Source organism: Lactuca sativa, chromosome 1, assembly GCF_002870075.4.
Source record: "Lactuca sativa cultivar Salinas chromosome 1, Lsat_Salinas_v11, whole genome shotgun sequence".
Taxonomy (NCBI): Eukaryota; Viridiplantae; Streptophyta; class Magnoliopsida; order Asterales; family Asteraceae; genus Lactuca; species Lactuca sativa.
The window spans coordinates 6,091,393-6,163,481 of record NC_056623.2 but is presented as its reverse complement, the minus strand read 5'-3'; the positions used below and the strand labels follow the sequence as shown (position 1 = coordinate 6,163,481).

The window sequence follows — 72,089 nt, the reverse complement described above, 5'->3', positions numbered from 1 at the left end:
GCCCCTTCTCTTGGCAATAAAAGCAAATTGACTCTTTTGGAACAACACATGGAACTACTTCAGACATCGCCTTTCTCTTATGATCAAACTTTTTGATCATAGCATGTCTTTCGTTGCCATTGTCTATATCCATAGAGGTCTCGAAGGCAGATTCACCAATCAACTTTGCTTTCCTATTGCGCCAAATCATTGCTGATTCAGCAGCAATAAGCATATAGGTGAGATCTATAAGGGTCACGTCGTAGTTCATCATATAGTACTCTCTTACGAACTCACTATATGAGTTGGGAAGTGACTGAAGAACCCAATCAACAGCCATTTCCTCTTAGATAACGGATCCCAACATTCTTAACCTATCAATGTGTGACTTCATCCCTAGGACGTGTACACACACGGACTTTCCTTGTTTATGTTTAATTGCCAAAAGGGCTTGAGTGATCTTGAACTTTTCAAGCCTTTGAACTTGTGGGTTAGGGAGAATAATTGGAGGAGGTAGAGGAAGTGAAGCATGATTTCTTGTTCCTCGATCGAATCGTGGAATATCATCTTCATGTGGAATGCTTGTTCCACGGGATTTGAGAAGACCATAGTTGTCGAACTTTGACATCTACAAAACGGGAGAAAAATGAATTCAAGTTAGTTGATAGATTGAGTCCTTGGTAGATCACCCAAATGAAATTCCAAGGCTAGGACCCAACACAATACGCTACAACCTAGAAAAGGGATGCCGTAATCTAGTTGCAGAATATTTGAAGGTAAGTGAATGACGATTCACTAATTTCCACCATGAAAACGAAAAAGAAATTTAAGTTTTAAATCTATGAAAACTCCTAGATCCTTTGAGATACATTGAACTTTCAATGACATGTTTATATCTCGATATGCCCCTCTTGTTTGTGACTGGGATGCCGAGGATCACAAAGCGGGTGTGAATAACCATGCAAACTTACATGGTGCCCTCACATGTTACAGTCACCTATTCGATGTGCCGGTAAACCACACACGCTCCACCGAACCATGACAAACATTGAGTCACCCTTTGCTACCTTTGCTTAGACCCATTTAGTGTGCCGGTTAACCACACACGCTCCACTAACGTCTTCGCAAGGGCACAAAGTGTAATTTCATGGAATTGCATCAATTCACTTTTGCCTAAGTAACTAAGATTGGGAATTTCGAAAAACATTTAGTTACTTTAGTAATTCATTATACTTATAATGGAAGGTTTCGTCCTATCCTACCCGTTCGGCTAACGACCCTCCACTAGTCAAGAGTGCGGTGGGTAAGAGTGGATACCCATTCAATCGCCATTTTATAGGCAATTTCCTTAAACACCCCTTATAGACTAGCTTCGTGAATGAGGCCTACTAACGGTAAGACTGACCTTTAGTTATACATATATATAATGTTAGACTTTTAATGTTATATATAGTATAGGGTGTATTTTATAACTTTTAAAATACTATGTGGTTAACTATAACAATTATACTTTTAATTAAGTGGTTAACCTAAACTTTTATGGATTTATTAAATCTCTTTTAATTATACACCTTAATTAATTAATAAAACCATAAGGGTGTGATGTGAACTTTTTCAAAACAATACTAGAGTTTTAGAATTTAACATTCCTAATTAAACTTTTAATCATCTTTTAAATTCCAAAACTTGAGGGCAAGTTTTGAAACATTTCAACACATTAGGGTTTAGAATTTAAATATGCATCAAAATTAAACTATTTAATCAAAATTTAAATTCCAAAACTTGAGGTCAAGTTTTGAAACCTTTTTCAAAACATTAGGGTTTCAACTATTTAAATTTCAAAACAACAAAACTTTTTGGGGTTCAAATTTAAACTATAAAACCTAAAGGGCCAATTATGAAACTTTTCACAACAACAAGGATCAAGTAACAAATAATTCAAATTAACATTTAATCACATAATTATCCATATTTGATGATTTCTTGCAAAACAATTTATCAATTTACTTAAAATAATTAATCAATTATCTTATAAGGAAACAATTATCTTATTAATTGATAAATATCTTCAATTAGATTAAAATTATAGTCAAATATATCATATAATCGGATTAATATTAATCTAAGATGATAAGGTAATTATCCCAATGCAAAAACAGCAAGAAATCCCGAGATAAGCACTGTCTGACGCACCGACTCGCCGAGTCACCCTCTGGAACTCGCCGAGTAGGGGCAACTCGCCGAGTCCACAGTGGGACTCGCCGAGTCCATCAAGCAGAACACCAAAAATCGAATTTTTTGAACATATCAAGCATCAATACAATAGAAACCAATCATGGCTCTGATACCACTGATGGGTTTTGGTCATAAGACATCCTATGTGCTCATACAAACCCTAAAGCTCGGATCTAGGTTTCTCTATTGCACATACTTTGAATCCAAGACTTTGAACCCTAATACTAGCATATGGAAATCAGAATTCACATGTAAATAGGTTTAAGAACATACCTTGATTGTTATATAGCAATAACAATCCAATTCCTCCTTGAATTGACCTTGGAAAGCTGAGAGTCACAAGTGTCACTCCTCTAATGGCTTACAAACACCATAAGCAAGTGGAGAAGGTATATAGAGAGAGGAGGGAGGTTAGAATTCGTATTTAGGACTTCTTGGGAAGGGATACACGAATTCATGGCCTTGGGATTGTTTATATAGGTGTAGAGATAGGGTTTCAGTCATTATCCTTATCTAGTTGATTATCCATTAAGCAACCAATAAGATAATCCTTGAATCCTTATCATACTCAAATTCTAAGGCTTTCCAACCTTAAATTCGTTCACCACACTTATAAGATAATCCTTACCTTATTTTGTAACTATCACATAATTACAAATCAGCCCCTCTAGTTTAATTAATTACATTTGATCACAAAACTAATTCTTAATTAATTATCAACCAATATTAATTAAACAAATATGATTTCTCCTTTAATATATTATTCTTATAACATATTAATAAATCATATTATTCTCTCTCTCTTTATTAATTTCTCCAATCAAGTTGCTTTGGTGAAGGCAACCCAAAAGGACCATGCACCATCGGGTCAAGTACATACCAAAATAGTTATGGACTTAGACACTAATCCAACAGATAAATAGGGTTTGTAAACCTTTCCTCGACAAGTCTATAATAGTGTTCATTGATGATATTCTCATATATTCGAAGAGCCAGCAGGAGAATGGAAAACACTTAAGATAAGTGTTAGAAGTTCTTAAGAAATAGAAGATGTATGCAAAGTTCTCCAAGTGTGATTTTTGGATTCGGGAAGTCCAATTCTTGGGTCATGTGGTTAACCAAGAAGGAATAATGGTTGACCCGACAAAGATCGAAGTTTTAATGAAGTAGGAACGACCAAAAACTCCCATTGAGATTTGTAGCTTTCTAGGATTAGTTGGATATTACATAAAGTTTATCCAATGCTTTTCTTCGATAGTTTCTCCCTTAACAGCTTTGACTCATAAAGGAGCTACATATACGTGGAGCGAGAACCACGAAGAAGCTTTCGAGAAGCTAAAGAATAATTTATGTGAAGCTCCAACTCTTTCTTTACTTGACGGAATTGAAGTCTTCATAGTTTATATTGATGCTTCTGGAGTTCGGTTAGGTTGTGTTCTGACCCGGAGAGATAATGTAATTGCATATGCATCTCGACAAATGAAGGAGCACGAAAGGAACTATCCTACTCTTGATCTAGAGTTAGCAGCAGTAATATTTGCATTAAAGATATGTAGGCATTATCTTTATGGCATGAACTGTAAGCTTTACACTAATCATAAGAGTCTTTAGTATCTCTTTGATCAAAAGGAACTAAAAATGAGACAGTGATGCGGGTTGGAGTTACTCAAAGACTATGACTGTGAAATACTTTGCCATCATGGTAGAGCGAATGTTGTAGTAGATGCTTTGAGTAGGAAGGTAAATTTGGGAAAGAAGAAGCCTAGAGCGTTGAGAATAGAGATCGTATCAACATTTATAGAAAGCATCAAGAAAGCTTAGGAGGAAGCTTTGGAATGAGATAATCCAAACGAGGAACGTTTAGGAAAAACGTTGGAATTCAATATGAACAGTCAGGGGTTGAAGGTATTCCAAAATAGGATTTGGGTGCCTAAGGGAGGAGGAATGAGAGATCTTCTCGAGGAAGAAGCCCACATGACCATGTACCCGTTTCATCCTAGCAGTACCAAGATGTATAAGGATCTGAAACCTTACTGTTGGTGGCCGAAGATGAAGCTCGATCTTGCAAAGTATGTGGCTGACAGTGTGACTTCCGCAAGAGTTAAAGCACAACACCATAAAACTTATGGGAATTTGGATCCTTTACAAGTTCCCACGGGTAAATGGGAAGACGTCACCATGAATTTTGTGACTAAGTTGCCCACAAAGAAGAAAGTTCACGATATGATTTCGGTAATCATAGATCGATTGACAAAGAGTGCACATTTCATAGAAACCAATGAGATGTGGCCTATGGATAAGCTTGCAGATGTGTATATTAAGGAGATAGTAAGACTTCACGGTGTTCCTTTAACAATTATGTCTGATCATGACAGTCATTTCACATCTAGATTTTGGAAAAGCTTACAAGAAGAAATGAGTATGAAGTTGTGTTTGAGTACAACCTACCATCCAGAGACTAATGGTCATTGTGAAAAGATGAATCAAAAACTAGAAAATATGCTAAGAGCATGTACCCTATAATTTCAAGGTAAATGGGATGAACATATACCCCTAGTAGAGTTTTCCTATAACAATAGTTACCATTCAAGCATTAAGACGGCACCATATAAAGCGTTGTACAGACAGAAGTGTCGTACACCGTCTTGTTGGCTTTAAGCTGGAGAAAAGTAGTTTATGGGACCAGAGATAGTCCATCCGACTACTGAGAAGCTAAAGGTGATTAGAGAAAGGATGTTAGCATCTCAAGATCGTCAGAAGAGCTATACTGATAAGAAGCGATGACCAATGACATTCGAAGTTGGAGATTTGGTGTTGCTTAAATTCTCGCCATGGAAGAGACTTATAATATTTGGTAAGAGAGGGAAGCTAAGTACAAGGTTTATCATACCATTTAAAGTGCTTCAGAGAGATGGAAATTAAGCTTACAAGTTGGAATTGCCAGAAAAGCTTGATATAAATCATAGCACCTTCCATGTGTGTTATTTGAGGAAGTTCTCAGCAGAAGTTCTCGATATAATTCCACTCTCAGAGTTAATGATTGATGAGAGTACGAGGCTGATTAAAGAGCCCGAGGAGATTGTTGACCATAAGACAAAGAACTTACGGAGCAAGATGATCAAATTAGTGCTAGTACGATGGAAACATTCGAATGGGTCAAATCTCACCAGGGAGACAGATGACGCCATAAAGAGTCGTTATGTTCATCTATTTAACGATTTCAGGAAGGAATCATCCTAAGGGGGAGAGAATTCTAACGCCCACATTTCCCACTAGAAATTAATAAAGATGATGAAGTGTTTAGGGTCAATAATTGTAATCGTTTGAGGTTAATAAAAGAGGATTATTTGACTATTACGTAGTATGTATACATTGTGTGTTTGTAGCTACGTAATAAAATAGGGATAAAATTCACGTCTAAATAGATTAAGTATTAGGATGAATATCCAATGATAGAGACGAAGTAGTCGTAATAAGGATTCCAGAGGTATAAGGAGTGCTCACAACAGACTTATACTGGATGAGTTATGACCCGTTGAAGTTTCATGTTCAAACCGGCACGGCTACGATATCGTAAATAACAAATCGGGTTTAGGATGATTATTAGCCTTATTAATCTAAATAAAAGTCATAAAAATAGTAAAAGCGAATTCTTGCGTATAGGTACTGTCTAAAACTGACTTCAATAAAGGAAGTTATAATTTTTCTAAAATTTAGCGCAATAGTATGGGCAATGATATCGAATTTTAGATCAGTAGATTGTTAGCCAAAACAATCTAAATAAGAGTTGAAGATCTCGTTGTTAGTATTACATCGATATAGATACTGTCGAGATCGGACGTAAGATGAGATAGTTATTAATTTTTAACGTACTTTAACAGTCTAAGCCTGTTAAAATATAAATTTAAAAATAAACTCAAAATTTGCCGACAGAGTCTAAAGGAATGTTGTAGATTAGGTTGAGAGCTTTTCATGGATATAAAGAACATCGAAAAATGGATCTCGTATGAAGAAGTTACATAATTTTTAAAATCTAAAAAATTGGTACGCATGTGTGCGCGACGCACATAGCTTGCACCCGAAGCTAGCCACATCGCCCCTGTAGAAAGCCACCACATGTCAGCAAACCTGGGGAGCAACACCAGCCCTGTCCGCTGTATGCATGGCCCTTTTCACGACGTGCCTGGTCAATGACCAGCCTATAAATAACTCATTTGTGTTCAGCCATTCCTCACACTTCCAAATCTCTCTCTCTCTCTCTCTCTCTCTCTCAATTTCACATCCTTTGGTCCAAATCTTTCCTTAGTAGTTAGAATATCTTGGCAAGTTTAGAAGTCCCTAGGATCTTGGCATCTAGTAGTTGTCATCTCGGAATTCTGCCAGTGCAAATTTCCCAGTTTTCGCTAAAACCTAGGTAAGTTAAGCTACACTCTAACCTTTTCAGTGTAACTTATATGTATAGTCATAATTCGTTATTATGAACCAATAAATAAGATTTATCAGTGATTCCAAGTCATTATACTGATTAATCGACTTATGGGAGAGGTTTCTAGAATGGTCACGTTGGCTAGGTTGTTGGATTTCAGAAAGACTATATGTCGAAATGGTCCTGTCTCGTAACTGTCCTGCTTGGCTTATCCTTATAGAACTATCAGCATTCATTGGAATTATTGATAGGTCTAGACTATTTTCAATCTTAGAATTGTAGACTTAGGCTTAGTGTTAATGATAATGGGTCACTTCAAAGCAAAGGTCAGTAGTTAGAAGCGAAGCTCTATTCGAATTTAGAGTTGTTCACTTTATCAAGTGAGTACATAGTTACTCTCATCTTACACATAGATATAAAGTATTTAAGATAATTACATGCTATATGTGTCTATTATCTATGTTCCTGATATCTATGCTAGATGAACGATTTATACATGTTTTACTCGATTTTAAACTTTATATATGTATTTTATTACCTATAAATATGTGGGTATAGATGGGTAGATATAAGATGACATAGATGATAAGAGATGAAAGGAGATATATATGATGAGAGATGAAGGATGGTATAGACGATTAGAGGTATTCACTTTAAAGATGATCCAGTTGTCTAAAAGAGTATAGATAACGATCACATACTATTCTAGATAGTCCAGTGGAACGCTAGCATGCTCGCAACCTGTAGGTGTTTTTGAACTTAGTGTTCACCAAATGTACTCCATCCCCCCCCATGGTTTCCTTACTGACATATATTGCTATGGACTCCTATAAGAATTATTGTCTATCCCGAAGACGATCCTTAGGATAAGTCCCTTGAAATTAGATGTTAGGGACAAAGAGTGAGGATAACGAGAAGGGATAATCAGGTTGATGATTTCATAATAATAAATAAAGATTTAATTAGTATGGGTTGAAAACCATATGTGCTCACCAGTCCCCCAAGCTTGACCCACTCAGTTTCTTATATTATAGGTAGTGGCACAAGAGCACATGTAACTATGTAAGATGATATGATGAGAGATTTATAGATGCCTATAGGCCAGTAGTTTATATAAACTAGTGTAAGAATTGTATTACTTCGTTTATTCTTATGTATTGTATCGAGAAAAACATCCCAAGGTTTTTAATATAAATAAAATACGTTTCTTCATAAATGTTTTGATAATACCATTATCATGTTTTTGGGAATAAATTCCGCAATATTATTCTTTTAAGGGTACCTTGATTTCAAAATAAGCATCAATAAATCGATCTTTTCTGTCCATGAAATTGGGGATGTCAATATAGTCGAGGAAATCGATATTTAGATACTCTCCACCTCTGTCAGATCGAAGCCTCTTTATCTTCCTTCCTAGTGGATTCTCGACCTCGTGTTTAAACTCTTTGAACTTTTCAAAGGTTTCTGATTTATATTTGATTAAGCAGATATATCCATATCTTCTATAATCATCTGTAAATGTAATGTAGAATTGATTGTCATCCTTTGTGATCGATCTGAAGGGCCCACACACATCTATCTGTACAAGGTCCAAGAAACCTTCTCCTCTTTCAGAAGATCCACTAAATGGTGATTTTGTCATCTTACCCAAAATACAAGACTCACATTCATCATTCGACCTTAAGTCAAATGATTCCAACACTCCACCCTTTTGGAGTTGGGAAATGTGTTTCTTGTTAATGTGTCCAAGATGACAATGCCACAAGCATGCTTTGTCTGTACCGTTAGACGAATCAATATTTTATGCACTATTGCCTAAGCTATAAACACAAATCATGGTTTCATACACACCATTACAAGGTAAAGCTTCAAACATAAAAACACCATTTTTATAAGCTAAAATCGAACCATTCATTTCATTAAAATAATATCAAAATCCATGTCTAAACAATGCAATAAAAGAAATAATGTTTCGTATCATATCTGATGACTAGCAACAGTTAATCAAATCTATCCTAACATCACCACTAAGAATAAGATTATAATTTCCAATCTTGATAACAAGAGAAGATCGCCTATTTCTCATGATCAGATTTACTCTTCCATGCTCCAGCTCCTTATTTTCTCTTATCCCCTACAAATCAGAACAAATGGGAAATCCACATCATGTATCAAGGACACAAGAACGAGTAATTATGATTTATTGACTTGAATAGTTTATTTACCTGCCGAAGATGGCTTGACCTTTCCATCCTTGATGTCTAGCAAGTATTGATGGGTTATATCCATAAGAACTTTCCTATGTGCGCATGCAAAACCCTAATGCTTGGATATAGGCTTTCTAATAAACATGCTTTGAATCCAAGTCTTCTAATGACTAATTAGGTTAAATAACAACATTGAAACAGATCTAGAATCATACCTTTGAGTTCCTTGTTGATCTTGAGGTCTTGGAGCTTCTAGAGTCACAAATGTCACTCCTCTAATGGCTTACAAACACCAAAGAAAGAAGAATGATTTAGGAGAGAGGAGAGGGGAGGAATTTCGACCAGAGGTTCCTTACTTTAGGTCAAGTGTCGAATTCCATCAGCCATAGGGTCTATTTATACTTGTAGACTCCTTAAGGGTTACAACCTAAACCCTAATCGGATAATCTTCTCTTAAGGCAATCCAAATCCATTCCAAAGATAAGCCTTTGGACGATTTTGGCTATTCTAACACTCTTAGAATTCGTCCAAAGCATATCCCAATGGATTTACAGTCTAAAGCTTAACTATCAAACAATTGACAGTTTATACCCCTTTATTTAATTAATCTCTTTAAGTCACCAAATTAATTCTAATTAATTCTATGACTTATATTAATCAAATAACAAATATATTATTCACTATATTATTCCCATAATATATTAATAATATTTACTCTCTCTTAATAAATCATCCTATCAAGTTGCTATGGTGAAGGCAACCCAAAAGGACCATGCACAACCGGATCAAATACTTGCCCAATATAGTTGTAGCCTTAGACACTATTCCAACAGTCTCCCACTTGGATAAGTCTAGTAACTATACAAGTACAATTCGGTTTGCAATCGTAGCTCTCAAAGACGCTGTCAACTCTGATCTAATCAATCTTGTCCTTTAGATAAGGGAACGTACAGTCCTCTGTTAGATATCATGCTGACAATCCTATGGAATGGTTAGTCAAGCATTTAGGTTTCTCGATCTCTGATTTATTTGACATAGAACTTAATCGAACACATCAATTCAGTTCTGACCGGGCCCGGCACATAAGTCAAATCAAATCATCGAGCGGCCGAGATATCGCTTTTACCTTCTTAGATAAAAGTTACAGATAAACTTCGACTTATATGCATTTACTTATTCATTAACCAACTATACACAACAATACGTTTTATAACACCAAGTTACTGATGCGTTTTCATATTATCAATGTACAATCAACAAATAAATAATAAACCATATATCTAGGTTTTAAGACTATATGATATTATCGTCTTGCGATCACCTTTTATATCGTATTCTATAAGGTGATTCCAGCAAGCGCGGGTTTATTCCAATGCTCAAAACTAGTTCATAAGCACTCATGAACATTGTAGCAATCCTTTGCTATGTCTAATACCATTTAGACATTCTACACATCAATTCATGACAATCTTCATTCATATCTACTCCCAACATATGAACGATTGTGGACCATTTGAACAATTCGATTATTCCTAATAAACTCAATTATTCTGGAAGTCAAAACATGCAAAGTGAAACAATAGCTAAACAATTAACATAAGATAGTAACCTTACTCATAAATAAAACTCCTTTATTTAATCATCAAATGTCAATCACATTTATCTATTACACGTTTCTAATACTATCTAATCTATGCTAATATCATCCTTCAGCCCAATACTCCTAGCATGCTGCAAGTGCTTAACCCTACTCAGTCCCTTCGTAAGCGGATATGCTGGGTTATCTTCTGATGATATCCTCTTCACTACGAGTTGTCCTTCTTCTACACGATGTCTAATGAAGTGATACTTTCTGTCGATATGTCTTGATCTACTATGATCCCTCGGTTCCTTGGTCAAGGCAACCGCGCCTTCGTTATCACAGAAAATCTCCATTGGTTCCTTTATGGCAGGTACAACTCCAAGATCACCGATGAAGTTCTTTAGCCATATTGCCTCCTTCGACGCTTCGCTCGCTGCAATGTACTCTGATTCGCACGTTGAATCAGCTACGGTTTCTTGCTTGGAACTCTTCCATGTCACTGCTCCTCCATTTAGGGTAAAGACACAGCCCGACTGCGAACGGTAGTTGTCCCTGTCGGTCTGAAAACTGGCGTCACTATACCCTCGCACCTTCAAGTCATCATTCCCTCCGAGGACTAAGAACCATTCCTTCGTCCTCCGAAGGTACTTAAGGATGTTTTTCACCGCAATCCAATGTGCTTTGCCAGGATTCCCTTGATATCTGCTAACCATGCTCAAAGCGAAGGCTACATTAGGGCGAGTACAAGTCATAGCGTACATGATTGAGCCAACTGCGGAAGCGTATGGTACTCGGCTCATTTCCGCTATCTCAGCTTCGGTACTCGGGCTTTGAGTCTTACTCAATTTGGCATTACTTTGTATCGGTAATTCTCCCTTCTTTGAGTTTTCCATACTAAAACGTTTTAGTACCTTCTCTAAGTAAGTGTTCTGACTAAGTCCAATTAGTCTCTTACTTCTTTCTCTCACTATCCTTATTCCCAAAATGTAAGACGCCTCTCCGAGGTCCTTCATAGCGAAGCACTTCCCGAGCCAGGACTTAACTTCCTGCAGAGTCGGGATGTCGTTTCCTATGAGTAATATGTCATCGACATATAGAACGAGGAAGCTTACTATACTCCCACTGGCTTTGACATATACACAAGATTCGTCTTCGCTTCGTACAAATCCAAACTCTTTGACTTTCTCATCGAAGCAAAGATTCCATCTACGAGACGCTTGCTTAAGTCCATAAATAGACTTCTCAAGCTTACACACTCTATTCGGATGCTTCGGATCCACAAACCCATCTGGCTGAGCCATGTAAACATCCTCAGCCAACTTTCCGTTAAGGAAAGCGGTCTTGACATCCATTTGCCAAATCTCATAATCATGAAATGCGGCAACTGCTAGCATCACTCTAATAGATTTAATCTTCGTAACTGGTGAGAAGGTCTCATCATAGTCAACTCCGGGAGTTTGAGTAAAGCCCTTCGCGACCAATCGCGCTTTATATGTGTGTACGTTCCCATCCACGTCGGTCTTCTTCTTGAAGATCCATTTGCACCCAACGGTCTTACGTCCGGGCACGTAATCAACCAAATTCCAAACTTGGTTATCATACATGGATTGGATCTCGCTATCCATTGCCTCTTTCCACTTTGCAGACTCTGGGCCTACCATGGCTTCCTTATAGCTATTAGGTTCATCAAGATTTACTAGTGTACCATCACTAATATACGTGTCCCCTTCGGTAGTAATATGAAAGCCATAAAACTGGGGATGAACTCTAACTCTATCGGAACGTCTAAGAGGTAAGGATTCGTCAATCGGTTCAACCGGAGTTTCCTCCTCGGGTTGAATGCCAGTGGTAGAGGTTCCTTCATCTATCGACTCTTGAATCTCTTCAAGTTCGATTTGCCTCCCACTGTCTCCTTGGCTTATGAGTTCTCGCTCTCGGAAAACTCCTCTCCTTGCAATGAAGACAACATTGTCCTTCGGTCTATAGAAGAGATATCCAAAGGATGTCTGCGGGTAGCCGATGAAAATACATCGCTCACTTCGAGGTTCAAGCTTGTCGTGAGTATCTCGTCTTACGAAAGCCTCGCAACCCCAAACCTTGATATGTGCCAACGAGGGAGCTTTCCCTGTCCACATCTCGTTAGGTGTTTTGGCAACCTTCTTAGTAGGGACTCGGTTAAGGATATGGGCGGCAGTCTCTAAGGCATACCCCCAAAAAGAGATAGGTAGTGAAGCACGACTCATCATAGAGCGAACCATATCCAATAAGGTTCGATTACGCCTTTCTGCCACACCATTCAATTGCGTTGTCCTAGGAGGCGTTAATTGTGAAACTATTCCACACTCCTTGAGATAATCGTGGAATTCAAGACTTAGGTACTCTCCTCCTCGATCGGATCGAAGCATCTTGATTTTCCTGCCCAATTGATTCTCCACTTCATTCTTGAACTCTTTGAACTTTTCAAAGGTGTCTGAATTTTGCTTGATTAAGTAGATATACCCATATCTACTATAGTCATCGGTAAAAGTCACATAGAAGCGGTTCCCATCCTTCGTGGTTGATCTAAATGGTCCACATACATCAGTATGTATTAGGTCCAATAGACCCTCGCCCCTTTCACATGTACTCGTGAAGGGTGACTTAGTCATCTTTCCAAGTAAACAAGACTCGCATGTGTCATCTTCCCTAAGGTCGAATGACTCCAACACTCCATCCTTTTGGAGTTGGGCTATGCGTTTCTTGTTGACATGTCCAAGACGACAATGCCACAAGGATGCTATATCCATACTAGTGGAAGAATCAATATTCAAAACATCATTTCCTAAGTTATCAACAATCATAACGGTTTCATATATTCCATTACATGGTATAGCTTCAAAGTAAAAGACACCATTTAGATAAGCCAAAATAGAACCATTCTCATTATTAAAAGAAAATCTAAATCCTTGTCTATATAAACCATGAAATGAAATGATGTTTCTAGCCATTTCTGGCGAATAGCAACAATTGTTCAAATCTAAAACCAAACTATTCCTAAGCACTAAAGAATACACTCCAATCTTGGTCACAGGCGACGATCTTCTGTTCCCCATGATTAGATTGATCCTTCCTTGCTCCACATCCCTACTTCTTCTTAGTCCCTGCACATTAGAACAAATGTGATAACCACAACCGGTATCAAGAACCCAAGAAATAGCATGATTAGAATCGTTAGATTTGATTGTGTATATACCTGCGAAAGATGGCTTGATCTTTCCCTCTTTGATTGCTTGCAGGTAGTCCGGGCAGCTTCTCTTCCAATGTCCTATCTTGTGGCAGTGGTGGCACTCTGCCTCCTTCGGGTTAGGACAGGGCTTAGCGGGATCAACTTTGGTCCCACTAGAAGAGGCACCATCTCGGGCTTTCACCTTGCGATAGTTCTTCGATGAAGCTTTCCTCTTCTTTCCCTTTCCTTGACCAATGGCCAAGACAGGAGCAGCGGGCGGATTGGGAGTAGGTGCAACAGACTTGTCCTTGAAGTTGCTCTCAGCAACCCTCAAGAGACCTTGGAGCTTGCTTAGGGTGACCTCTTCTTTGTTCATGTGGTAGGTCATCCTAAATTGGTTGTACATCGGAGGCAAAGAGTGAAGCACCATGTCGATCGCCAAGTCTTCACCGAAGTCAACATTTAACTTGCGAAGGCGGTCGACATACCTTTGCATCTTTTGCAAGTGCACGGTAAGAGATTCTCCATGACCCATCTTCGCGGAAATCATGTTAGTGAAAATCTCATACCGCTCTTGTCTCGCGTTTTGGTGGTACCTCTCCAATAAGTCTTGGTGCATCTCGTACGGGTACATGTCCTCGTAGGACTTTTGGAATTCGAAGTTCATGGTGGCGATCATGATGCAATGTACCTTCGTTGCATCTCGCTCATGAGTTTCAAAGGCGGTGATTTCGGCTGGAGTAGCGATTTCGGTGTTGATTTTCTCGAGCTTCTCATCGAGGACATACACCTTATCCTCATAGCGAGCAATGGTGCGAATGTATCTTATCCATTCACTAAAGTTTGTTCCATCGAAGGTGACCTTTTGGCAAAGGCTCATCAATGTGAAGGAACTAGCAGCAGCGTTGTTTGCGTTTGACATCTACAATTAGAAAAGGACAAAGATAGATTAGAATATGAATCCCTAATTATCACCCAATAAGAAAAATTAGGGTTAGGATCCAACAATAACATTTACATATTAGAAAAGGGATGCCGTAATCTAACATGCAAATAAATTGAAGGTAAGTGAATGACGATTCACTAATTCTCCATCACAAAACCTAAACTATTAGTCCTAAGTGTTTTTGAGAATTCCTAGGTTCGGATGAGATTCATTGAAACTATTCAATGGCATGTTTAAATCTCGATATGCCCCTCTTGTTTGTGATTGGGATGCCGAGGATCACAAAGCGGGTGTGAATTACCATGCAAATTCACATGGTGTCTTCATTGTAACGATCACCTATTCGATGTGCCGGTAAACCACACACGCTCCATCGAACTATGATAAACAATGAATCACCCTTTGCCACCTTCGATTAGAACCAATTAGTGTGCCGGTAAACCACACACGCTCCACTAACATCTCAGCAAGGTGCAAAGTGTAATTTCATGGGATTGCATCAATTCACTTTTCCTAAAGTAACTAGGATTGGGAAATTTTAAAAAATATGTGTAGTTACTTTATATTTCTTATTATACTTTTAATGAGAGGATGAGGTTGCCCTATCCTACCCGTTCGGCTAACGACCCTCCACCAATCAAGCAAGCGGTGGGTGTGAGTGTACACCCATTAAGCGCCATTTTATAGGCCGCAACCTTATACCCACCTTATAGATTGACTTCGTGAATGAGGCCTACTAACGGTAACACTAGAATTTAGTTATACATATATATATATATATATATATATATATATATATATATATATATATATATATATATATATATATATATATTATTCTAGTAATATCATATTAGTATAGGGTTGTATTTTCAAACTTTTAAAATCTAGGGTTTGAAATTTAAGTCGTCTAAATTAAAACTTTTAATCACAAATATAAATTTCGAAAACTTGAGGGCAAGTTTTAAACATTTAAAACATGGAGGATCAAATAACAAATAATTCCAATTAACAATTAATATCCTAATTATCTATATTTGATTTTATTCAAGATAATTACCAAAATAATTAATTAATTATCATATAAGGAAATTAAATATTTTATTAGTTGATAATTACCTTTAACTAGATCAAGATAATAGTCATATATATCAAAAAATCGGATTTAGATTGATCTATTATGATTAAGGTAAGTTTCCACAAGATAATTATGAAAAAATCCCGAATCTGGCCATTCCTGACGCCTGGACTCGCCGAGTGCACAAGGGGACTCGCCGAGTCAGGCCTACTCGCCGAGTCCACCTTGGGACTCGCCGAGTCAGTGACTCAGAAACCTAAAAATCGAATTTTGCAGGTTTGTTTCAGTTAATCAAGCAACAATTTAAAGAAAACCAAGCTAGGCTCTGATACCACTGATGGGTTTTATCCATAAGAACTTTCCTATGTGCGCATGCAAAACCCTAATGCTTGGATCTAGGCTTTCTAATAAACATGCTTTGAATCCAAGTCTTCTAATGACTAATTAGGTTAAATAACAACATTGAAACAGATCTAGAATCATACCTTTGAGTTCCTTATTGATCTTGAGGTCTTGGAGCTTCTAGAGTCACAAATGTCACTCCTCTAATGGCTTACAAACACCAAAGCAAGAAGAATGATTTAGGAGAGAGGAGAGGGGAGGAATTTCGACCAGAGGTTCCTTACTTTAGGTCAAGTGTCGAATTCCATCAGCCATAGGGTCTATTTATACTTGTAGACTCCTTAAGGGTTACAACCTAAACCCTAATCGGATAATCTTCTCTTAAGGCTATCCAAATCCATTCCATAGATAAGCCTTTGGACGATTTTGCCGATCCTAACACTCTTAGAATTCGTCCAAAGCATATCCCAATGGATTTACAGTCTAAAGCTTAACTATCAAACAATTGACAGTTTATACCCCTTTATTTAATTAATCTCTTTAAGTCACCAAATTAATTCTAATTAATTCTATGACTTATATTAATCAAATAACAAATATATTATTCACTATATTATTCCCATAATATATTAATAATATTTACTCTCTCTTAATAAATCATCCTATCAAGTTGCTATGGTGAAGGCAACCCAAAAGGACCATGCACAACCGGATCAAATACTTGCCCAATATAGTTGTAGCCTTAGACACTATTCCAACAAGTATTTAGGGTAGCTTCTTTTCCAATGGCCATTATCATTACAGTAGTATCAAGAGGCCTCTTTGGGGTCACTAACGACAAGAATATTTGAACAAGGCTTTCTCTTTAACCCATTTATAGACGATCCTCTGTTTTGACTAATGGAAAGGACGGGAGCACTTTTAATAGAATGGACTTGATTCTTTTCATCCCTGATTCAGCTATCTGCAACAAGTTGTGGAGTTAGGCAAATGTGGTCGCTATGTTGTTAAAATGATAAGTCAGTATGAACTGATAATAACAAGATGGAAAGGAGTTAATGACTATGACAATAGCCAAATCCTCATCGAATTTCACATTGAGCCTATCAAGATGCCCTACATATCTCTACATTCTCTACACATGATTGCAGACAGATTTTCCCTCCTTCAACTCACAGGTCATTAACGCTTTGACGACCTCATACTTTTCTTTATGTGCTCTCTTGTGAAACTTTTCTGCAAGATCCAAGGCCATATCGTATGGCCAATAGTCCTTACAGAACTTCTGCAACTCAGGTACCATGATTACAACCATAACGCAAGCGGTCTTTGTTGCTTAATCATAGTGTTTCTTGTAGGCAACAATCTCTTCTAGATGTAACATCATGTTTCAGATCGTCCGTGATTTAGGGTTCGTGGGATGCAACACGGGCATGAGGAAGCCTCGGGGCTGCGATGAGTTACTAGAAGCGTAGGGCTTCTCGCCACCTTTCCATGGATATGAGGTTCATTGGAAACATACTTATATTGAGGAAGATATGATAGTTTGAAGTTTTGGAAAGTTTAGTCCCTTATTTGAGAAAAGGTGGCAGCTGAGTAAGCGGGGTGTACGTGTGTATACACTTAGCGTACTCATGTGCGTGATTTTGAAGTGGAGCCACCTAGTACGTTGGGCGTACTGGAGGGTACGCTAGGCGTACTAGGCACATGGTGAAAACCCCAAATGAGGGGTGTATCCCTATTTAAAGAACACGGTGGCCTCATTTGTGGCCACCATATCCAGCCTTCAACCCTTTCAAAACCCTAATATTCGTTCCTCTAGCTTGAGTGTCCATTTGTGAGCTTCTAAGTGTTCTTGTGGTACCCTTGGAGTGATGAAGGAGCATGGAAGAGAATAGAGTTGGAGTTCAGGCTTTAGATCTGAGCTTTTTTATGGTTGGAACATCATTTGAAGGTGCAAAGCTCAAAGCTTTCTCATTCTTGTTATTTGAGTATATTATGGTCTATTTTAGGGTTTTTGGTCCCAAAGCTTGAAGCTTTATGAGTTGTTGAACTTTAGAGCATAATATATGTCCTTTCAAGTGTTTCTAGTGGAGAGGATTCATAAAAATGAGGTCTTGGATGTTAAAGCCACCCCATGCATGAAATATGAGCATTTTTGGAGTAAAGATTGAGTGTATTTGGGTTTGGGACTTTATGTAAAGCCCGTAGATCAGGGCTAGTCAATTTAGAGACAATAAACATCAAAAGTGACTTTTTGATAAAATATTATTTAGAATGAAATAATCTTAACTAAGTTTTAGTGGTCGTGGCAAGGTTTCTGAAAATATAAAGAATGTTGAAATCTGAGTTATAACGAAGAAGTTATGATCTATCAAAGTTTCGCGATCGAACCGGCACGACACAACGCGACGTAAATAGTGAATTTATAATAGAGCGATATTTGGCCTTAACGATCTAAACGAAAGTCGTAGAATATGTTAAACCGAGAGTGTGCATAAGAAGAATCTCTAAATCTGACTTCGTATGAGGAAGTTATGATTTTTTGAATTTTCGACTTAGCGGTTTGCAATCCAAAGTTCGAATATGAGATCAAGCGATTTCTAGACGAAACAACCTAAACGAGAATCGAAGATCTCGTCAATAGTAGTATAACGGTAAAAAGACAGATGAAAACAGACGTCGGATGAAGAAGTTATGATTTTATAACGAAGTTTTCCTGTCTCGACCTACTAAAAATAATATAATAAAAATAAAGTCAAAGTTAGCTGACGGAGTCGAAACGAAAGTTGTAGAGCATAGTCTCACCTACGCATGGATATAAAGAACGTCAAAAATAGAGCTCGTAAGAGGAAGATATGAATTTTTGAAGTTTTTAAATAATTAAATTATATTAATAAAAAATTTATTCGGATAATACCTGAATTCGTGACACACCCGATCTTATCCACCCGGTATGCCCAGCGTACATGTTGACGAGGCATTATGCCCCATGTAAACTTTGAGTATGCCCAACATACGAACGAGTGGGCAAACCCTATAAAAGGGCAGCAAGGCCTCCGAGTTTTGTTGCATATTTTTCCACTTCTTCACCTTATTCTTTCTTCTTCTTGGCAATTTATACCCCCGAAGCCCCGGTATCATCCCAACACCCGAAGCAAGTCCCGAAGCTCCAAAGTTCCCGAGAAAATTATATTTTCAAGCAGAAAATCTATCCGCGTGAAGCCCGGTTTTTGGGAACACATCCCGATTTTATCGGAAATGATTGTTTTAAGAGACGAGGTGTTGTCCGATCATCGTCTTATCAAGTGAGTATGTAGTTACTTTCTTCTAACCCATAAATAAGAAGTATTTGCTATGAAATACGTGCTATGCATTATGTATTGTTTGTTTATTTGAGATGGGTGTGGAATGGATGTTTTATAAAAGTTTTTAATGATTTAAACCATATATGTTTTTTTATATCTACAAATATGTTGGGTAGAACGTGGGTAGATGAAATATTTGGTGACTATGAGACGTAGTGTCTATTGTGTAAACCCTGGTGACTATGATACGTAGTGCCTATTTTGTAAACCCTGGTGACTATGAGACGTAGTGCCTATTGTGTAAACCCTGGTGACTATGAGACGTAGTGCCTATTGTATAAACCCTGGCGACTATGTGACGTAGTGTCAGTTGTATAAAACGTGGTAGGAAATGGACATTGTGTCAATCCCTTAGGTCAGTCCTTAAGAATGAATGAATGAAGGATAATTGACTCTTAGGGTAAAGCTTTAAGAAACAGAAGGAGATAATGGGGATGGGTAATTTGGGTTGATTGTCTGATGATTAAATATAGTATAATATCTTACTGTGGGTTGAAAACCCTATATGCTCACCAGGTTCCCAAGCCTGACCCACTCAGTTTTCTTTGTATTACAGGTAATGGCACACGAGTATAAGTTGGTGGACTTGACGAGAGATTTTGGATTATAGATCAGTAGTTATAAATATTTGTTGTAAGGTCTATTTTATACTGTTTATGCTTTTGGTCTGTATCGGAACATGACATCCTGAGATTTTGTTATTTAATGAAAATACATTTCTTTAAAGACATGTTTTGATAAATTCTTATCACATTTTGTTTTGGGAACAAATTCCGCAACAGTTTTCTTTAAACGATTACTCTGATTTTAAAACAAAGCATAAACAAATCGGTCTTTTCTGGCCATGAAAAATGGGGATGTCACAGTTGGTATAAGAGCACTAGTTTAAGCGAACCAGGATTTATTAGGATTTCTAGACTTAAACTTAGAATGCTAAGCGATGATTGTGAGATGAGTGTCTACCATATTTTAGACACAAGCACTACTACATTTTAGGAAAGATGCCTAAAATGATTTTATGTGCTAAATGCTATATGTTTTCCATATATGATATTGTTTGCTCGGATCTATGGTCTGTTGCCGACCGGATCTAGAAACCTTATGTGTTTAGGATTCTAAGCGTACCACTACGATATTAGAACTAGCATGTAAACGTATCGGAGTGATAAGGATGATTTGAATATCTATCGTGAGTGAGGATCTAAATTCACCTTATTCAGGGAATAGATCAAAAATGGAAAGAACAAGAAGCGGAGTCGGAAATGCAAATGAAAACAGGAATCAAGCACCTGTGATTGAACCAGTAGTTGTGGCAGCAGCAAAACCTGAGCCAATGACAATGGCTGGTGTACAAATGATGATTCAAACAATGTTGGATCGTCAGATGGAAGAAACGAGACGTCTGCTTAGGCAGAATTGTGAAGAACTATCAATTCAAGTTGAGGAGCCCAAAGTGAATGGATGGCAGTCAGAGGGAGGGAACTTCAGTGGGTTAATCGGTCAAGCCGATCCACCGTTAATTCGACAGAACAATCTGGATGGAGGAAATGATGGACGTGGATGCAAGTACAAAGATTTCATGGCATCCAAACCACCGTGTCTAGCTGGAAGCCCGACACCAGTGGGAGTTATGGACTGGATCTTCGAGATGGAGACGATGTTTGAAAGTTGCGAGTGTAGCAACAGACAGAAGACCGCTCTTGCGATTCCTCTGTTAAAATCTGGAGTGTTGAGCTGGTGGAAGCTACTGGCTGGTTCGATGCCCAAGGGAGAAGCTAGCAAGATATCTTGGGAAGATTTTGTGGTGCAACTAAAGAGGCAATACTGCTCTGAGCAGGATATTCTGGAAATCAATAATGAGTTCCAGAATCTGAAAAAGGGAAGGTAGAGTGTCACCGAGTATGCTACTAGTTTTACAGAGAAAGTGAAACTTGTTCCCTACCTACTTCCAACAGAACTTTCCAAGGTCAACAAGTTTACCCTCGGATTACCAGCGAACTTTGGTCCGATGGTCAAGCAAACGACCACTCTGAAGGCTGCCATTTGGGCTGCTAGGAATGTCGAGACTCAAATAAGAGAGAAAGTTCTGGAGAGAGCTGAAGTTGGAGAGAAAAGGAAGCATGAGGGATCTTCATTGATCAAAAAAGAAAGCAAATTCTCGAAATCTGGGGGAAGAGATGAAGCTAAGTGGTGCGAGAAGTGTAAAAAGAAACACTTCGGGAAGTGTAGCGAGGAGATGACTTGCTACAAATGTGGGAAGACATGGCATTACGCTAACAAGAGCACATCCAACAAAAAGGTGTGCTACGGGTATAACGAAGAAGGCATGTTTCTAGAGACTTCCCAAAGAAAAACACACCGCCATAGCCAAGGGCATTCCACATGATCCTCGACGAAGCAGACAATCACACAAGGAATCAAGGATGAGGATTTTATATCCAAAGACCAAGTTATGAAGTAGCAAGGCAAATAGTAACTTGTGGTTTAGCCTATTAGAGGCATAGTATAGGGTGAACTTGAACCTTTGTGTAATCGTTTCAAGAAATAATATAAACCTTGGTTTCGATATCTATGTGATATTTATGGTTTTAATATCTGATGTGTTAAATGATTGTGTGATTTTTGTATGGTGACTTGGTTAGACTGAGAGACAATACTTGGGACGAGTATGAGTAGGTGTGAATAGTAGTAGAGATCTATACTACTGGAAGCACATGACTCACGCTTGGATCAGGGAAAGTCACAAGGTTACCAAGATGCTAGTAACTGATTCCATTTTATTCAAGTATGCCATTACCATTGTTTCGGTAATGACTAGTAAGATGGTTGTTATTCCGACCCTAGTGGTCATATCAAATTGAGTCCGACTACAATGAGTTTGCTATGTGGTTCGGAGAACCAAGTTCGAGGTAGCATCTGACTTACGTCAGAAGATTGGAATCAATGCAACCAATAGCATCGCGCTCGTTAGTAGCTAGAGATGCTACATTTTAAAATGTGACTATATCACATTAGAATATGAAGGAATGTATATTCCACTTTGGAATTTGACTCTAAGAGACTTGAGTCAGAGCATTGCATCATACGATGAGAGGTCATTAGAACATGACCCATCGACCTGTTACAATAGATGTACTTATCCTAAGAAGAAGAAGGAGTCCTCAATAAGGATTTATTTTGTAACTTGTAGGTTACGATTGGAAGTCCAACACAGTACGAAGAACAGGTGCAAGATTTAGCATCACGGTTATTACATAGGATGGAAAGATAACGTATGGAATCATTATACAATTCCTAATTTCGTTGATGATTCCGGGACGTAATCATCCTAAGGGGGAGATAATTGTAACGACCATAGATCAGGGCTAGTCAATTTAGAGACGATAAGCACCAAAAGTGACTTTTTGATAAAAGATTATTTAGAATGAAATAATCTTAACTAAGTTTTAGTGGTCGTGGCAAGGTTTCCGAAAATATAAAGAATGTCGAAATCCGAGTTATAACGAAGAAGTTATGACCTGTCGAAGTTTCGCGACAGAACCGGCACAACACGGCGCGACATAAATAGTGAATTTACGATAGAGCGATATTTGGTCTTAGCGATCTAAACGAAAGTTGTAGATTAAACCGATAGCATGCATAAGAAGAACATCTAACTTTGACTTCGTATGAGGAAGTTATGATTTTTTGAAGTTTCGATTTAGCGGTATGCAGCCCAAAGTTCAAATATGAGATCGAACAATTTCTAGCCGAAACAACCTAAACAAGAATCAAAGATCTCGTCAATAGTAGTACAACGGTAAAAAGACAGATGAAAACGGACGCCAGATGCAGAAGTTATCATTTTATAACGGAGTTTTTCTGTCCCGGCCTACTAAAAATAATATAATAAAAATAAAGTCAAAATTAGCCGATGGAGTCTAAACGAAAGTTGTAGAGTGTAGTCTCATCTACGCATGGATATAAAGAACGTCAAAAATGGAGCTCGTATGAGGAATATATGAATTTATGAAGTTTTTAAATAATTAAAATATATTTATAAAAAATTTTATTTGGATAATACCCAAATTCGTGACACACCCGAAACCGATCCACCCGGTACGCCTAACGTACCTGGAGTACGCCCAACGTACATGTCGACAAGGCGTTACACCCCACGTAAACTTTGAGTACGCTCAACGTACAAACGAGGGGACAGCCTGTATAAAAGGGCAGCGGGGCCTCCGAGTTTTGTTGCATATATTTCCACTTCTTCACCTTATTCTTTCTTCTTCTTGGCAATTTATACCCCCGAAGCCCCGGTATCATCCCAACACCCGAAGCAAGTCCCGAAGCTCCGAAGTTCCCGAGAAAATTATATTTTCAAGCCGAAACTCTGTCCGCGTGAAGCCCGGTTTTTGGGAAAACATCCCGGTTTTATCAGAAACGATTGTTTTAGGAGACGAGGTGATGTCCGATCATCGTCTTATCAAGTGAGAGTGTAGTTACTTTCTTCTAACACATAAATATGAAGTATTTGCTATGAAATACGTGTTATGTATTGTTTGTATATTTGAGATGGGTGTGGAATGGATGTTTTATACAAGTTTTTAATGATTTAAACCGTATATGTATTTTATATCTACAAATATGTTGGGTAGAACATGGGTAGATGAATTATCTGGTGACTATGAGACGTAGTGCCTATTGTGTAAACACTGGTGACTATGAGACATAGTGCCTATTGTGTAAACACTGGTGACTATGAGGCATAGTGCCTATTGTGTAAACCCTGGTGACTATGAGACGTAGTGCCTATTGTGTAAACCTTAATGACTATGAGACGTAGTGCCTATTGTGTAAACCCTAGTGACTATGAGACGTAGTGCCTATTGTGTAAACCCTAGTGACTATGAGACTTAGTGCCTATTGTATATACCCTGGCAACTGTGTGACGTAATGCCTATTGTATAAACCGTGGTAGAAAATAGACTTTGTGCCAATCCCTTAGGTCAATCCTTAGGAATGAATGAATGAAGGATAATTGACTCTTAGGGTAAAGCTTTAAGAAACAGAAGGAGATAATGGGGATGGGTAATTTGGATTGATTGTTTGATGATTAAATAAAATATAATATCTTACTGTGGGTGGAAAACCATATATGCTCACCAGGCTCCCAAGCTTGACCTACTCAGTTTTCTTTGTATTACAGGTAATGGTACAAGAGTATAAGTTGGTGGACTTGACGAGAGATTTTTGGATTATAGATCAGTAGTTATAAATATCTGTTGTAAGGTCTATTTTATACTGTTTATGCTTTTGGTCTGTATCGGAACATCACATCCCGAGATTTTGTTATTTAATGAAAATAAATTTCTTTAAAGAAATGCTTTGATAAATTCTTATCACATTTTGTTTTGGGAACAAATTCTGCAGCAAGTTTTGTGACATCCCCAAAATCTTGGCCAGAAAAGACCGATTTTCATTTATGCTTTTAAAATAATTTCAGAGTAAATCCTTTTGATTTGAAAGAGTTGCAGAATTTGTTCCCAAAAACAAAACATGATAAAACAATGTTTACCAAAGCATTTCATAAAAGAAATGTATTCTCATTATATAATCAAAACTCGGGGTGTCATGTTCCGATACAGACCAATAAGCATAAACGATAACATTACAAGTCATTCAACAAATATATACATGTACAGACTTGTAAACAAAACAACTTGATGGTTCATCCATCTTATGCCCTCGCCCCACTTCCGGTAATACAAATTAAAACTGAGTGGGTCAGGCTTGGGAGCCTGGTGAGCATATAGGGTTTTCAACCCACAATAAATAATCACTTTTAATTTTTTTCACCAACCAACAATAACCCAATTACCCATTCCCGTTATTCTCACTTTATGTCCCTAAAACAACTAACATAAGGGACCTAGTCTAAGAATATTTCATCGGGGCGACAACACATGCTTCGGGGATTCCTCAGCAATCTAAGTCAAATAAGGCAACCATGAGGGGGATGGAGTACAGCGAATGAACACCCAAGTTCATTAACACCTACAGGTGGCGAACCTGCTAATGTTTCCACAAGACTATCTAGAAAAGTCTGTGGTCGTCATCTAAACTCCGCTAGATGACTAAATCAAACAACAACGAGGCCTCTCATCTGTTTTATTACACACCAACTATCTACCCATGTTCTACCCAATATATTAGTAGATAAAATATACATTTTTATACATAGTTTTGAAAACCTGTATAGCATGCTTTAATCAATACATATTCCACTTAACAGACGAGGCACACACACACATAACACGTATTTCATAGAGAATAAATCATATCTATGAGATAGAAGAAAGTGAATACACATTCACACATATAAACAACAATATACTTAATACACTCAAACCATACTTGTATTATTATCGTGTTTATGAAAGGTAGTATACACTCACCTGATCAGAAGATGATCGGACAGCACTACGACTTGCAGAAGTAGTAATCCTCAGCAAATTTGAAAGATCTTCACATAAATCGAACTTCTCGCGGGCAGAGCTTCGGCTCAGGAACCGCACTTCTCGGGATCTTCGGGATCTCGGGACTTGCCTCGGGGCTCGAGAATAATATCGGGGCTTCGGGGTATTTCTGGCATGCAAAACGATGCAAAACGGGAGAGAGAAGAGAGGAAATGAACAAAAGAACTGGCTGCCCTCGCATCCTATTTATAGGAGGCTGGAGCCTCGGAGTACGCGGGGCGAACTGGTCCGAATTCGTCACTGCGTTCGTCATCCGAAGTCCTCGAGTGCGAGTTTCGACATCTTCGGTGTACGCGGGGTGTACTTCGGATGAGTCCGATGACTCGTCCTCGGATAATACCGGATTTTTCAATTAAATTTAAATACAAAATATTTAATAAACTTCATAAATTCATATCTTCTTCATACGAACTCCGTTTTCGACGTTCTTTATATCCACGTGAAGGTGAGACTACGCTCTACAACTTTCGTTTAGACTCCGTCGGCTAATTCTAATTTTATTTTTATTATTTATTTTTAATAGGCCGGGACAGAAAAACTTCGTTATAAATTCATAACTTCTTCGTTTGACGTCCGTTCTCGCCTAACTTTTCATCGCTTCGATACCAACAACGAGACCTTCGATCCTCGTTTAAATTGTTTCGACTAAAAACCGCTCGATCTCAAATCGAGTATTTCGGGCTGCACACCGCTAAGCCGAAACTTCGATAAATCATAACTTCCTCATACGAAGTCAGATTTGGGCGTTCTATATATATTCGGAAACCTCGTTTCAACTACTACAACATTAACCAAAGATATCAAGTTTATTTTACACTTAAATTTCGACGCTTATTTTTATTCTTAATTAATCAAACCACATAATTAAGCAATTAAGCACAAAACACATAATACTCAAATAATACAATCTTATTATTTCAAAACGAGTTAGAAAGGTTAACCTAGACTATTACATTGCTAAAAATGGCAAGCCCGGAAACACAGGCGTTACAATTCTCTCCACCTTAGAATGATTCCGTCCCCGGAATCACACATCAACAAACAAATGCGGATAGCGACTCAACATGTCACTCTCCGTCTCCCAGTTGAGATTCGGCCCATTCGTGTGTTTCCATCGGACAAGCACTAACTCAACCATTTTGCGTCGCAACTTCTTAGTCTTTCAGTCACCAATTGCCTCTGGTTCTTCAATCAACCTTTTTTTCACATCAGTTCTCAATTCAGAAATTGGAATTATGTCGGGAACTTCTCCCGTGAACTTCCTCAAATAACACACATGAAAAGTGTTGTGAATTCCATTCAGTTCTTCGGGCAATTCGAGCTTGTAAGCTTGTTTCCCAATCCTCTGTAGAACTTTAAACGGTCCAATAAATCTTGGACTTAACTTTCCCCTTTTTACCAAATCTTATAAGTCCCTTCCACGGCGAGACTTTAAGCAAAACTGAATCTCCAATTTCAAAAGTCATCGGTCTTCGCTTCTTGTCAGCATAGCTCTTTTGACGATCCTGAGCTGCTAACATTCTTTCTCTAATTATTTTCAACTTTTCAGCAGTTTGATGAACCATTTCCGGTCCCATAAACTGCTTTTCCCCAGCCTCAAGCCAACAAGACGGCGTACGACACTTCTGTCCATACAAAGCTTGATAAGGTGCCATCTTAATGCTCGAGTGAAAACTATTATTATAGGAAAATTCTACCAATGGTAAATGTTCATCCCAATTACCTAGGAATTCCAAGGTACATGCTCTCAGCATATCTACAAGTGTTTGTATTGTTCTTTCACTCTGACCATCAGTCTGCGGATGGTAAGCTGTACTTAAACACAACTTGGTACCCAATTCCTCTTGTAGACTTTTCCAAAACCTCGAGGTGAAACGGCTATCACGATCCGCTACAATCGTTAACAGAACACCGTGAAGCCTCACAATTTCCCTCACGTAAGAATTCGCAAGCTTTTCCATAGACCATTTCTCCTTGGCTGCTATGAAATGCGCACTCTTAGTGAATCGATCAACGACCACCCAAATCATGTCGTGACCATTCTTTGTTCTGGGCAGTTTAGTGACAAAATCCATAGCAATGTCTTCCCACTTACCCATAAGCACAGGCAATGGTTCTAAACTCCCGTACGGTCTCTGATGTTGTGTCTTGACTCTCGCACAAGTCACACACTCGGCCACATACTTTGCAACATCAAGCTTCATCGTCGGCCACCAGTAGTAGGGTTTCAGGTCCCTATACATTTTAGTGCTACCGGGATGAATCAAGTACATGGTCTTGTGAGCTTCTTCCATCAGAAGATCTCTGACTCCTCCTGTCTTAGGTATCCAAATCCGATCTTGGAACACCTTCAGTCCATGACTGTTTACACCGAACACCAACGTTTTGCCCAAACGTTCCTCCTTTCGGTCATTCTTTTCAGAAGCTTCGCTTTGAGCTTTCTTTATACTTTCCAAAATGGTCGAGACAACTTCAATTCTCAACGCTCTTGGCCTTTTCCTTTCAAGATTGACTTTCCGACTGAGAGCATCAGCAACAACATTAGCTTTACCGGGGTGGTAAAGTATCTCACAGTCGTAGTCCTTGAGTAACTCTAGCCAGTGTCGTTGCCTCATATTCAATTCTTTCTGATTAAAGAGATATTGGAGACTCTTATGATCAGTGAAAAGTTTGCACTTCGTTCCATAGAGGTAATGCCTCCATATTTTCAGAGCGAAAACTACCGCTGCCAACTCCAAATCATGAGTCGGGTAATTCTTTTCATGCTCTTTCAGCTGTCGAGACGCATATGTTATTACCTTTTCTCTTTGGGTCAAAACACAACCCAATCCAACCCCAGACGCATCGCTATAAACAGCGAAGTCTTCAACTCCATCGGGTAGAGAAAGTATCGGTGCCTCGCATAGCTTCTTCTTTAGCTTCTCGAATGCTTCTTTATGCTTATCACTCCAAGCATAAGTAGCTCCTTTGTGGGTCAAAGCTGTTAATGGAGTAGCAATCGAAGAAAAGCCTTGGATAAACCTTCGGTAATATCCGGCTAATCCTAAAAAGCTTCGGACCTCCGTGGGACTTTTCGGTTGTTCCCACTTCATCACAGCTTCAATCTTTGCTGGATCAACCATTATCCCTTCTTGGTTGACCACGTGACCCAAGAATTGGACTTCACGAATCCAAAAATCACATTTGGAGAACTTTGCATACAGCTTCTCCTGCTTCAAAACTTCTAACACTTCTCGCAAGTGTCTGCCATACTCCTCCTGGCTTTTCGAGTAAATCAGAATGTCGTCTATGAACACTATCACGGATTTATCAAGGAAAGGATTACAAACCCTATTCATTAAATCCATAAATGCTGCCGGAGCATTGGTTAGTCCAAATGACATAACCAAGAACTCGTAGTGTCCATATCTAGTTCTGAATGCAGTCTTCTCGATATCTTTCTCTCTTACTTTTAGCCGATGATATCCTGACCTTAGATCGATCTTCGAGAAATAGCTCGAACCTTGCAATTGATCAAACAGGTCATCAATCCTTGGCAACGGATACCTATTCTTTACTGTTGCCTTGTTCAGCTCTCTATAATCGATGCACATTCTCATACTTCCATCTTTCTTCTTCACAAATAACACCGGAGCTCCCCAGGGCGATGAACTAGGTCTAATGAAACCTTTGTCCAATAACTCCTGAAGTTGCATCATCAGCTCCTTCATCTCCGTCGGTGCTAATCGATAAGGTGCTTTTGTTATTCGTGTGGTTGCTGGTAGCAAGTCTATTCTGAACTCCACTTGTCTATCAGGTGGTAATCCAGGAAGATCTTCGGGAAATACTTCCGGATAATCACACACCACTGGAATACTCCGCATCACCTTCTTTTCCTTCTTAGCATCGATCAAGAATGCTAAATATGATGTACATCCCTTGGTCAAACACTTTCTGGCTTTCATTAGAGAAATGATTCTAGAATTTACTCTGCGTTTGTCCCCATACACCATAAATGAATCCTTCCCAGGCGGGTTTACTTTAACCTTCTTCTTCTTGCAAAAAATCTCAGCATCGTTGGCGCTAAGCCAATCCATTCCCAACACGATGTCGAAACCATTAAGTTTGATAGGCAATAATTCCTCATGAAACTTATTCCCATTCAGATCAATTAAGATGTTTTTCATACGATGACTAACCGGTACAAACTTGCCACTAGCAACTTCGACTAATAAAGCATTATCTAGTCTATCAACAGGCAAAGCTAGTTTTCTACCAAACTCATGTGATATAAAGGAGTAGTTGGCTCCAGAATCAAACAAAATTTGAGCAGGTAATTCATTAACAAGAAAGGTACCTGAAGCGACATCAGCTTCATCTTTCGCGGTCTCGAGTGTCATCTGGAAGGCTCTCGCCTTCGGCTTTGGTGGAATGTTGGGCCTAGCTGCCTCCTTCTTCTACGGACAGTCTTTCAAAATATGCCCCTCTTCATTACAACCAAAACACATCCTTTTGTTGTTCGGACACTCATTGGCAAAATGTCCAACCTTTCCACACTTGTAGCAGGTTACATCCTCGCTACATTTCCCAAAGTGCTTTTTCTTACACTTATCACACCATTTCGCTTCGCCTCCTTTTCCTCCACCAAACTTTTTCGAATCTGATTTTGAAAATTTTCCCTTCTTACCGGAACCAGATGTTCCCTCAAACTTTCTTTTATCACCAACATCAACCTTGTCGGTGGTTGTTCCCTTTATCATGTTCTCAACAGACTTGGCAGCCCAGATAGCTGCCTCTAGAGTATGTGCCTGACGAACTGGCACTGCGTACTCCCATGAGAGTCCCTTTGCATACCGGTCCACCTTTGTCAACTCGTTTGGGACGATACGCAAGGCAAAATCCATCTTATCGGTGAAGCTATTGGTGTATTCATCAACTGACATGCTGCCTTTCGTCAATGTCAGGAACTTGTTCTCCAACTCCAACAAATTTTGAGCCGAACAGAACTTGTGCGTGAACTGCACCAAGAATTCTGCCCATGTCAATTGTAGTGGCTCATTAGGGCTCAACGTCTTCCCTAGAGTGTTCCACCAACGAACGGCTCCACCTCGGAATTGTCGCACTGCATAGATAGTCTGCAACGTGCCTCTGCAGCCACAAGTCATGAAGGCTAACTCCATTTCGGAGATCCAATCCATAACTCCGATCGGATCCTCCTTTCCATTGAAGGTCGATGGTTTGCAAGTTAGAAAGTACTTGTACTTGCATCCCATTCCATCATTCCTTCCACCATGGTTGTCTTGCCTAACTATCGGTGGGTTGGCTTGACCAACATACCCACTAAAGTTTCCACCTTCCGAGTGCCCTTCATTTAATTCAGGCTCCTCCACACGAATTGACAGTTCTTCACGATTCTGTTGAAGCAATCGTCTAGTTTCATCCATCTGACGATCCAACATCGTCTGAATCATCATTTGCACACCAGCCATGGTTATTGGCTCAGGTGCTGCTGCTACGACAGGTACTTGTTCAATCACTGGTGGTTGATTCCTGTTTTCATCAACATTTCCAACTCCACTTCTTGTTCTCACCATTTTTGATCTACACACCGAATAAGGTGAAATTAGCTCCTCAATCATGATAGATATTCAAATCATCCTTATCGCTCCGTAACGTTTACATGCTAGTTCTAATATCGTAGACATACGCTTAGAACCCTACACACATAAGGTTTCTAGATCCGGTCGGCAACAGACCATAGATCCGAACAAATAATATCATATATGGCAACATATAACATTTAGCACATAAAAGCATTTTAGGCAACTTTCCTAAAATAAACCAGTGCTCGTGTCTAAAACACAACAGACACACATCTCAAAATTCCACTTAGCATTCTAAGTTTAAGTCTAGAAATCCTACAAATTCCTAGTTCGCTTAAACTAATGCTCTGATACCAACTGTGACATCCCCAAAATCTTGGCCAGAAAAGACCGATTTTCATTTATGCTTTTAAAATAATTTCATAGTAAATCCTTTTGATTTGAAAGAGTTGCAGAATTTGTTCCTAAAAACAAAACATGATAAAACAATGTTTACCAAAGCATTTCATAAAAGAAATGTATTCTCATTATATAATCAAAACTCGGGGTGTCATGTTCCGATACAGACCAATAAGCATAAACGATAACATTACAAGTCATTCAACAAATATATACACATACAGACTTGTAAACAAAACAACTTGATGGTTCATCCATCTTACGCCCTTGCGCCACTTCCTGTAATACAAATTAAAACTGAGTGGGTCAGGCTTGGGAGCCTGGTGAGCATATAGGGTTTTCAACCCACAATAAATAATCATATTTAATTTTTTTCACCAACCAACAATAACTCAATTACCTATTCCCGTTATTCTCACTTTATGTCCCTAAAACAACTAACATAAGGGACCTAGTCTAAGAATATTTCATCGGGGCGACAACACATGCTTCGGGGATTCCTCAGCAATCTAAGTCAAATAAGGCAACCATGAGGGGGATGGAGTACAGCGAATGAACACCCAAGTTCATTAACACCTACAGGTGGCGAACCTGCTAATGTTTCCACAAGACTATCTAGAAAAGTCTGTGGTCGTCATCTAAACTCCGCTAGATGACTAAATCAAACAACAACGAGGCCTCTCATCTGTTTTATTACACACCAACTATCTACCCATGTTCTACCCAATATATTAGTAGATAAAATATACATTTTTATACATAGTTTTGAAAACCTGTATAGCATGCTTTAATCAATACATATTCCACATAACAGATGAGGCACACACACACATAACACGTATTTCATAGAGAATAAATCATATCTATGAGATAGAAGAAAGTGAATACACATTCACACATATAAACAACAATATACTTAATACACTAAAACCATACTTGTATTATTATCGTGTTTATCAAAGGTAGTATACACTCACCTGATCAGAAGATGATCGGACTGCACTACGACTTGCAGAAGTAGTAATCCTCAGCAGATTTGGAAGATCTTCACAAAAATCGAACTTCTCGCGGGCAGAGCTTCGGCTCGGGAACCGCACTTCTCGGGATCTTCGGGATCTCGGGGCTTGCCTCGGGGCTCGAGAATAATACCGGGGCTTCGGGGTATTTCTGGCACGCAAAACGATGCAAAACGGGAGAGAGAAGAGAGGAAATGAACAAAAGAATCAGCTGCCTTCGGATCCTATTTATAGGAGGCTGGAGCCTCGGAGTACGCGGGGCGTACTGGTCCGAAAAACGTCACTGCTTACGCATCCGAAGCCACTTGCTGCAAGTGTCGACATCTTCGGTGTACGCGGGGCGTACACGAGTACGCGGGGCGTACTTCGGATCGGATTGCTGACTCCCCTTCGGATAATGCCGGATTTTCCAATTAAAATTAAATACAAATTATTTAGTAAACTTCGGAAATTCATATCTTTTTCATACGAACTCCATTTTCGACGTTCTTTATATCCACGCGAAGGTGAGACTACGCTCTACAACTTTCGTTTAGACTCCGTCGGCTAATTTTGACTTTATTTTTATTATTTATTTTTAATAGGCCGGGACAGAAAAACATCGTTATAAATTCATAACTTCTTCGTTTGACGTCCGTTCTCGCCTAACTTTTTATCGCTTCGATACCAACAATGAGACCTTCGATCCTCGTTTAGATTGTTTCGACTAAAAACCGTTCGATCTCAAATTGAGTATTTTCAGCTGTACACCGCTAAGCCGAAACTTCGATAAATCATAACTTCCTCATACGAAGTCAGATTTGGGCGTTCTATATATATATTCGGAAACCTCGTTTCAACTACTACAACATTAACCAAAGATATCAAGTTTATTTTACACTTAAATTTTGACGCTTATTTTTATTTTTAATTAATCAAACCACATAATTAAGCAATTAAGCACAAAACACATAATACTCAAATAATACACTTCTATTATTTCAAAACGGGTTACAAAGGTTAACCTAGACTATTACATTGCTAAAAATGGCAAGCCCGGAAACACAGGCGTTACACACACATAACACGTATTTCATAGAGAATAAATCATATCTATGAGATAGAAGAAAGTGAATACACATTCACACATATAAACAACAATATACTTAATACACTCAAACCATACTTGTATTATTATCGTGTTTATGAAAGGTAGTATACACTCACCTGATCAGAAGATGATCGGACAGCACTACGACTTGCAGAAGTAGTAATCCTCAGCAGATCTGGAAGATCTTCACAAAAATCAAACTTCTCACGGGCAGAGCTTCGGCTCGGGAACCGCACTTCTCGGGATCTTCGGGATCTCGGGACTTGCCTCGGGGCTCGAGAATAATACTGGGGCTTCGGGGTATTTTTGGCACGCAAAACGATGCAAAATGGGAGAGAGAAAAGAGGAAATGAACAAGAGAACCGGCTGCCCTCGCATCCTATTTATAGGAGGCTGGAGCCTCGGAGTACGCGAGGCATACTGGTCCGAATTCGTCACTGTGTTCGTCATCCGAAGTCCTCGAGTGCGAGTGTCGACATCTTCGATGTACGCGGGGAGTACTTCGGATGAGTCCGATGACTCGTCCTCGGATAATACCGGATTTTTCAATTAAATTTAAATACAAAATATTTAATAAACTTCATAAATTCATATCTTCTTCATACGAACTCCGTTTTCGACGTTCTTTATATCCACGTGAAGGTGAGACTACGCTCTACAACTTTCGTTTAGACTCCGTCGGCTAATTTTAATTTTATTTTTATTATTTATTTTTAATAGGCCGGGACAGAAAAACTTCGTTATAAATTCATAACTTCTTCGTTTGACGTCCATTCTCGCCTAACTTTTCATCGCTTCGATACCAACAACGAGACCTTCGATCCTCGTTTAGATTGTTTCGACTAAAAACCGCTCGATCTCAAATCGAGTATTTCGGGCTGCACACCGCTATGCCGAAACTTCGATAAATCATAACTTCCTCATACGAAGTCAGATTTGGGCGTTCTATATATATTCGGAAACCTCGTTTCAACTACTACAACATTAACCAAAGATATCAAGTTTATTTTACACTTAAATTTCAACGCTTATTTTTATTCTTAATTAATCAAACCACATAATTAAGCAATTAAGCACAAAACACATAATACTCAAATAATACAATCTTATTATTTCAAAACGGGTTACAAAGGTTAACCTAGACTATTACATTGCTAAAAATGGCAAGCCCGGAAACACAGACGTTACAGTTTTCTTCAATTGATTACTCTAATTTTAAAACAAAGCATAAACAAATCGGTCTTTTCTGGTCGTGAAAAATGGGGATGTCACACTTTATCAACCATGCAAAGGCTTAAAGTCATGAAGTTTATGGAGTATGAGCCTTTAGGGAGTCCAGATCTGAGAGTATAGCTATGGTCATAACGGGTTAAGACCAAGAGAGTGGGAAAAAGAAAGTCTGGACATACGCCAAGCAGAAATCCAGTACGCCTCGCGTACTGATAAAGTGTCCCTAATGGCCCGATCTGGATTCATGCATACGTTGAGCGTACCAAGGGAGGTACGCCCCATGAAACCTTGTTGTTGGATTTTTGGGCTAAAACTCTCATTGGGCCTAAAGTGTTGGGACTGGATTTTGGGCTTATTGTGCTGGAGATTTTGATCATAGAAATATTGTGTGTGTCTTGGGCCTTTGTGTTGGACTTGCCATTTGGACTTAAGTTTAAGAGTTGGGCCTTAGGAGAGACCATTTAGTATTGGGCCTTGGTAGGCCCAATGAGCTTGAGTTAATTGTGGGTCGAGTAGTGAGCTATCTTTAGACCTAATGAGTGAGGTTTGGTCTTAGATATTCATTGGGTAATTGTGGGTTTTGGTTCAGTGTTAGAGGCCCGTGTGCAGCAACAACATCTATAGGAGTTGTTCATCATCCAAGGTGAGTCTTCTCACTATACTTACCTAGTGTGATAATCTTTGTGTGACCAGAGGGTCTCATGTGTTTATATTAAGTATTGTGATATCCTAAATTATGTCTTTGTGATTTTTGTTATGTATTATTCTAAGCTTACTGAGTTAGGACCGGAGGGTCCACCCGAGTTGTGGGACCGGAGGGTTCCACTGAGACACATTAACCGGAGGGTCTTATTTGAATATAGCCATGGGAGGCTAATGAGTTATGTGTGGTATTTTGGGGAACTCACTAAGCTTTGTGCTTACCATGTTATGTGATATGTGTTCCAGGTACATCTCATAATCGCGGGAAGGCGTCGGCTTGATTGTACACACGAGATTGAGTTATGTTTGAGGATCCTGGGTTTTTATAATGGATATGTGTTTTTAATAATTTGATACTTTGGGATTTTTGTGAACTGTGTTAATGAGAATTATATGATTTTAAAAGGAAAATTTTGTTTGAAAATTTACGGTGTTACAAGTTGGTATCAGAGCCTTAGTTTGAGGGATTTGGATGTACCTTCGGGTGTAGCTGGACTCAAACTGAGGATTTGAGAAAAAAAATTCAATGGAAATGATTTTCAAAATGAGAATGAGTTTTAAGAGAAAAACGAGTTGGAGCAGTGTGTACAATTAGCCAGAGCCCAAACGGTGATTTCCCAAAATACCCTTACTTATTTGTGTTATGAGATATTAGGGATTCATGCTAGAGGATAGGCTAGGTATTTAATATCTTAGGGCTAGAGTTGCCTGATTTGTGATGCCTTAGCCTAGGAAATGTTATGGATTGATATTATCTGCTATTTTCTCTGTGTATGTGTTGAGTAAGAGTACCTAGAAAGAATCTTTTAGAGAGAGCTTTGAGTAGAGGAGTAATATATGAGAGATACCTAGATGTGCATTTGAGGAACCTACTAAGAGAGTAGTGAGATACCTATGAGTGGTAGGGTTTCTTGAGTTGGGTAATGCCTTTTAGAGTTGCGGATAGAACAAGTGGAGTTGTATGCTCGAGTGGTTTTACGTGTTGATGGAGGTTATTCAATGCCCGAATGTTGCTTGCTTTGTGCTTTGTGGAACTCTTGATGATGGGAGACAACTACTAATTGAATATGACGATATTCAGGAGGTAGATGGCTGGAATCATGAGGATTTCTCCAGCAGCTGATGGAAGAGAAGTGTGAGCACCTAGGAAGATCCTAGGGAGTGATTTTAGTCAAATGAGTACGTTGATAGAGGAGAGTATTCGCTGGAGAGCGAACATGTGTAACGAGATTTGTGATTGAGAAGGTTGAGCAGCTACTTAGGAAATCTGGGACGATTCATGTGGAAAGTATGGGTAGATGTGGCAGGTAGTATGGGCCTGTACTACTAGAAGCAGAGGACCCATACTCGAAACAGGGAGAATTCAAGAGGTTCTAAATAGCAAGTTAAGGGGAGATAACGTGGTTCGGGTACCATGATTCGTAGCAGAGTGTGTTTCCATCTTACTAGTTATCCAGCAATGGGTATTCATTCTGAGAGTGGATGTGGTAATATGTGGGGCCAGAGGGCCATGTCGGTTGAGCTTTGACAAATTATACCTTGCGAAGAAAATTGAGTTTAGATCCTAAGGAGTTTGACCGGTGAGCTACCAGTTGGAGTCGCGGGACTTGAGGAAAAGTGGAGATGATACGCTGTGGAGGATTGTGGTCTGGGTTGAATGATCGGCCGATGATTGAAATGTCACTTTCTGTGATGAGAACTTCACTAGTTCCTCTACACCTAGACCAAATCAAGCTACCTGCATCTTAGCCCCACACAAGCAGTCTTAAAGTGGTTTGTGAGGCTCATAGCATGTCCTATTTGTCCAATACAAGGAATTTCATATCAAGACCCAGGACCAATCTATGATTCAATACATATGACTCGGTGTTATGGTACATCTAGGGATGAGAAGAATGAGAGAACAAAAATGCATGAAGACCTAAGCTAGAATGCAACTAAAAAAAGATGAAAATTAGAAAAGAAAAAAACAAAATATGCAATATTTGTGAAATTTTTTATGCAATTTTTATAGTTGCCCTAAATGAATGACTCTAAATGCAACTATATAAAACTTAAATGCAAAAAAAATAAAAGATAAGAATACCTCGCCCCAAGCTTAAAATTAAGCATTGCCCTCAATGCTTAGGATGAGAGTAAGGAAGGATCATATCGAGATCAAGGTGGTGGAGACCCGCGAGGACAGTAACCGCCCTCAGGCCAGAAATGATGTCGAAGATCCTCCATGTAGTTGTTAGTGCGAGTCTGTTGCTCCTCACCACACCAAATTGCCTTGCAAGCGCAAGGCAGCAAGCTGATTGTATATATATCAAGAGGAAGCTCGGGTCCTGAATAGTGTTATGGAAACTGTTGGTACTCAGGTTATGGATGGAACTATGATCCAAAGGGCTAACCATGAAAGTATTGTGGCACTTGATCGATAGGTCGGTCATAATGGTCCTCAGACTCAAATGGTCTTTTGTCACCAAGTTCTTCTCAATTCACCTTTTTAAAATCTAATTGAGGTTATCCAAGCATTCATCAAGCGAATTACTATATACGGTGAAGTAATCCATGAACACTTCAATTATATTCTCAACATACTCGAAGAAGATACTCACCATGCCCCTTTTGGAATATGGTAGGGGCATTGCCTATTCCAAATAACATCTGCTTATAGGCAAACGTGCCAAAAGGGCATCTAAAATTCGTCTTGTCTTGATCTTCAGGGGCAACGAGTATTTGATGAAAACCCGAGTACCAATCAAGGCAATAATAATGTGATTTGCATGCCAACCTCTTGAGTATTTGGTCAATTAAAGGAAGGGGAAATTATATTTTCAAGTGCTTGAATTCAACTTTCTATAATCAATGCACACCCTCCATCCATTTTGAACTCGAGTGGGTACCATTACCCCTTGTTATTTTCAACAACCATGATTCCTATTTTCATGGGAACCACATGAACCGGACTAACCCATTTGGAGTCAGAAATGGGGTGAATCATATCCGCATCAAGGAGCTTGACTATCTCTTTCTTGACAACTTCCATCATCGGAGGATTTAATCTTCTTTTAGTTTCCCTCCTAGGCTTACAATCATCTTCCATGAGGATCTTGTGAGTGAATAGATTAGAATTAATCCCCTTGATATCCGCTATTGTCTACCCCATGGCCTCTTTGTGATCTTTTAAAACTTCAACCAATTTGTCTTCTTCAAAATCTTTCATTTAAGAAGAGATCATCACCAGAAGAGTTTCGTCCTTACCTAGATAAGCATACTTCAAGTGGCTAGGTAAGACTTTCAATTCAAGTGTGGTTAGGTGGATTATGGGAAGGGCATCTTGTTTGGAGAATGAGATCAGGCAAAGTGAGAGACATCCTTATTTGTTGACTTGTTAACTTCCAAATTCTTCACAATCTCTTCAACTTCAGAGTCCAATGTATACATTTGTAATGTTTTCTTCAAACTCTCACAATTAAGGCTTGTCTTGACTACCATCTTTAAAATATCCCCATGCGATAAATCAAACACTTATTGGGTTATTGGCTCAATCAGATCAACCCGATACAATGGAGAAATGTTGCTAGAGCACCTCATTGCTTCAAAGATGTTGAAGTCAATAGTCTCTCCATCAAACTCCATAGGGATCTTCCCTTTATGGACATCAATGATTGTGTGAGCGGTATTCATGAAAGGTCTTCCAATGACATAGAAGTCTGCAGAAAGACAAGTTGATTAACTTGCACTAGTACATCTTCCAACACCGCTATTGGAAAAAACACTTGACTTGTCCGCTAGTTAAATGATTACTCCGGTTTCTTCTAAAGGTCAAACATTTAGAGATTGAAAAACCGAATATGGCATGACATTGATTGAGGCCCCAATATCTAACATGACACTTTCAACATGCAAATCACCAATAGTACAAGGGATATCAAACAGTCCCGAATCCTTGCATTTGGGAGGTAACTTCTTTTGGATAACTCCGGATACATTGAACTTCCTCTTGTTGGTGCACAAATCCTTGAGAAATTTGGCATAGCTTGGAATTTTCTTAATAGCATCCAATAGTGGAATGTTGATTTGGACCTTGTGGAAAGTCTCAAGAAACTCTTTTTCTTCTTCATTTTTCTTTGATGGGGCTAACCGGGAGGGAAAAGGTGGTGGTATGACCAATATCTTGATGGTCTTAGTGGAAGATTCGGGTTGATCAGTGTTTGAAGCAACCGGTTCGTTTGGAGGAACTACCACCTTCGAAGGTTCAACAACAATAACCTCATCTTCTTCCTCTCTTGAAACACTTTTGGGGTTGCTTTCTCCAAGTTTTTTTTTCCATTTTTCAAGGTTATTGCACTCACATTGGGATTCTTCTTGGTTTGAGGTGGACGTTTACCCCTTTGTTCCTTGTTGTTAAGAGCGGTGGCCAAGTCTCCAATTTGTGCTTGAATGTTGGAGAAGGTGTTCTTGGTCGCTTGTTGAAATTGGGTTTGGCTTTAAGCAAGAGAAGTAACAAATTCCTAAAGACTCATTTGATGGTTACCACTTGATTGGCCTTGTTTTTTTAGGTTTTTTGGTAATCTGGAGAGGGATAAGATGTTTGTGGATATGGAGGTTTTTAGGATGGGTATTGGGAAGATTGGGGTCTCATCATAACACTTTGTGGGTTTTCCTTTGGTAGGTATGGTTTGTTTGGGTTATTCCTCCAATTTGGGTTCTATTTGTTTTGAAATCCCATAGGTATTGGCTGTTCTTTATATCCTGTCATTGCATTAACATCCTTCGGTTCACTTCTAAGTGTGGGACATTTATCCGTATAATGCCCTGTCATTGCACAAATACCATAAACCATCAATTGTTGACCACTTCCCACCACCATTTGACTTAAAACATTATTCAAATCCAAGAGCTTTGATTCCAAGTGGTGGGTGTTGCTAACATCACCAACCACGTGTAGGAAACTCTCTCTTCGTGTCATTTTCAGTCCCAAAGTTTCTTTGATTTTGAGAAATGGTACCAAAAAGTGATCTTATTTCTTGAGGTGTCTTGTTGAAGATGTCACTGCCACTTGGAGCATCAATCATCCTCTAATCTTTTTCATTCATACCCACATAAATTATTGAAGAAGTAGTTGTTCAGGTATGTTGTGTTGAGGACAACTTGTACACAAGTTGTTGAATCGCTCCCAAAAATCATGAAAAGTCACATTCTCCCCTTGAAGAATCCTCAAAATGTCACTCTTTTGACTTGATATTCAGGAAGTGGGATAGAACTTGCTATTGAAGGCTTGTGAGTAACTTTTCCCATGTGTGAATAGATCTCGGTGGTAAGTTGAATAGCCACTCTCTAGCTTTATCTTCCAAGGTGAGTGGGAAGGTGGTTAGCTTGAAATCATCCAATGTCACATGTTTGGGAAACATGCTAACACATATCATATGAAAGGGCTTCAAATGCCTTTGAAGATCTTCTCTATACCAACCATGGAACTTGGTGAGTTGATGTATGAAACTCGACTTCAATTCAATCCCTCGACGGTTTTCGGGATAAACAGTACCAAGAGGTGTATGAGTAACATTCGTCTCCATTATTTGTCTAAATGTCAACTCTTGAGGGGGATTGGGTATATTGGGGTTATTTGGATATTGTTGCATGTAATTGGGAGGTTGTTGGTAAGGTGGGTATGGGTATTGTTGGTGATTGTAGATTTGTGGTGGATAAGGTTGGTAGTTAGGATATTGGTTGTAGGGAGGTTGTTGTGGTGGGTACATAGGGTATTGGTACATTGGAGGTTCTAAGTAAAATCAATGCTTCAATGCTAAACCAAGGAAATAAACCAACAATTGTTCATTTAAGTACCAAGCTCATGATCAAAGTATTAAACAAGCATAAGAAATATGAACTAGAATCATAAACATAAGATAAATGACAATCAAGCATGAATCCTTCAAAACCCAAAAATATCCAAGGGTTTTAGCCAAAGTTAACCAAAATAAAGAAAGTAGCCACTCATGGCAGCAAGATAACAATCACAAAAGTGTTTTTGCATAACGAAACTAACAATTACTAGAAATATGTGAAGAATGTAGATCAAGCTATCCAAAATCACCTTCAAGGTGCTCTAATGGTGGAAAATCGAATTGTGGGTGCCAAACCTAACCCCCCAAGGTAAATGGTGAGCAAAATGACCAAAATGCCCAAAAGTGTGCAGTTGCATGGGTACCCTTGCTGATTTGCACGACGGAGACTCTACCCTCATAAATGATGCTGGCATGTTACTGGTTTTGTTTCTCCACTACACCACCCCACAACTCAAGATTTCCTTGGTCCCCTCCACACCTCACATGATTCAAATTTGGCCAATCATCTTCAAGCTTCAAATGTGGATAGTCCAAGCCCAAAATAAGAATCCAAGACTCATCTTCATAAGCGCACTTCATCCAAGTCTTCAACATTTTAAGCCCAAATCTTCTTTGGTGGATCTGTAGATCCCAATGACGCCTCTAAAACCCACAAAGCTCGTCTCCAAGCTAATCCACAACCGCAAGATTTCATACGAAGTTTCATTCCAATGGCTTGATTGAACAGTAATAAAGCACGGTTAGTAGCCCAAGATTTCACCGAGGTCCTTGGACTTGACTCTCATACTTTCAGTTGTTTTGCTAAAGCTTCAACCGTTCGTCTCGTAATATCTCTTGATGTCATGCAAAGATGACCCTTGCATAAAATTTCATTAATTTTTTATTACACACATATCTAGTCTCCCCAATATTTTATAGGCAGCGTGTTCCTCATGCCAACTTTATATTAGTCTCCCCATTTTTTTAAAGGTAGCAAGTTTCTCATGTAGCATTCCAACTACTCGTTTGTATTTTAGTGTGCAGACATATCAAGAAACTGCATGCATTTTTTCAAGAGAGTGATAAATTCTTTAGTAATTGTACTTATTATGAATTCGTGGTAAATGAAGAAAACTTGTGAAAAGTTTGAACTGACTACATAGATATAAAATGTGTTTATGGTCTACTAATCAGATAGTAAATATGGTTATGATTTGAAAACAAGCATTTAGACGCCGAACTTGACTAAATGTTGATTCTATGCGTATTCGGTTTGATTCTATTGACATCTTTGCACATACTAATTTATGATTGTTTAGATTTTTACATGCTAAATGTCAAAAACATCATTATAGTTTGTTTTCTTTTTCTTATTTAACCACTGATTGATTTTTTTTTCTGCTTTAACCATTTAGATTAGTTTTTATTTATTTATTTTTTTATTTTTTACATTGTAAGGGTTTCTCGGTAAAGAATCTAGTAAAAACATCGAGTTTTTATTTAGTTTAATGGTTAAATCATAACAAAATCCATCATACATGATTAACCACACAAATTTCAAAATATAATGTTTTTTATAAAATTCAAAAAATTACATAGTAGTTTTGTAAAACGGTAATCAAAGTCTCAGTTGTTGATAGACCTAGCAAACGTGTCGTGTCAATACATTAAACAGGTTGAAAGGGTTTGACCTTAACCTGACTCGTTTAATTATCATGTCGTGTCGTGTCAACTCGTTTATTTTCGTGTCAGGTTTCGGGTTAATGTTTAGACCTTGTAAATATATTGTGTCATATCGGGGTTGAAATATTTTAAATGTTGGAAAGTAGGAGTTGTGGAGGCAAAAAGGAAAAACTGAAACACTAGAGTTATAAGATGGAATGACAATTTATAATCAGTTTAGAAGGAAAAATAAAAAGAGTTAAAGTTGGTAAACAAAAGGGATATATGGTGAGGATGACTAAAATTAAGTAACTTTAAAAATTTGAATATTACTTATAATTATTGAGTTTGGCCCACTACAAGTCTATATATAGCATATAATATATTTATAAAAATATAAAATTTATAATTAATAATATATAATTAAACGAGTCATATTCGAGTCATCTTCGAGTTGAAAGTCTTGACCCTAACCCTACCCGTTTAATTATCGTGTCATGTCGTGTCATCCCATTTACATAAACGTGTCGAAACCTCTGACCTTAACCCACTAATTTCGTGTCGGGTTTTCGTGTTGTGTAATGTTTTGTGAGGTCTAGTCGTTGAACAAAAAATAATTAATGGTTACACAAAAAAAAATCTAAATTGTAATCATTTTATAGAATTTGGCCGACGTGCATATACTTTAATCTAAATCAAAAGTAAATTATGATTCTTATATTTTCGTTTTTAACATATTTGTTTGTACTGAAAATGTCAATAAACTTATAAAATCGAGTACTTCTTACAAAATAACATAAGAATATATATATATATATATATATATATATATATATATATATATATATATATATATATATATATATATATATATATATATATATAAAAGGGTAAACCAAATTTATAATGTTTGGTTAATTAAAAAATCATCAGATCTTGTTTTTACAGTTAAAAAAAATAATAATAATAAAAAAAATTAAAAAATTAAAAAATTAAAAAAAAACTATCAAAGCCAACCTGCAAAAAATCATCAAATTTATACTTTTTTTCTAATTTATCCACAGTAACAACTTTTTGGTAGTAGGTGGTATTTTTTTGGAAAAAGTTGTTAAACTTTTAAAAGTTGTCAACGGTGTTGTTATTTTGTTATTTGTTCTTTTTGTTATTTTGTTATTGTTATTGTTATTGTTATTATTATTATTATTATTATTATTATTATTATTATTATTATTTTATTTTATTACTCCTTCCATCCCAAAATTATAGTCAATCTTTTCTTTTTGGTTTGTTCCAAAATAATAGTCGATTTTAAAAATAAATAACATTTTTACCAAAATACCCCTCATTATTACTTAACCAAGTAAACATTTAATGGAAAATTAAATGCAAAGAAATGTCAAAACTGTCATCTTATTGTATAAAGTTAGTAGTAATTAATGTTTTCTTAATCTATGTGTTTTTTGTCTGCAGACAATAATTTTGGGACGGAGGGAGTATTTTTTATTTTTTTCTAAAATTGTTCACTTGTTCTCGCAATAACATTTTTTTTTCTAATTTGACAAAATATCATCACAATTCACATCCTTCTCTTGATTCTTTATCTTTTCATCGTTGGAGATAAATTGCAGGTTAACACTTCTTCAACTTTGTAGCTTCATAAACAAATAAATTCAAACGAATTGCAAACATAATTTGTTTTTCACCATTAAGTATATTTAAAGATAGGATACTCTTATTAATAACTATACCTAAAGGCTTAGCCGATAAACAAAAAATATGTAATAACTTAATTCCAAAATAAAGCATATTTCTCCTATCAACTTGCATATAACATATATAAAAATCATATATGAACAACATTTAAAAAAAAATCATAATAATTTGAATGCAACCAAAACCATAATGGATATTTTAACTCAAGAGGATGTAGCAAGTGAAATAACAATTAAGTGGACGTTTAATTTAGTGAGATAGTAGAAAGGCGATGTAGCAAATGAAATAACAAAGATCGAAATTCATTAGTTTGATTAGTAAATTTATTTGCCAAACTTAAAATATCGTCTTTAACAAAAAAGAAAAAAAAATGTTGGCTTTGTTTAATCTCTCTAGCCTTCATTCTAGGTTTGTCACTCAACACTCTAAGGTAATGTTTGACAATCCAAATAGTATTCACCAATGTAGCATGTGTCGACTTGGTAATGAAAGTAAGGTGTTGTTTGTTTTTTCGAAGCGAAAATGTCTGAAGTCTGTGGATCACCTCTGCAATCCTCTGTAGCAGAAGAGGTAGAACAAACGGCTGCAACATTTTAAAAAAAGTTTGTTTTTTTAATGTCTGCAGACTGCTGCAATAAGTTAAAGTAAGACGTAAAGAGGTTTGAAGCAGTTGGTTTAGTGTTGCGCCACGCAGCACAAGCGCATCAATTTTTAAGTCAGAAGTCTTCTGAAAAACAAACAGCTGGGAAGGATCAAGTGTTGCGCGTGTGCTACGCGGCGCAACAATAAGAGGCCAGAAGAGATTTTTTAGAAAAAAACAAACAGCAACTAAGATTTTAATCAAGTCATTTAATTTGGAGAGGCCTTTCTTTGTTCATTTATGAGCCCAAAGTTTAAAGGGACAATTATCACCTTTTCATGTTCCCACCACATTTCACTTGTAGCCTTTGTGTAGAAGATTTTACAATCCTAGGTGGACAACCTACATTACACTTTCTCTAAGTCCTTCGTTATCAGAAATGTCATCCTCATTATTTGATGATTCTTCAATTTTTTATGTGGTAACAGAGAGATTGCATAATTGTTCATTATCAGAAAGGCATCATGTCCAGCCTTTAATTCCTGAGCACTAAATTGTTCATCTTTGCCGTTGTCATCCAATTCATCATCCATCACAAATGGTATGAAGAAACTTGGAGCTCCTTTTCAGTTTGGGTCTAGCTTTTGAGGCAAGCAACTTAAGGACTAATTTTCGTCTTGATTTTGGGAAAACGTAACGTTACAAAACGATCTTATGACAATCTGTAGAATATCAAGGATTAATTCATCAATCCTTCTCATCATTATAAATCTCATACCACAAAATATCAACTGGACTATCTTAATGCGATGATGGCATCCAACCAAAACATAACACTATGTCACTTTACACAAAAAAAAAATAATAATAATAATAAACCCAAAAACAGAAGCATGTATAAGAACATTGAGATAGAACAAGAAAAGACAACATCATCTCTCAACGTTCATCACCAGAACGTGAACTATCAGCAAAAGATTGTTCACCAGGGCTCCGTGAATTAAACAAATTTGGATACGACATAAACCCATCCTCCATTGATGTCAACCTCTGTGGCTGATGATGAGAAGAACTCAAGGATTCTTGAGAACTCAAAGAACCATAAACTCCATTTTCATTTTCATCTTTAATCGAGTCTTGATGGCTGAGATTTCGGTTCTCCTCCGGTGTGTGAGGCTGATGGTTGTCGCCGGAAAACGGATTCTCAGGGGACTCGAGTTCGTTCTGTTTCTTCATGAGTTCACTGATTCGGAGATGGGCAAGGCTTGCAGCGGCACGAGCGGCAGCTGCCGCCCGTTCGGCGCTTTCGGCAGCCGCCATAGCAGCGGCCAATACGTCCTGTAAATCGTCATGGACACCGGGTTTGGTGGTTGGAAGTGAGCGGGTTTCTTTTGGTACAGTGGTCTGAAACTCATCATTCATGGTGGTTTTGGTGACGGGAGACGGGCTGATTTCTTTCGCTGTGGTGGTGGCTGATGGCGGAGATATGAACGGAAGAAACTGCTTATGTTGGGATTCCGGCGGTGTTTCTGATTCGTTGTTGTTGAGATCGGATAATGCGGACTCTGGAAACGGAAGCATTTCGGGTCTGGAATCGAATTCCAGAGCAGAAGAAGGTTGTATGGAGGAATTGGGGACCTCAGGAAAATCTAAAATGTCAAATTCCTGATCAGAGTCTGACTCTTCATTATGGGTTTGTTCTTGTGGTTCTTCATGTTTTTCTTCCGGAAGAGGCAATTTTGTAGTGGCAAGTTGTGAGGGGCCATTCTGCAAAAAAAAGAAAAATGTAAAATTGTTGAGACAGTTGTCGATTTGTAAAAGTTAGAAATTGAGTCAAGAAAAGGAGGGTTTTCCTTTTTGACTTAATGCGGGAAAAATAAAAAATAAAACAACTTAATTGAGAAAGTGAAACTGCTAACCAGCAAATCTTCATGTGGCTTGAGCAATTCAGTTTCAGAAGCAGTAGGATCCCAATCAACCTCATGCTCCTCGGCAATTTCCTTCAACAGATTGAGCTTTACATCCGGAGGTGGAGCACGAACAGATAGGTGTTCGATCAACTGCAATATCAAATCAAGAAAAAAGGGTAAAAAAGTAATTAGCCACCATCTTCAATCAGGCACATTTTGTTCTCTAATTCCCTATTAAGGCATTATACATTGAAAGATCTATCCAACTGGAGCATTGTACTTCCGATTTTTTTCTTATTTGGACAATGTAGTTTGAAAAATCTACACAATCATAAACTTGCATTGTATTTTGATGGCATTGTTATAATTGGTGGAATTTTCAAACTACAATCTTGTTATAGAATGAAAAGAAAGTAGAATGTTATAAGTGCATTGCTACTTCTTGCATTTAACCAAAAAAAGAATGCAACACTTCTTTTTAATTGATCCCAAACTATAAGTCCAGCATTACCCTTCATAGTAAATTAGATCAAATCCAAGAAATCAAAATAATATTTGAAGCGTTGATTTCAAGCTAGAAGATTCCTCCAATTTATCAATGTAGATGTCATTTTAGAATAGTCAAACACTCCCTAAAAATAATAAAGAAAAAGTTAAGTTTTATAACCTGGCGGTTGACACCACACTCTGGCAGGAGTTCAGTGGCAGCAATAACAAATTCTTTGCCATATTTACCAGCAAAAGCCATCTGAACTTGGATCAGCTCAGGAAGATCTGCACATCTTGGAGCAGCAAAACAGAGACTTGAAATCGCCTCTTTCAGATCAAGAGGACATTCCCTGTATTGTATGTAGGACAAGATTCCATAAAATTAGATAATCAGGGCAATTGATAATATTAACAAGAGTATATATATTACTAAGATTTCTTGATAGCACATCAAGAAATCTGACCTATTAACTGTTTTTGGCATTCAAATCATCAGATCATAACTTTCATACTTGTAATTCATGAAAGCATTCTCAATAGAAGGCTTAATTAAAGGGGAAAAAAACAAAATGACCAAGAATCTAAATTGAATCATTAAGAGAGAATGAAACATACTTTTGAGTTTCAATAATTGGAAGACGAACAACCACAAGCTCACAAAATAACTCGATGATTTCTTGAGCTGCCATCATTTTTTCTTCCCTTATAATATGCTCCACCTAAATAAGACATATAAAGTACCATAGATCCATGAAAATGAACTATATGAAATACAAAGCAAATCATATGTTTTTCTTCTCATGGAAACAGCTACATAAATGAAAAATAATATCAATACAGAGAAACAAAGGGGTTATACTCTGATTCGAGCAGTGGCTTCTTGACCAGTCTCAAGAAGTTTGGCAATGTCACGACGCATCTGCTTTATATGAATCTCTCTACGATTCCTCAGCAGTTTTATGCGTGGGATCGTCAGTTTCAGAAGTGTTTTACTGCATTCAACAATATGAAACCAAAGTTATTTAAACATCAAGATAGAAGAAGACCAAAAACTATAGAAATTCGCGTTCTCATCCAAGAAAAATCAATGTTTGAGCGATCTAAGTCGTGTTAATGTAATCCCATCCGTCCATGAAAGAAAAATACACTATGATTTTGGTACAACAATAATGATCACATAAATTTTCAATAGAAATCAACAAGAATAAGAGAAATCCAGATATAAACAGTGACTAAAACTTGAAAAATGGAACAACCAGATAATGTTTCGAGAGAATTCTGTAGAAATTAAATACCATTTTGAACCCTTGAACGCCCCCTTGCTGAAGAAAGAATCAAGCATCGACATCTTGAGTTCGCCTCCCGATCTTCCGATTACAACTATATGTGTGCACTGGATTGTCTGATTAAAAAGAGCAAAGGGGTTATCAAAGAAAACAGGATCAACTAAAAAATATGATTTACTAGTCCTATGTGTCGTACACACACACCCACTCCACTATGAACGAATTATACGCGTCTACAGATATAACATCATCAAAGGTGGAATTTCGTTTCCTTACTTAAGATGGAAGAAATCGTTTACTTCTTCGTAGATTTGTATCGCGAAGCTTTTATGGTAAAATTGAGATATTGGGGATATTTGATTTCTCACCTTCAAACTTGCTTGGATGGAGAAGCCCGTCGACGCAATTTAATTAAGAAAATTACATTTGCACCCCTCAGATTTCATATACAGTCTATTTCAGCCTTAAAGTCTAAGTTGAATTTGAGATTACAGTCCATTTCAGCCTTAAAGTCTAAAGTGAATTTGATCTGAATATCTGATAGCTGAAGGAATCTGTTATTATAAAGGTCTTAAGAAATCCGGGTAGGACACAAAGTTGGTAAAAGAATATGGATATTTAATGGATCGTATGTGTTTATTTTTCGTGATTAATATTTCGATGTTATATGCATAGGTTGTATAAAATTTAATCATGTGATAATCCACCAAAAACACTTTTTATTGCGGCTTAAAAAGAAATCAATATTCTTACAAGAGAATATATGGAATGCTCGATCACGTGTGAGCCAAAAATAGTGAAATATGAGTATATATAATTATGCAACCGGAATTTGGATAACAACCAACAAATAATTGTTTTGGGAAGTTATTAGCAGTCATTAGGAAAGTACAACCGTTTTTCATAATTTTCGTTGCGTAAGCAGGGTCATGCATCTGACATCACAACTTCACACCCCTGCTCCGGTAACTTAACATTCGGCACTATAGTTTTGCACCATGGTATCGTAGTTATTTGTGTTTGATTGTTTTCTAAACATGTTTTTCCACTACATTCTAACTTTAAAATTCTGTATAGGTTTGCAAGGGTCAATGCTCCTAGACATATGTATCTTGTCATGTCTCATTGGTACTCATGCTTATTCTTTTTAAAGTAAATGACCGGTGATATTAAAATCATCAACAAAAAGCTAAGTTTGGCTCGGAGAAGATTCAAGTTAGATATGGATTATGTTTGATACAACATAATCTAGCTTGTACACCTTAGAGACCGATAAGAAGTGTATGGTGGCTTCTTGTCACCATGCAAGCTCTAGGTCATGGTTTTGACGTTGTGATCCAATACAAGGTCATGAAAACTCTTAATTAGAAGACATGGAGATTTATCGTAATGGTTTTTCTTATTTCTAAAGTTGAAGACTATTGGGATTGGGAATTGACTTCTATAGGTAACTTTACGGTCTCTCTTTTAAAAGTCTTATTGAATTAAGATTTTGCTTTTTTTTTGGTAAGGTGACATCCACCTCCAATCAAAATCAATATCATAGTTTGAAGGATTGGATTGGATTGGATTTCGACTCACCCTAACTTAGATCGAATGGTACACCGTATCATTTATCCTAGAGATGTCGAAAGGTACCAGCTTTTGTATTATGTGATATGACTAATGAGATTGTGTTAAAAGATATGTAGTTGAGGTGGGAGGGGGAGATTCTTATTCATCTTCTCTTTACATTTCCTCTATTTCATTTCACATTCTTGCTTGTGAATAACCCAAAATTGAGTAAGTTTATAAAACAATGTTTAAAGGTAGTTGTTTTAACTACCATTTAGGTCATCTCAAAATTTTGAAACAACATAGTTATGCTTTATTTGGTTGGGGAAACCATTCATGGCATTTTCCAATATGTAATATTTTTAGTGTTTAGCTACTCATTGGTTTCTTGATAAAAATGTAGTTAAGAAGTTAATGAAGTGATTACATTATATAATAAAGAGTATGTATGTTAAGCTTCATCGAAGTACAATACAACTTTTCGTTTTAAGTTATGTTTAGTGGTCTAACTGAAAAGTTAGTTGATAAAAATAATGTTTGGAAAACTAAATGATAAGCTAGCTGAAATATGTAAAATTATATAAAATTTGAAATATGTAAAAACTCGGTAAACTCATTGAAACGCTAGTAGGAATAGTTTAAAAAAACAAACAACAAACTAACTAACTAACTAACTAACTTATAAATTATTTTTTGATTTGTCAAACATGTCAATCTAAAAAAACTCGAAAAATTAGTTTTTTGTGACGTGTTAAAAATAAATAATGTGAACTAGCTTCCAACCATCGAAATCTTGATGTTAGATCTAGATCGTGGACATGAGATGAGTGTCGTTAGCGAGTTCCAAGCCTGATTCTTAGCTACCGTCAAAGAAAAAAAAAAACGTTAAACCCGCTCTAGTGAACATATTTCAACGATCAGATTAGATAAATGTATAAGAGAAAATGGTTTCCCTTAGTTGGAGAAAACCATCTTGATGGGAGGCGTATGAGTATATTATTCTATTGGACTAAGTCAATAGACAATTAGGTCGGGACTAGCCCGGCTTACGTTGACAAGTAATGTTGTTATATTAGACTAAGAGGAGTGGGGGTCGCCACCGGGTTCGCTACGCTCGCCATCGATCAAGAAACACCACCCCCTAGCTCTCGCTAGGAGGGTTGCCACCGAAGCCTCGTTACATTGATGGCGAGAAGAGAGAGAAGGTGAGGGTTGAATTTGATTGGTGTTTGTTAGGTGAGCTTCGTTACATGATTACATAGGCTTATCTGACTCTTCTTCCATGGAAAAAAACTCTGAATCCTTCAATTTCTCAACGGAAACCGAAAAGAACAATGCTTTTAACCTCCTCAAAGCCATCGAGCTCCGGCTTGACTTGCCTGGTTTCACAAAAGATATCGAGGAAGACGACAACAAAATTGTATCTACTAAGAACTTTTATCCAGTTGGTAAGTGAGGGTTTTCTGATGTTGATTCCGACGATTGTAGAAATTGGGGGTTTAATGGCGGATGTGATGCTGATTCGAACAAGGTTTCATCTTCTTCTCGTCTTCTGTATGCAGGTGTTTAAACATTGAAAATTTTCTCTATTTTTATGCCAATTTGATTAAAATCAAAATCACAAGAACTTTTTTCAAAGGATCCTGCTAGAAGAATCACTTAAGAACATAGGTGGATACCACTGAAGTTTAGACAAAGAGCCACCTTCAAATTGGGCAAAAACACTTCCTTTTTATTACTGTTATTTTTTCCATTTAGAGAAGTAAGAAGAAGAATAAATTGATCTGGTTAAGTTGCTTTTGAAAAAAAAAGAAATTGATGTTACGGTGCTGTGATTAATAGAAAGTTTCGATTCTTCCTTCAATTTTCTACAATTTTTTCATGTTATGGTTTTGATTTTAGGGCATCTTGGTTGTTGGTTATTAATGCAGGTTATTTGAATAACATAACGAGAGTACGAAAGCCAATTATGAAAATTTGATTTTATGGTTTTGATTTTAGGGCATCTTGGTTGTGATTTCCATATTAAAATAAAGTAATTAACTTAAATTAGAAAAAAAACCAAAAAAAAATAAAAAATGGAGTGCTAGGAGTGTTACCACTCCTTACCAAATGTTAAGGTTGGGTGTCAAATTGTCAAAAATGATGTGGCATTTTAAAATTTGATGTGGCAAAATGTTAGGAGTGTTACCACTTCCCCTTGTACCCAAATATGATTCATGCCAATGATCCTAAGATCATCAAAAATAGCTACCGGCCTTTTGAGAACTATAATTAATGAAATAAATAGTCAATTACTTTTGAGAAGTATGATTTTATTGCGAACTATAATTAAAATATTCACATACTTTTGAGTAGTAAATAGTAGATATACATCAGGATTTTCACTTGGAATTTATTTTTGTTATTTTCCGAAAATTTATCATTTTCATTTGTTTTTCAAATTTTATTTTACTTTGAATTTTATTCGTATCAACACACTTTCTTCATCTCTATAGTTGTGAGAAACTTCTGCAACCATTGATACTCTAGCTCTTGACAAAAAAGAAAATTCAAAATCATATTTCTCTACATAAGGACCATGATCAATTCGATGAGATGATATATATTTAAATTACGTACAGTATTAGATGAACTATTAGTCATCTATATCCGAATATTGATGTTCCCATCAACAATATTATCAAAGAAACATTCCACCATTTTTACAAGACATAACTCGATTTAAATCTCGAGTTTATCATCAACAATTACAGTATGCTAATGTGAAAAACATAAGCTAAACCCATTTATCCCCAATCTCATCAATGAACTCTAAGGTACACAAAATGGTAAACAATTGTGAAGGAAACCTCCATTATAAGCTTATTGCAGCTTTTCTAAAATAATTTTCCTTAGTTAACCTATACCCATACCATGATCAAAGAAGAAAAACCCTAACAATGTAAGATTCAACACTGCTATCATCTCATATTCAAAATCAAATGAAAAGAAAGAACAACAATTATAAGAAATGCAAAATGAATCACCTGAAGCTGTAAGATTCAAAAATAAGATCTCTTCTACTATGGATTCAAGAATTTGGTAAAAGTGTCATACATATGATCAGGGATCTCTTCCTTATGACGCTCCACAACCTGCTTCACAAAATCTACATTAGATAAGCACAACATGGAATGAAACTCCTTGTTCACCCCTTTCTCTTTCAAAACCATATACACTTGGTACCTCGGTTTCACCCTTTTCTCCAAACTATACATCAAAAGACTACCACGAGTGGCCAACCATGAAGGTGTGTAACCAAGTTCTTTCATGAAGAAATCCAACCCTTTACTTAATCTCTCCTCAGAATGTGTAAAACAAATCGGTTGACTCTTAGCAATGATACAGATATCTGAATCACACCACCCGAAACTCTTAAACACCTCAAACTTCTTCTGCAAATTCAACTGATTCATGGAACAAACAGCAGAAAGCCCATAAGAAAACATCTTTGAACGTGGGGTAATCCCAAACTCCCTTTCCACTTCAAGCAGTTTCGCTTCTACCCTCACAGGGCTCTGAGTAACCAATCTAGGGTTCCTAATTATAACCCTCTCGATGTCCTTGATGGAAACACCGTGTTTTTCCAGTAATACCACATTGCTTCTGAAGAACTTCCCATAGAAAGGCCAATGTGATCGTTTTATAGCTTTAACAATTTTTTCTTTACTGCCCAAAATTCTTCTTAAAAGATTGATAGCCGGTATGATAGATGTATGTAAACCTCTAACTAAAAGATTCGGATCCTTTTTAATGACAGCTACCAGATCCGGTCCCGAAAACCCGATTTCAAAAAGAATCTTAAATTTGGGTTCTAGGGTTTTATCAACTTTCCGTAATAGAATTTGGGGATGAGAGAGAACTACGGATTTGATGTCAGTTTCGGATAAATTGTAGTTTCTAAGGAACTCGATGACGGATTGGGAGTTTTGGGTGGACTTTAAGTGGCGTACCTTTGTAGAGGCGGAGATTGCTTCTTGTTTGGTGAATCCGAGGGAATCGATGAGGTAATCCACCATGAAATGCGGTTGAAGATCGGTGGATGGAGAGGTTGTTGTTGTTGAGCAGTGAAGGAGATTGAGGAAATAGGAAGATGAATTGACGAGAAATGCCTTGGAAAGTTGGCCATGGCTGCTGCGAACAGAAAACATTCGTCGAGACTGAGCCCCAAAAAGAAGGGCAAAGCCCGTAAAGATGTCTCAGTCACAATATAATGACATCGGAACGGCGACCGGACAATATAATCCGGTTCAGTTGTTTGTAAAGAAACCTATTTTAACACAATTCTTTTAATTTGAGATGATCAGGGCACTCTGGTTTAGTTTTTCACAGTCAAAAAAGTATTTTTTGAAAAAGAAAAAAAAAACCAAAAGATGTTTGGCAAACTAGTTTTAGAAGCTACTTTTGAAGTTTTTATATAAGGAAAATGAACATTTTGGAAAAATCAGGAAATCCTGACTTTTGTAACTTTTTCAAAAAAGACTTTTGGGGTTTGAAAAACTAAACCAAACACCCCCTACGACTTTTTGCAACTTTTCCAAAAAAGATTTTTGGGGTTTGAAAAGCTAAGTCAAACAGCCCCTACGACTTTTTGTAACTTTTCCAAAAAGGACTTTTGGGGTTTGAAAAGCTAAGTCAAATACCCCCTACGTATAACAATCAAATATCATAAATTTCTTCTTAAGTTAGGAAAGTTGGATGATGTTTAATCCTCTTCATGTTTACATGACCATCATAAAATCAAGAGTAAATTACACGAATGGTCTCTATGGTTAACGGTAATTTGTGCGTTTAATCCCTAATTTATTTTTTTTAACTTAGAAGGTCCCTACTGTTTGTTTTTTACGTACTTGGTCCATGTATTACCTAAAAATGATATTTTGCCCTTGATTTTTTAATTTATTTAAATAAACACACCACCAGCCTCACACCTTTCACCTTACTTTACCTACCCCAACATTTTTCTTTATTTAAATAATAGTCTTTTTAGGTAAGACAGAGACCAAATGCATAACAAAAACAAACATTAGGGACCAAACACGTAACAAAAACAAATAGTAGGGACCTCCTGAGTTAAAAAAATAAGTTAGGGATCAAATGTGTAAATTACCCCAAACCATAGGGACCATTCGTGTAATTTACTCTAAAATCAACAAACTAAAAAAAATCAGAAAAAGTTTGAAAATATTTGAAATTGAAACTGAAAGGTTAGTGAAAGATATATTTTTAGGCTTTATGTTATCCAGCTGAGATCACAATTTTAATTTTAATTGTATTTCCTATTAAGTTTTATTGTAATTTCATTTTGAAATACATAAGAGAGCCGGGTGTGGGCAACGCGCGTTCCGCGTTATCTTACGTGGCAAGCGCCTTTAACGACGCAATAACGGGGAACACCGCCCCAGGTGCCCATTAAAGCGCTTTACGCCATTAGGCGTTACCGTGGTAACGAGTCGTAACGCCAAAAAATGTGACCGTTGTGCAATTTGTTCCGTTGAAAAACGGTAATATTACCGTTTGACGGTGAAATGGAAAAACAATTACTGCTTAATTTAATTTAACTATATCGATACATATATCTCATTTTATTACACTTCTATTCCTCTATATCTATCTCTATTTTATTCAAAAAAAAAAAAAAAAAAAAAAAAAAAACACTTTGGATCAAAACCTGAATACCCCTCCTCCGAAGACAAACACATCCATTCCATTAGGTTTTGTGGGATATGAGGGATACATGAACCTTCTAAACTCCTAAAACTCACCACAAATTTCATATTCCAACAATTTTTTCAATCCCGCCTCACCCCCACTATGTGGCAACCCGAAAATTTCTAGCTTACATTCTTCATTTCTTATCAAAGTTAAACTAATTTTTGCTATTTTCTAGCAATGTTTGGAGTCAAATAGAGTGTCTAAAGCTTAGTATAAGCAGGGTAGGAATCGTGGGATAAGTATTGTGGGTGCATCGCCTTGCATTTGAGCCAATCACACCAACACAAGGTGTGTGCGGCCGCACACAAGAGTGTGCAGCCACACACCCATCCCAACCGCACACACTCCCCCTATATATTCAAGACTTAGTCATTTTTGAACACATTCTACACTTCTTCAAAGCTAGGACCCGAAATCCTCTCAAGTATCATCCAGATCTCCTTGAGGATCTTCATAAAAGGTAGCATCTTTAGCCAAGAACACTAGGTGTACGGTCGCACACACCATGTATGGCCGCACACCCAACCGCACACGCCATGTAGGGTCGCACACCTGGCCGCACACACACATATAGTGTGTATTTTGGCCATACACTCCTTTGTGAAGCCATATACCCCCTTCATACAATCATATATGGTTGTAACACTTCAATATAAGTGTTTACTAGTCCCTAAGGTGGTCCCAATTCAATAATCAGTTATTTTAAACACTAATTGGATTCATATATGTGATATTATATGTTAACTAGGATCCGCGTGTGTGTTCAAGTCTCAACTTGACACTTAGCAGCCTATCCGACACTTTCATCCAAAACACTCACTACAGGTGAGTTCATACCCCTTAATCAACGGTTTAAATGTTTTTTAAATGCTTTTAGGGGGGGGGGTATACGAGTTAAATACTTGTAGTTATTACATCAATCACATGTGATTAATAACTACAACACCAGTGGTTTTCCTTACTGTTCAAACTGTTTACCAAACTGCTATACTCCCAAACTGTTTTACGAAGTCTTTTACTTATCAAATACTTCTACTTAACCTCTTTCATACTTATATATTGTCAAATGCATGTCTATGTATATATAGTTATATAAGCAATGTTTAAAATACTTAGGAAGACCAGCTCGTTTTAATTTCCTTTTCCTTGTTTGGATGTGGCTTTAGGGCATCGGTTATCCGTCCGAAGATTGTTTAAATATTAGTTATATATCATGTATACATATATAGTCATAAAAGTTCCTTCAATCAGTGCTATACCTTTGGGTAGCAAGGGTACACAAACATGATCATACATTACTAGTAAACTACTATAGGAGTAGTTTAAGAAGATACTAATACTATTACTAGAACAATGAAACCTACAATGAGTCAATTCATACATGAGTCAAGAGATACAATGCCCTTGGGTAGCAAGGGTATATAAACAATAGACACTATGACGAGAAACAAACAATAGACACTATGACGAGAAACAAACAATAAACACTATGACGAGAAGCAAACATACAGGCTAGACATAGAAAGAACACACAATACAGCTAGCACACATATACAATACAGATAAGGTGTCTAAGTCCATAACTATTTCGGGCTTGTACTTGACCCGACCCGGCATGGTCCATTTGGGTTGCATGGCACCATGCAATTGGATAGACTAAATGAGAGAAATAACACTTGGAGATTATTAATATATTATAAGTTCTAATATATTAATAATATTATTTGATTAGTTTGATCAAAGAATTAATTTGGAATTAATTAAGTGATCAAAGGATAACTAATTAAATATATGGGTTGATTATGTAAATCATCCATATCTTGTATAGTGGGCTAAGAGGCTCCATGGATTATCAAGTTGGGTTCTACCCATAGGATGCTCCATGGTAGTTACAAACCCATGGGTCATGGAAATGAAGAGTCATGACACATTAGGGTTTACATGGTGTAACCCTAGATGTGTCAACACTATATAAGAAGCATATTCTCCACCAAAATCGGCTACACTAAGAAACTAGAGGGCTTGGCCGATTTTGAGAAGTGTGTGTTATCTCAAGAGTCTTTCCAAGAGCATTTGGTGTTGTGTGAAGCATTTGAGGCATCACACTTGGGGTGCTAGGCTCACAAGGTTTCAAGGAACACAAGCAACAACAAGGTAAGTTATTCTATCTATTATTCATGTTAAAATTGTTCCCCATGTATGCTAGATAGGAATATAACCTTGGAATTCAACTTAGCATGATAATTAGACAAACATAGATCCAAGGTTATTAGGGTTGCATGTACACTTAGGAAGTGTTAGAATGCTCAAATCCCATCAGTGGTATTAGAGCCTAGGCTTGTTTGTTTGTTATTTGTGCTTAAAAGTTGAAGAAAGTCGAAAATTCTGCTGTCTGACTGATGGACTCGGCGAGTCCATGGGGAGGACTCGTCAAGTTCATGTGTATCTTCAACCTACTCGGCGAGTAGGTTTATGCACTCGGCGAGTAGGGTCGACAGAGTGCAGAATTTCGACTTGAGTTGCTGGAAATGGATTAGAATCATTACCCTAAAATGTTTTGGTACTTGAAAACTTATTTTAGAAGGTGTAATGTCTTCTCTAACTCATTTACAACAACTAGTTATCAAAATTACAAAGATTAAATGTGATTTTGATTCTTGAAAGTGTTCATATTCATATTCTTGTTCTTATGATGTTTAGATGATCATATGAATTTTTTGTAACCTATGTGGTAGATTAATTCATGATCATAATGTGTTTTAATGGAGTCCATAACTTGTCCTCAAGTTATGGAAAACCAAAAGTCTCTTGGATTTAAGAACCATTAAAAGAACTCAAGAGTTAGGAAAATGAAAAGTCCTCATTTTATTACTCTATTAAACTCATAAGTTACAAGAAATGAAAAGTTTTGAAAGTTTACAAAACTTGCCCTCAAGTTTTGGAACAAGTAAAGTTAAGTTAAAACTTTAGTTCCAACCCCTAGAATTTTAAAAGTTAAAATTCAACCCTTATACTTATGTTATTATGATTTAATAATTATATATATATGTATAAGAACAAAGTCGTCTTACCGCTAGTACGCCTCATTCACGAAGCCGGTCTATAAGGTGGGTATAAGGTTGTTGCCTATAAAATGGTGACTTAATGGGTGTCCACTCTCACCCACCGCTTGCTTGATCGGTGGAGGGTCGTTAGCCGAACGGGTAAGACAAGGACTTATTAATTCTCATTCAAAGTATGATGAATATTATAAAGTAACTAAATGTTTTATTAAATTCCCAATCTTAGTTACTTTAGGGAAAATGTGAATAAGGTGCTATTCCATGAAATTACACTTTACACTTTGATTAAGTCGTTGGTGGAGCGTGTGTGGTTAACCAGCACACTAACTTGGACTTAACAAGGTAGGTAAAGGGTGACTTAGGGTTTATTATAGTATCGATGGAGCGTGTGTGGTTAACCAGCACATCGATTGAGTGATAAACTTTAAGGGTACCAAGTGATTTGCATGGTTACTTCACACCTCGTTTTGTGATCCTCGGTATCCCAGTCACAAAACTTGGAGGGCACACTCGAGATTGAAACATGCCTTTGAAAAAGTTCATTGAATCTCAAAGAATCTAGGAATTTCTAAGAACCATTCAAAAACCTAATACTAAAATATTGCGGTTTTCGTGGTGGAAATTGGTGAATTGTCATTCACCTACCTTTCAAATATGATATAGCTTAGATTACGGCATACCTCTTCTAATTTACATTATATTGTGATTGGATCCTAGCCTTAATATTACATTTGGGTGTTTTATTAAGGACTCTCTTATATCTAAACTAATATTGTTCTCTTTTCTTCAGATGTCTTTCAACAATGCTTCTGGCTCTAATCCTAATGGCTCCTTTACCCTTATGAACTTGTGTGGGAAAGTCACCTTTGATGGATCCAACTTCAATGAGTGGATCAGAAACATCAGGATGATTACCCGCTACGAGGACAAAGAATATGTCCTTGACAAGGAGCTTAAGGAGATTGATGAGTCCACTGCAACTCCTCAGGAGATCGCTGAATTTCGGGCACATGAAAGGGATGCTACGAACGAAAGTGGCTTGCATCATGATGGCCACGATGACAGCGGAACTCCAAAAGTCTTATGAGGATTTCTACCCTTATGAAATGCACCAAGATTTGATGGAAAGATACCATCAAAGTGCACGACAAGAGAGGTATGAAATCATCTGCTCCATGATAACAACCATGATGAAGGATGGGGAATCCGTCATGAGTCACATGCAGAAAATGCAAAGGTATGTGGATCGTTTGCTGAAGCTTAATGTGAACTTCCCTGAGGATCTTGCAATAGATATCATTTTGCATTCCTTACCATCGTGCTATGATCAATTCCGCATGACATATCACATGAACAAGGAAGAAGTCACCCTCAGCAAACTTCAGGGACTTCTCAAGACCGCAGAATCAGGTCTTAAGGGGAAGTCGGTTGCTATCACTCCTACTCAAAACTCTACTCCGGTTTTGGCAATCGGGAAAAGTCGAGGGAGGAAGAGAAAGAGCTCTTCTAAGGGTACCAAGGCTCGGACCCTTGATGGCTCTTCTTCAAGTGGAACCAAGAAAGGTTTCATCACTCCTTCTTCTGACCCAAAAGAGGCTGAATGCTTCTATTGCCATGAAAAATCTCATTGGAAGCGGAACTGCCCAAAATACCAACAAGATGTGAAGGATGGGAAAGTTAAACCCAACCATGCAGGTATTTACACTATCATTTCTAATAACTCACCCCATTCTAATTCTTGGGTCCTTGATACCGGGTGTGGTATTCATATTTGTTGTGACTTGCAGGGACTAAGAAGAAGTGAGGATGTGGAGCAAGGAAGGATAAACTTGATCATGGGGAATAGGAAAGCTATACCTGTTACCAAGATTGGAGTTTATACTTTATCGCTAAGTAGTGGGTTCAGTTTAGATTTGAATAAATGTTGTTACTCGCCAGGAATGGCAAGAAATATTATTTCCTTTCATGCTTTGTACAAACAAGGGTTTACCTTTTCATTTAATAATGAAGTTGGTTCTATTGATGCTTTCTTTAATAATGTTCTTTATTTTAAAGCATTACCTTGTGATGGTGTGTATGAAGCTGTATCTGTTGTAGATAACTTAGGAAATAATGTTTTGTGTATTGATTCTACTAATAATAACTTGGATAAAGCATCTTTATGGCATTGTCGTCTTGGACATATAAGCAAGAAACGCACAGGCCAACTCCAAAAGGATGGAGTCTTGGAGTCGTTTGACCTAAAGTCAGATGATAGTTGTGAATCATGCTTACTTGGAAAAATGACAAAGTCACCCTTCACAGGTTCGTGTGAGAGGGGTGAAGGTTTGTTGGACCTTATACACACGGATGTGTGTGGACCATTCAAACATGCCACAAGGGATGCTAATCGTTATTATTTGACTTTTACTGATGATTATAGTAGATATGGATATGTCTACTTGATCAAGCATAAGTCAGAGACTTTCGAGAGGTTTAAGGAATTTAAACAGGAAGTCGAGAATCAATTGGGCAGGAACATTAAGATGCTTCGATCCGATCGTGGTGGTGAGTATCTTAGTTCAGAGTTCCTCGACTATCTAAGGGAATGTGGGATAGTCTCACAATTGACACCTCCCAGGACACCACAGTTGAATGGTGTGGCTGAGAGGCGTAATCGAACCTTGTTAGATATGGTTCGTTCCATGATGAGTCGAGCTACGCTACCAATCTCATTCTGGGGGTATGCCTTAGAGACTGCCGCCCATATTCTTAATCTAGTCCCTACAAAGAAAGTTGCCAAAACTCCTCACGAGATGTGGACTGGTAAAGTACCTAAACTAGACCACATCAAGATTTGGGGTTGCGAGGCTTTCGTGAGACGCGAGACTCATGATAAGCTCGAACCTCGAAGCGAGAGGTGTATTTTCATCGGTTACCCACATCGATCCTTTGGTTACCTCTTCTACAGACCTAGTGACAATGTGGTCTTTGTAGCAAGAAGAGGAGTCTTTCGAGAAAGAGAGTTTATAAGCCAAGGAGACAGTGGGAGGCAAATTGATCTTGAAGAAATTCAAGAATCAAGCGGTGAAGGAACTTCAAACTCTAGCCCTCAACTTGAGGAGGAAACTCCTGTTGAGCCAATTGACAAATCTGTACCTCTGAGACGTTCCACGAGAGTTAGGAGTGCACCTGAGCATTACTATGGATTCCATATTACTGCAGAAGGTGAGACACTTATTAGTGATGGGACACTAGTAAGTCAAGATGACCCTAACAGCTACAAGGAAGCCATGGCAGGCCCCGAGTCTGCTAAATGGAAAGAGGCTATGGATAGCGAGATACAATCCATGTATGACAATCAAGTTTGGAACTTGGTTGAAAATGTACCAGGTCGTAAGACAGTAGGGTGCAAATGGGTTTTCAAGAAGAAGACCGACATGGATGGTAAAGTACACACTTATAAGGCTAGACTGGTTGCAAAGGGCTTCTCTCAAATTCCTGGAGTGGATTATGATGAGACCTTTTCTCCGGTAGCCAAGATTAAGTCTATTCGGGTTCTGTTAGCCATAGCTGCATTTCATGATTATGAAATATGGCAGATGGATGTCAAAACCGCTTTCCTTAATGGAAAGTTGGCTGAAGATGTTTACATGAGTCAGCCAGAGGGTTTTGTCAGCAACGAGTACCCTAATAGAGTGTGTAAGCTTAAGAAATCCATTTATGGATTGAAGCAAGCACCTCGCAGATGGAATCTTTGCTTTGATGAAAAGGTCAAGGAATTTGGCTTTTCTAGGAGTGAAGATGAATCTTGTGTGTATGTCAAGGCTAGTGGGAGTATAGTTAGCTTTTTGGTATTGTATGTGGATGACATACTACTCATAGGAAACTACATTCCAACCCTGCAAGAAGTAAAGTCCTGGCTTGGGAAGTGTTTCGCTATGAAGGACCTTGGTGAAGCTGCCTATATTTTAGGGATAAGGATCTTGAGAGATCGGAGTAAAAGACTAATTGGACTTAGTCAGAGTACCTACTTGGATAAGGTGCTGAAGAGATTCAGCATGTAGGATTCCAAGAAAGGAGAGTTACCCATCCAGAGTAACACCAGATTGAGTAAGACACAAAGCCCTAGCACTGAGGCTGAGATAGCAGAAATGAGTCGAACACCTTATGCTTCGGCTGTAGGATCGATCATGTATGCTATGACGTGTACTCGACCCGATGTAGCTTTTGCCTTGAGCATGGTTAGCAGGTATCAGGCGAACCCTGGCAAGGCACACTGGACTGCGGTAAAGAATATCCTCAAGTACCTACGGAGGACTAAGGACTGGGTTCTTACCCTCGGTGGGAGTGATGACTTGAGAGTTGTAGGGTATAGTGATGCTAGCTACCAGACTGATAGGGATAATTTCCGCTCTCAGTCGGGCTGGGTCTTTACCCTAAACGGAGGAGCAATTTCTTGGAAGAGTTCCAAGCAAGAGACAGTGGCAGATTCTACTTGTGAATCAGAGTATATTGCAGCTAGCGAAGCAGCAAAGGAGGCGATATGGCTGAAGAACTTCATTGGAGACCTTGGAGTTGTACCAGCTATTAAAGAGCCAATGGAAATTTTCTGTGATAGTGAAAGTGCTGTTGCCTTAGCCAAGGAACCAAGGGATCATGGGAGATCCAGACACATCGACAGAAAATACCATTTCATTAGACATCGGATCGAAGAAGGACACCTCGTGGCAAAGAGGGTATCATCGGATGAGAACCTAGCAGATCTCCTCACGAAGGGACTGACTCGGGTTAAGCATCTCCAGCATGCTCGGAGCATAGGGCTGAAGGATGATATTAGATTTAGTAGTTAGATAACCCAGAAATTTGTAAAGTGTAATTGACATTAGATGATGAATAAAAGGAGTTTTATTTATGAGTAAAGTGTTGCTATCTCTTGTTGATCGTTTACTATATTTCTTTTGCATGTTTTGACTTCCAGAATAATTTTGTTTGGTATAACATATTATTCAAACCTCCACAGTCGGTCATATGTTGGAAGTAGATATGAATCAAGACTGTCATGTTTGGTTGTAGAGGTCTTGGACAAGGCTACAACAATCATGAGTGCTCATAAGTTCTGAGTATTGGACTCAACCCATGCTCACTGGAATCACTTCATGGAATTCTATCTCGAGTGATCGTGAGACGGTAATATCATATAAGTCTTCAAACCTAGAGATATGATTTGTTACTTACAAGTTGGTTATGCATTGACTGTACGAAATCGCATTGGTAACTCGATGTTATAAAACGTACTTTTGTGTGTAATTCAATGAGTGGTAGAACAAACATATGAGTCGAAGTTTATCTGTTCCTTCTTGGATTAGAGGCTGATATCTGGGCCCTTCGATGATTTTCTTTTGACCCATGTACCGGGCCCGGTCAGAACTAAGTTGATGTGTTCAATTAAGTTCTATGTCAAACAAATCGGAAATCGGGAAACAAATGCTGGACAATAAGCAAGACAATGTTCCATGTATTTGTCCGGCTGATATCTAGAATAGAGGATTATATGATCACTTATCTTAAATGGCGTATCATCATCTTCTCAGTTCCGAGAGACCTTGAAAGAGCTACGATTGCCGGTCGGTTCCTGAAGTACTAGAGATATAGTTATTAGACTTATCCAAGTGGGAGACTGTTGGATAAGGTGTCTAAGTCCATAACTATTTCGGGCTTGTACTTGACCCGACCCGGCATGGTCCATTTGGGTTGCATGGCACCATGCAATTGGATAGACTAAATGAGAGAAATAACACTTGGAGATTATTAATATATTATAAGTTCTAATATATTAATAATATTATTTGATTAGTTTGATCAAAGAATTAATTTGGAATTAATTAAGTGATCAAAGGATAACTAATTAAATATATGGGTTGATTATGTAAATCATCCATATCTTGTATAGTGGGCTAAGAGGATCCATGGATTATCAAGTTGGGTTCTACCCATAGGATGCTCCATGGATGCTCCATGGGAGTTACAAACCCATGGGTCATGGAAATGAAGAGTCATGACACATTAGGGTTTACATGGTGTAACCCTAGATGTGTCAACACTATATAAGAAGCATATTCTCCACCAAAATCGGCTACACTAAGAAACTAGAGGGCTTGGCCGATTTTGAGAAGTGTGTGTTATCTCAAGAGTCTTTCCAAGAGCATTTGGTGTTGTGTGAAGCATTTGAGGCATCACACTTGGGGTGCTAGGCTCACAAGGTTTCAAGGAACACAAGCAACAACAAGGTAAGTTATTCTATCTATTATTCATGTTAAAATTGTTCCCCATGTATGCTAGATAGGAATATAACCTTGGAATTCAACTTAGCATGATAATTAGACAAACATAGATCCAAGGTTATTAGGGTTGCATGTACACTTAGGAAGTGTTAGAATGCTCAAATCCCATCAATTATATTATTAATGCAATGGATGATGTTGTTGCTTGTTTACTGCTTTGCATTGTTGTGATACTGTACATGACGTCCTCCACCCCAGAACGTTTCCGCCGTTCATCGGTTTTGGGGGTGTGACAGATTGGTATCAGAGCATTGTTTTTAGTGAATCGGGTGTATCAACCCATAAAAGATATACGAACTATAAATTCAAGCGGGATTAAAATACTCTGATAAAGAGTTAATAATTTTAAATAATAAAATATTTAACCAAGTATACATACATACATTCATACTAAAATCAGTGTCACTAAGACATAACAAAAGTATTACGATTGTTGGGCAGCACAAGTGGACTTAGAGACATATAGTCAAAAATGGGAAGATATAGCCTGATCAACTATATTATCCGAGGGTCGACTAGCATGTGCCTAATTGTGGTTGTGAGGTTGCAACAAGTCTAAAAACTTACCAACACTACTACAACGAGATCAATAGAACAAAACATTAAACTTAAAATACTATAGGAGTATTTTGTGATACAGTAATTACTTATCTGAGAATTAAAGGTCTTTATTAGTATGTAAATAGTTGTTGAGTGAATACGCTAAGGTTATATGTGTATAGGATGTCATAGACTTAGAATCTGTGATCTTTGCTTTACTTCATGTTCCTTGTTTGGTTGTGGGCTTAGAGTTAGGGTAACTTATTCGAAGGTCTATCCTGTCTTGGTTACATATGACTTGTAGGCACTGCGCAAATGTTGAAGTAACTGATAAAGATCATCTTATAATTATCTAGTTAGTTTGTCTATTAATTATTTCCTTATCCCTATTCTCGCATAGATTAAATGGTTGGATTCCATATCCCCGGAGACCCGTACTTCCCCAACCACGGCAATGCAGGATGGCTAGAAGATGATCACCTAATTCCTTTGGATGATCATGAAGCTGAAGGCTTTTCTAATGGTTCTGACTCAGAGCCAGAAGTCAACAACCTGCCCCCAGCTAATCAAAACCCAAACCCTCGTCCAACATTTCAAGGACCCACACCTCTGTGGGCCACAAACTTGAATAGGTGGAGTCAGGAACAAGGTCAACCCATTCCCTACAATGGAGACATAAGCTTCTACAACCTCACTGAGGGAGGTTCAGCTGACAGAGTCCTACCTATTATAGTTCGTAGGATTGCTTGGAACACCGAGCAAGGTCGAGCAGCTATCGACCGAGTAATGGAGGTTGATGCCAATTCTGGCGTTAACACTGCCCACATTCGCCAACTAGAGTCCGCTCATGAAAGGGCTCAGGTCAGCAATGCAATGCTCCAGAGGGAACTCGCTGAAACCCAAGCTGAAGTCAGGGAACTTCGAGCTCAGCAAGTTAGGTCTGATAGGCGTGTGAGGGACATTGAACGCCTTCTGTCGGAATCCAGGACTCACTCTGGTAGTTCTCGTCGCCGACAGATTCTCATCAACTTCTCTTTTGGATATAACTTATTTATGCTAACAAACCTAGTTTAATTTCCGATCCTTGTAAATCTTAGACCAGTTAGGTCTCAATTAGGTCGTAGTTATTGTCAAAATTTTCCATATTGGTTGATGTAAGACCTATTTCTAGGTCATTTTCCCGAACTTATTACATTGGTAATCCCAGTACCTTTGACAGATATCTAATCTAATGGAAATTATTATCCAAATGCTTCCATCTTCATTCAAGTATAGTATTCAATCGTATTGTTGGGCTATGAAGAGTTGGTCCATGAGTCGTTCACATCAATTCTTCCATTAATTTCTTATCAATGTTCTCATCTTCATAAACTATAGGTAAAAGATGCCGCCTCGCAGAAACCCAAGGAGAAACCTTAATAACGAAACACCGATACCACCTCCTCAACCACCTACTCCTCAGTTCGACACTACAACCTTAAATGTTGTTGTAGCTGCAGCTGTGGCTACAGCCATGGCTCGGTACCATTCATCTGGTTCCACCGGAGGAGGAACCCCTGTTCAGTCTATACAGGTTGAAGTTCCTGTGCGCTCGAGAGAGTGCTCCTATAAGGACTTCACGAACTACAAGCCATTGTCTTTCAAGGGGACTGGCGGAGTCATTGCCCTCTCGCAATGGTTCGAGAAAACCGAATCGGTTTTCGAAATCTGCTCCTGTTCAGAGGAGAGCAAGGTCAAGTTTGCTGCTTGCACCTTTGAAACTGTGACAATAGTCAATTTCGGGTCAAGTGAAAGTCAAACAAAGTCAATGATTCAAACCATTCAAGTCAATTAAACCTTGTATATTAGGGTTTACGTTATGTAATTACTGTATAACTCACTGTTTTAATGAGAAAACGTCACTTGGAAAAATTCGTGCGTTTAATTTTCCTTAGTCGTAGTGCTAAACAATGAACTAAACCGATAAACAATGTTGCATACTCATCGGGAGTGTGAAAGATCCTTAAACATGGCTTAATGGGGCTTACGGACCTTGCGTTGCGAAGCCGTACACTCACAAATGTCACACACAAAACCTCTCTCAATCATTTTCACTCTATCTCTCTTTATTGAGAATCTCTCCCAAATATCTCCAAGATTGTAAAATCTCTCCCAAATCCCTCTTTGTATGAGAAATCTCTCCAAGATTGTAAAATCTCTCCCAAATCTCTCTTTGTATGAGAAATCTCTCCAAGAATGTGAAATCTCTCCCAAATCTCTCTCCATATGAGAAATCTCTCCAAGATTGTAAAATCTCTCCCAAAATCTCTCTCAAAACCCCTTTCGATTTATTTTGATCATTTAAGGGCATCCGTGTACTTGGCTTGATAAGAAACCGCTCAAGGAAGGGAAAAATCTTGGAAAAAGACCCCTTGGGACCGAAGCCTCCCCTTAGGGGCCAAGTCCCTCTTGAACCGAGGTCTAGAGTAGAACCGAAGCCCCAGGAAAAGCCATCCGGAGCCGCAGCCAAGGAGGCCGACCGTAGTCAGCGAGCCGCAGCAAGCCGACCGCAGCCAGCGAGCCGCAGCAAGCCGACCGCAGCCAGCGAGCCGCAACCACGCACCGCAGCAGAACTTCCCTCGGACCGCAGCTTCTTTCCTTCGGATCCGCCTCCGCGACCAAGACCCCCTCCGGATTCCAAGGCTGTTGATGACCGCACTCTCGCCCAGACTTCGGATTTCACCCTTTTTCACCCGGTTTTTGACTAATTCTCCATTTTAAGTCCGTTTTTAATCATTTTAACGTGGAATTTTCTCCAGAAATCATATTTTAACATATAAGACCCTAAATATTCATAATTTGGGCATATTTTTATGGGAATATATATATATATATATATATATATATATATATATATATATATATATATATATATATATATCTTTTAAAAGAGATCTTGAGGTGGAGTGTGAATCTTGCCATAATATTTGGCACAAACCACCACCCCATGCCAATTCCTTTGACCAATCCTTGTACTCCCCATTACTCCTAGTCACTTCAAGGCACTACCCCTCTCTTTTCCCAGCCATTCACGTCCAAAAAGAGCTGGAGAACCCTCTTTCACTCTTCACTTCACACATTTTTCCTCATTCTCTCTAAGTAGCAAACATCACTTTTCTCTCAAATTCCCCCACTCCAATTTCGAGATTTAAGGGTTGATCTTCACACTTTCTCTCATTTTGGTAAGTTCATCATTCTCCTTATGGTTATTACATTCCCTTCTACTCAAATTCATAGATTACTTACACCAACATCATCACATTCATGTTAGATCTTTGAATCTTCAAGTGATCTTTCAAGTGTTCTTGAGTTGAACACTTCTCATCTTCAACATCCACCCACTTACATCACTCAAGGTGAGTTCATACCCCTACATTTTCATGTTTTCTTAAGTTTTTAGGGGGGGGGGGGGGGGGGAATACAAGTTAAAACACCAAGAATATAACTAAACTTTTCTAATAGCTTTCATCAGAAAATTTGGGCTCCATTCACGGACTGTTTTGGACAACCTAAACATTTTAGTTTTCAAAACTGTTTTAGTTACAAGTAGCTCCAGTTCTTAGCTTTAAAATGACTACTTGCACATCTCCATACGATTTTTCTACAATTTATGGTGACTTTTACAAAACTGCCTATCATTTCAAGCATCAATCCAGACCAGTCTGTGATTATGGACTTATTCACACATGTTAGAGGTCATTAAAAATCATGAGAAAAATTATGAAGAAACTAGACTCATTTTCCAGACCCTCATAATTTTTGGATTCTGATGTGGACCTTTGATGATTTTTCTAAAAATTTTCTAAGAACAGCAAATCAAAATGTTAATAACAGAAAAATGCTATCAATTTCATTTCACCTTGTAACATGTTGAGCAAGGTGTATATCTTTATGTGAATATATGTTATTGCAATATATGGTAATATTGTCTTATTACATAGACATACATCAGTTAACAAATGGACTTTTCTAGACAAAGCATAGAAATATCAATTCGTTAAAATCAAAGTACATCTAATACATACAAACATTTGAATAATCTATGTTAGGTATAGTCCATGTACATTACCACTTTTACCCTTGTTGATAAACTATAATATGTATAGTTTATGACACATCACATAACCTACTCATACAAAAAGGGTACATTTATACAAAAAGGTTCTACACTCACGCACACTACACGTAAACTTGTTAACTCAAATTGTGAGATTTTCTCTCCCCGTACGTCCGAGTACCGGATCCAAATTCCTGTAAGTTATAACCAAAATCTCTTGTAGGGAGAGCGTGATAATTGTGTATAGATCTATATTGGGGTTGACATCCCACACCTCGCTGCTAGCTACAGCCGGACCGGCAGGTCTGCGGGTGACAAGAGTCATAGGATCAGGGCGTCTAAAAGACGTTGTGCAGGTTACCTCTAGTCATAGTATGGTTATAGCGACTCACATAGAGAGCTAACAATACATAAAGTTTACGGGATTTTTATAAAACAAAAGGGGTTTTATGTCGATTTAAAATCACTTTTTATATCAATAAGTACAAATATTACTGTACACTTTCGGTTTTGGTATTTACAACTACACATCATTTGGTTTTGGTATTTACAACTACACATCATTTGAAACCACTTTTATATCTTTGAGTATGGCCAATACTTGTTATTTCTCGATCCTGGGATTTAGGACTACATATACGTAATAAAGAAAATCTTGGATTTTCTGGATACATAATCTAACGCTTTTACAAGGAAAACGGTTTACTTCTCTAATGAAATCTCTTGTGAACTCACCAACCTTTGTGTTGACACTTTTCAAACAACTTTTATTCTCAGGAAACCACTAAACAGGAAATCAAGTGCATTTTGAGGCTGAGACATTAAGGTGTCAAACATTTCATATTTTGTCAACATATTGTAATTGATTTTGAAACATGTAATTCATACAATGATGTAACTTTTTCAATTATATATATATATATATATATATATATATATATATATATATATGTTGGTTGTGTTGCTTAAATCACTATTGCATTTGTTGTTATGATACTATACATGAAGTCATCCACCCCCAGACGTTTCCGCCATCCTTGGTTTGGGGGTGTGACAGAAACGAAGTCCCTAACATGGTGGAATAGCCATGTTAAGTCACTATCTCTTGTAGTAGCTAATGTTATGGGCTGGGATACTTTGAAAGACCTCATGATTGAGGAGTAGTGCCCGAAGGGGAGAGATCTAAAAGCTAGAGGAAGAGCTATGGAGCCTAACCATGAAGGGCTCCAACGTAACCGATTACTTGGATCAGTTCGTCATCCTCTTCATCGATGACATACTTATCTACTCTCGTAGTAAGGAGGAGCATAGTCAATATCTGCGACAAGTCCTCGAAAAATTACGTTCGGAGAAGCTCTACGCAAAGTTCTCGAAATGCAAATTTTGGATTCAA

General features: G+C 37.9%; 2 protein-coding genes across 6 annotated transcripts; both read right to left on the bottom strand.

The window, feature by feature from the left end:
* Positions 1-46,402: 46,402 nt before the first annotated feature.
* LOC111909285 (uncharacterized) lies at positions 46,403-49,798 on the bottom strand. Of its 3 annotated transcripts, none has more exons than XM_023905073.3 (7): positions 49,641-49,798; positions 49,374-49,480; positions 48,938-49,070; positions 48,694-48,797; positions 48,257-48,428; positions 47,599-47,739; positions 46,403-47,446 (listed from the first exon to the last, which is right to left on the bottom strand). In XM_023905073.3, the coding sequence occupies exons 2-7, from the start codon at positions 49,424-49,426 to the stop codon at positions 46,619-46,621; spliced, it is 1,431 nt and encodes a 476-aa protein (XP_023760841.2). In that variant the 5' UTR covers positions 49,427-49,480; positions 49,641-49,798; the 3' UTR covers positions 46,403-46,618. The 3 variants fall into 3 exon arrangements, with proteins under 3 accessions (XP_023760841.2, XP_042752239.2, XP_023760842.2); XM_042896305.2 differs by having other exon boundaries at positions 49,733-49,751; XM_023905074.2 differs by lacking the exon at positions 49,641-49,798 and adding an exon at positions 49,569-49,587.
* Positions 49,799-53,500: 3,702 nt separating this feature from the next.
* Positions 53,501-55,208, bottom strand: LOC111909286 (transcription termination factor MTERF5, chloroplastic). Of its 3 annotated transcripts, XM_023905078.3 has the most exons (3): positions 54,147-55,208; positions 53,948-54,055; positions 53,501-53,821 (listed from the first exon to the last, which is right to left on the bottom strand). In XM_023905078.3, the coding sequence occupies exons 1-2, from the start codon at positions 55,109-55,111 to the stop codon at positions 53,992-53,994; spliced, it is 1,029 nt and encodes a 342-aa protein (XP_023760846.1). In that variant the 5' UTR covers positions 55,112-55,208; the 3' UTR covers positions 53,501-53,821; positions 53,948-53,991. The 3 variants fall into 3 exon arrangements, with proteins under 3 accessions (XP_023760846.1, XP_023760844.1, XP_023760845.1); XM_023905076.3 differs by having other exon boundaries at positions 53,948-55,207; XM_023905077.3 differs by having other exon boundaries at positions 53,568-54,055.
* Positions 55,209-72,089: the final 16,881 nt, after the last annotated feature.

Excerpts from the sequence above, each read along its gene's own strand:
- LOC111909285 (XM_023905073.3), bottom strand. The coding sequence starts at position 49,426 with ATGTCGATGCTTGATTCTTTCTTCAGCAAGGGGGCGTTCAAGGGTTCA. Across the intron at positions 49,071-49,373 it reads GCGTTCAAGGGTTCAAAATG|TAAAACACTTCTGAAACTGA; the intron begins GTATTTAATTTC and ends TGTTGAATGCAG. Across the intron at positions 48,798-48,937 it reads AAGCCACTGCTCGAATCAGA|GTGGAGCATATTATAAGGGA; the intron begins GTATAACCCCTT and ends TGTCTTATTTAG.
- LOC111909286 (XM_023905076.3), bottom strand. The coding sequence starts at position 55,111 with ATGTTTTCTGTTCGCAGCAGCCATGGCCAACTTTCCAAGGCATTTCTC.